Below are 72,089 nucleotides of genomic sequence, written 5' to 3' on the forward strand. Positions count from 1 at the left end.
GCCGGCCCCATGTACTGAGGGTGGCGGGTTCAAACCCAGCCCCGGCCAAACTGCAACAACAACAACAAAAAATAGCTGGGCATTGTGGCGGGCGCCTGTAGTCCCAGCTACTAGGGAGGCTGAGGCAGGAGAATCGCCTAAGCCCAGGAGCTGGAGGTTTCTGTGAGCTGTGTGACGCCACGGCACTCTACTGAGGGCAATAAAGTGAAACTCTGTCTCTACAAAAAAAAAAAAAAAAAATTAAAAGTAAAATGGTCAACTAATTTTTTTTTCTTTTTGAAATGGACAAAAAAACCTTATATACCATATGAAGACTGATTAAAGAGCACCACCACCAGAACCACTTCTACCAACAAAAATGTAAAGAGCATTATCAATTTGGATCCTGGAGACACACACATTTATAGCATAATCAAATTTGGGCCAAAAATTTTGACATTACATGAAATGATGAAATTATATAAAAAACCACTTAACAGATCAAATAGGAAATCTCAGTAATTCTGTATTTATTCGATGAAATGTGCCTGTATTGAGAACTTTCCTACAAATGAATTCCATGTCTCTGTACCTGAATTCCTTATCTTTTCCACGCTACTGAGAAAGATACCACCAATATTGAACAACCTATTCCAAAGAAAAATAACTTTCAAAACACTCCCAAAACAAATGGAAGAGCATACCATGCTGATAGCTTGGAATAATCAATATTGTTAAAATTTCCATACTTCCCCAAAGCAATCTAGAGATTCAATGCAATCCCCATTAAAATACCATCATCATACAGATGTGGGAAAAAATAGTTCTTCATTTTGTATGGAACCAGGAAAAACTCCACACAGCAATTCTTAGAAATAAAAACAAAGCTTAGGCTATATTACAAGTCCATAGTGATCAAAAACAGCATGGTATTGGCACAAAAATACAGACATAGACGTTTAGAACTGAACAGAAAACCAAGAGATGAAACTAACATCTTATAGCCCCACCGATAAACCAAACAAGAGTATACACCGGGGAAAAGAATCCCTATTCAATAAATGATGCTGGATAACCACATGTACAAGACTGAAACTGGACCGATATCTTTCACCACTTACAAAAATTGATTCAAGTTGCATAAAAGATTTAAATCTAAGGCAGGAAACAATAAAAATTCTAGAAGGAAGTGTGGGGAAAATTCCTGAAGATGTCAGCCTGGGGAAAGATTTTATGAAGAATACTTCCGTTGCTATTCCAACAACAACAAAAATAAACAAATGGCACTTAATTAAACTTAAAAGCTTCTGCCCAGTCAAGGACACAACAATAAAAGAAAAATAGACAACCTTCAGAATGGGAAAAGATATTTGCCTACTATGAATCCAACGAAGGCTTGATAACTAGGATCTATAGAGAACTCAAATTAATCAACAAAAAAATAGTTAACAATCCCATCTATCATATGAATAGAACCTACTCAGAGGAAGAAAGATGAATAGCTAACAAACTTATGAAAAAATGTTCATTGTTCCTAATCATCAAAGAAATGCAAATCAAAACCACTCTGAGATATCACCTAACACCTCCCCAGTGAGACTGACCCACATCACAAAGTCCCAAAGCTGCAGATGCTGGTGCAGATGTGGAGAGAGGGGAACACATTTACACTGCTGGTGGGACTGCAAACTAATACAGCCTCTTTGAAAAGAAGTATGGAGACTCCTCAAGGAACTTAAATTAGATCTCCCATTTGACACTGCAATCCCACTACTAGGCGTCTACCCAAAAGAAAAAAAAATCCTTTTATCATAAGGGCATTTATATTAGACTGTTTATCACAGCTTGCTGGGAGCAGGGTCTTTTAAGACCTGTGGAGCTAGCAGCAATTGACAAAAGAAAAATAAAGTTAAAAATGGCAAGAGATAAAAAGATAGGACACACAGAATAGAGTTTTCAAAGGTGGGAACACAGGGGACCCCAGCTAGCTTGTGGGGTTCCAGCGAATGGCCCTGAGTGTTTGTTCCACTCAGCTTTTACTGAAGGCTATTATCTCATTTAGTCCAGAAGGTAAGCTAAGGAACAAAAACCTCAGCAGTTTCCATGAGTAAGCATGTTAGTTCTTATTCTATTTATAAACATTAACTTTAAGGGTCAGAACAGCCTTGAGAAATCTGAAACCTGAGCCTTGTGGCCTTGTGTGGGGGCAGCCTCCTGTCTGTGGTCACAGACACAGATTCCTCAGGGGAGGTTAATCCCCTTTAGTTCTCTGTGGAGTAGAACCCAAGGTGTCAGTCTCCTCCGAAGAATTGGTGGAACAGAAGAATTTTCCTCTGATCTCCACCCCAGGGGTGTCTTCCTCTGTGATAAGGGTACAAGCCCCTCTGTTTATATTTCAGCTTGAGCTATTCCCTTGATCTCTGGCCTGGCCATAATACAAATCCCCACAAGAGTACTTGCTTTGACTATTGACTGGGCAGGGGATGGCCTGGTTGATATTCCTCCCCAGGCCTTGCACGCAGCCTCCACTGTGACAATTACTTCTTCAGAGTGTTTACAGACCCAGCAGGGGTGTTTGCAAGCTGTATCCCTTACAGGCCAGGCTTCTAGCAAAAGCAGGAACTGCTCAGATAAGTAATTTAGCTGCTGGTTTAAAAATAATCTGCTAAACTGTTTTTATTCCACCTTGTTCAGCTTATTTCTCTGTTTTTCCTTTTTTCAGGGGGTGTTTTCCCTTGCAAAGAATGGCGTCTTTGGTCCCCATTCTGCCTGCAGCAGCTCAATTTACAATCATCAAAATGTGGAAACAACCTAAACAACCTATCCAGGAATGGATTAACAAGCTGTGGTATATGTATACCACAGAATACTATTCAGCCATTAAAAAGGATGGAGACTTTACATCTTTTGTATTAACCTGGATAGAGCTGGAACACATTCTTCTTAGTGAAGTATCACAAGAATGGAGAAGCAAGAATCCAATGCACTCAATTCTAATATGAAGCCAGCAGACAGTCTAATACACACCCACATAAGAGGAAAACTCACATCAATTCAAGACCAAGGTTGGGGGAAAAAGGGAGTTGGGGAGAGGGAAGAAGGGAGTGGAATGGGTGTGCTCCGATTTAATGGGCACAATGTTAGGGTGTATGACACACAATTATAAGAAGGGCTTTATTTAACAAATGCAAACAATGTAACCTAATTTGTTGTACCCTCAATTAACCTGAAACAATAAAAAAGCACTCCAAAAATACTTTATGAGACCACTGTAAAGTTTATACTAAACTGATAAGGACATTACACGTACAGATCAAAGGTTTTTATGCCTCATGACAAAACCAAAAAAATGAATAAACATTAAATAAATTTTACAAACAGACCAAAGATACTTCAACTATCATGTCCCGTGAATAAAATGTGTTTCATGCAAGAAAGGATTTTTGTTGTTTTATCATTTTGAAATCAAACCACTTTGGCAAACAAAAGAATAAAATCATGTCACTATTGTAACAGATAAAGATAAACCTTTTGACATAATTTACTACTCATTTGTGATTTTTAAAAACTCTGAAAATTACAGTAAATATCATACCTACTGGTTTAATACTGAGAACCTCCCCATGACTTCACAAAAGGGATAAAAATGCATACTGTCACCAGATCTGTTAGGCATTTTCTGGCAGTCATAGCCTGGACAATAATACAGAAGAAAAAAATAAAGAGGAAAAAAGGCATAAAGATTGGAAAAGAAGAAATTAATCCACCTATATTCATAAATTATATATTTATGTTTCCAGCCTATTTAATAGCAACATATTGGTAATTTACTATAATTGGTGAATGAATTTATAAAGACTGATGGAGACCATGCAGTTAAACCTGAACACATTTTCTGGAGAATTGCAATTAGCACCCAACTTCTTACACACAGTTGAAGAAATGGTGCAAATATCCTACAGGATGCCAGGCACAGTGGCTTATGCCTGTAAACCTAGCCCTCTGGGTGGGTGAGGCAAGATCACTTGAGGTTAGGAATTTGAGACCAGACTAAGCAAGAGCAAGATCCCATCTCTACAAAAAATAGAAATTGTAGCTGTAGCCCCAGCTACTCAGGAGGCTGAGACAGAAGTATCACTCACTAAACATTTTATAAATATTATAAGGCATGAAAAATTTACACAACAGGTTATAGCTTTTAAGTATTTTACCATATACTGATCTCATCAAAATTGAGAGGATTTTAGCCCTAATTATTGTTGCCTATTATTTTTCTAACATCATGGCAACAGAGACTCATGAATATTAGATAAACTCTAGCTTACACTTGACATTTAATCCTAGTGGAACAACATAAAGATCATTTTTGTTACAATTATTTTATGGCCTTCAGTTTAATGATTTCACTGACTAATTAGAGATCAGCTTCTTATAAATGGTCAATAACCAAATTAAATTATTTCTCCACAAAAAATTCTATATTTTCCTCATTATTTCTTTCCTAACTCTATTCTAATTTTTGTTCTACCATAACTCCCTACCTGTACTGTACTATATTAAAAACAAAAACATACGGAGAAAACTCATTAGTAATATGCTGCCATGTGACACTTTCATTTTACTTTATAATTATAAATAAGATGCCCATTCAGTGTAAAATGTCCAAAAAAAATGTAGATATACCCTTTCATAGAAATAACCACCATTAGAAGTAAAGTGTAATAAACATACATATCAATATATATTTACATATATAATACATTCATGTACATGTGAATACATGAATAAATTATAATTTGCTTGCTTTTTTATTAATATGTCTTGGAGATATATTCTGTAATTATTAGAGAGCTGCCTAATTGGGTGTAATATCTGCACAGTATTTGTTGTATAAATACAGTATATTCTATTAAAAATAGTTGTTTTTTTTTTTGTATCCATACTTTTATGCACATTTGACAAGTCCTAGTGGATACAGTCATAGAAAGGCAATTACTGTAGAAAAGGATAGACAAATTTAAAATACTGTTATATAAACATAATTTCAAAAACAGCACAACTAGACAAGAGGATCACTTGAGCCCAAGAGTTTGATGTTGCTGTGAGCTGTAACATCATGGCAAGGGCAACAAAGTGAGACTCTGTCTCAAAAAAAAAAAAAGCACTATTTTATACTCTCTTCAGGGCCTCGAAAGAGTCCTGTATTCCCAAGATCCAACTACGAGCTTTTTAACTGCATTTATACTCTCTTCAAAATCTATTATCAATAGATTAAATAGTAGTATTTTGTTAATTTACACTTAGTATTAAGAATTTTATACTAAGAAAAGTTTATACTAATTAATAGCTAATTAGTTTATAGCTAATTAATACTTATTGTGCAAATCATATATGCATTTTAGTAATACCATCTATTAAGCATACCACTTCATAATTATAATGCTAAAATTATTACATATTATGCATATGTAAGTGTGTATATATACACATAAACTCTTGTTCCTTTCACTTACATCCTCTTGTACATTAGCATCAGATCAACCTTTATAATACAATTGATTTTGTTATTTTGCTTGTGAATTTGCTTAAATGGTTTTAATGTATATACATACAGTTAATTAACCCAGATAGTTCCAAGTATTTTAATGAGAAATTAAAAGAATGCTTTTGTTCTTTTTTTTTTTTGCTGTTTTTGGCTAGGGCTGGGTTTGATCCACCACCTTTGGCATATGGGGCCGGTGCCCTACTCCTTTGAGCTACAGGTACCACCCACTTTTGTTCTTTTTCTCATGGGTTTTTATAGACAGGGTCTTACTACGTCACTGGGTTACAGGGCAGGTGGTACAGTGGCATTACCATAGCTCACTGCAACCTCAAACTCCTGCGCTGGCGCAACCCTCAGCCTTGCGAGTAACTGAGATTACAGGCTCGCAACACCATGCCTGACAAATTTTTCTATTTTTTGTAAAGAAGGGTTATTACTCTCCTTCTCAGGCTGGTCTAGTACTCCTGGTCTCAAGCAATTAATTCCGCCTAGGCATCCCAACAATAAGCCACCTTACCCAGCCACTTATGTTATTTTTCAATGTTCAATTTCTTCAGCTTTTGCTTTGTCGCTATTGTAAATCAAATATATTTACATGACTGGAAAAAAATGCATTGAATTGCTATTGAAAATATCTGTTTAAGTTTTAAAATATTTTATTAGTGAGCTATATATTTGGCAGCTCTATTAAAGATAAAGAATATCATTGTACTATACAAAATCAAAACATTCTGAGAAAATACATTACCTCACCAGAAAGGACGGTTTGAAGATGGCCACCTCTCAACGGAATCCATCGAAATAACGGAGTACTGGAATAACCGAATACTGGAAATAACGGAGCAGAACATTTTCGATGCTGAAAGAAAAAATGGAACTGTCAACAGAATTCTATTCCTACCCAAATTTTCTTTCCAAACTGGGAAGGAAATAAGACACGTAACATAAATAAACCTTAGACGATCTGTCAAGGGACTAACGGTAATTTGAGATGCTACCAGAACTACCACAGGCTGCAGGAAGTGACACGTTGTGGATATTGAGAACATCAGGAAAGCTAGAAGGGCACTGAGCTGGAGGACCAAAGTGGCTCCCTCTGCTGCTATCAGCTGGTAATGGCAATTGACTGGAATTACTACGTAGCAATTTATGTAGCTTCATATCACGGGCATTGTAAGGGTTATAAGAGTAATTAAGCTTAGTCCAATATCTGGTGATGGAAGGTATATCAAAGAATATATGGAAATATTTTTTAATTGTTACAGACAAAAATCCAAAAGAGTAATTTGAATGGGATAATTTTTAAAATCCAATAAACACAAAAGTAGATACAAGTGGAGGAACAGGAAAATGGAGATAGGAAAAGTGTGGCAAGATGGTCAAATTTAAGATGAATTATATCAATAATAATACTGAATTTTAAGAGACAGGGTTAAGAGAAGTGCTTATACAATTCCATAGTGGGAAATTTTGGCAGGCAATATTTATGTTCATTTTCTTGATTGTGTTGCTAATTTCATGAATATATGCATATGACATATGGCATCACATTTGACATGTTAAAGTTGCATAGTTTATTGTATGTCAATTATACTTTGATATATCTATTTTCAAATGTGTGGGGTGAACCACAACATACATCTAAAGAAAAGTCCCCACATTAAATGGGAAAAAAAAAAATGCTGGAAAATTTAGGATTTCATTATTTACCATAAGAATTTAGGAAAACCTGATAATGTAAGATGAAGTAAATAAAAGAAACAAATAATCAAATTAAAATAAAATTTAACATTTTCCTTAAACAAACACAGTGAATATCATCAAACCAAAATTTCTGTCTTTTGAAATTGTTGGTGAAATTGATAAATATCTAGAAAGACTGATCTAGAAAAAATAGAAGGTACACATTACTGTTATTCACATCAGGAGTATAAATGTTCATCATTACACATTCTAGAAGCATAAATAAAAAATTCCAAGCAGTTGTATCCAATAAATTTGAAATGAGATAAAATGACAAAATTTAAAGAAAAATATAACTATAAAACAAAAAAATAAGAAATCTGAATATCCATATATTTATTAAATAAATTTTGTAACAAGAAACATTCCTGTAAACAAATTCTATACCCTGGTATCTGAAGCTGTCAACTTTGAGATATAACTGAGAAAAAAAAATAACATTAATCTTGTACAAGCTTTTCCAGAAAATAAAAACAATAAAAACATCCTTTAAAACAATGGTTAATGAGACCCAAATCAGCTTTGCATCAAACTGACAAAGATTTTATAGAAAAGGAAAATCAAAGGTTTAGGTTTCCATCACCAAATGCAAAAAAAAAAAGACGAAAAAAGAGGCTCAATGGCTTAATTCAAAATAAATTTAATACACATAAACAAATTGTGTTTAAAAATAAATTTTTTTTATCATTTAGAAATTTTTTAAATTTAACAAAAGAAAGGAACAATACCATATGATTGTTACCGGAATTTCTTTCTGTAGTAGGTCCTTGGTCTTGGAGATTCAAAGAATGAACCCATAAAACCACACAGATCCATGACAAGATAGGTTTTCTTTTTTTTTTTTATATATAGAATTTATTATTTATTTATTTATTTATTTTTGTGTGTATGGTGTGTGATTTTTGGCCGGGGCTGGGTTTGAACCTGCCACCTCCGGCATATGGGACCAGTGCCCTTCCCCTTTGAACCACAGGTGCTGCCCAAGATAGGATTTCTTAAAGATAGAAAGGAATAGGGAAGGGAGGAAAGGCATCAGGACGTATGGTAGAGGTGGGGAGACTCAAGTGAGAGGTCCTCCATGAGTCTTTCTTCTTGGAGCTTTTATACTGTTTTTTTGGGAATTACACTTAGCCAGGACTTGATGGACTTCAATGTTGATTAGTGACTGAATGGGAATATTAACAAATGAGTGCAATTTCTTCAGCTGGGGGGGAAGCAGTAGGGAGTCCACTCCAGAAGGGAGTTAGCTCACATGGAGTACTGGAAAAACTGCTTTTCTCTTGTTTTGTTTGCATTCAGAGAGTGCAGGTTTTGGAGAGAAAAAGTCTGTTTGCTTAGGCCTGGAAAATGGAAGTCATTGTCCAGCCCTGAGTGAGAGAAACTCAGTGTCATGGTTACCCAAAAATATGCTGAAATGCAACTAGACAAAATTTACCACACATTTAAAGGGTATGTGTGGGAATACTTAAGGGAAAAGTCATATCTTGATGTGCTTGCATTACTAGTAATAATGATTTTATAAGCTTAAAACGAATATTTAATTATTAGTTATAAGTAGATTAGATACTAATTAGGAATAAGATTGCAGAAAATGGACAAAAGGAAAACAGAAACAGGAGAAAAGTTAATTTGGGGGAAAAAGGACCCTAGTTTTCAGTTCAAAGCCCTGTAGACATCTGCCCCATTTACAATTCTGAAGGCTGTCTTGATGGAAACTTCCCCCTAGCTCCACTGGCTGAAGCTATAAGCCTCCCCAGAGGTACTCTGGTAGGGTGGAGCTATTTGCTCTGGGAGAGTGCTTTTAGGAAGTTAAAAATGTAAAATATTTCAACTTTATTGAACACAGCAAGAATTACTCTGGACCAGATACAGAGATGAAATATCTCTTTTCTTCTGTCACCTTAGTTTGGCCAGAGGAGCCTATCTGTCTGGACACAAGACTTTCAGGGTATTAAAAAATCACATCTGTGATTTGCAAGTGTGGTCCAACTGGGATATTTCCCTGATGTCCTACTCCTGGACTGTTTAACTATCCAGTTAAACAGTTTATATTAAGTTCATAAATACTTTAAAACAATAAAAATAACAAATCCATACAATTAACATAGTTAAAGAATTAGTTTATGGAAATGCAAGCAAGTACTAAGAACCATGACAGAATTATTTGCCTTGCCTTCGTGAGATTTATAATTGAAAGATTGATGTATTACATAAATACAGAGCTAGCCTGGTACTCGAGGCGCCATTTTGGAAGCCTCAGATAGATGTGCCATCTCCCAAATCCCTCACTGTTCTTCAAACTTTCTCTTTGTGTCTAGCCTATTAATTTTTTATCTATAATTTCTGATGGCCTCCTTGCCCCACTAAGCCACTGGAAGGAAACCCCTAGCATTTCTGGGCTAATTCTTGACACAAACTTATTATAAAAAAGTTTCAGGACTAAAGAAAATATGATAACTAGTGATGAAATATTGAAAACTTGTCCCCTTGAGATCGAGAACAAAACAAAGATAGTCTACTATTAGCAGTTTTATTCAACATTTTATGGAGGCTTATCTGGAGCAATAACACAAGAAAAAGAAAAAAAAAAAAGACATGGGACTAAAAAGGAAGTCATGAAACTTGCATTTTTCACAGACTGCAAAATTATGTATTTATACCACCTAGGAGAATTTTATATCTAGTGTTTTAGAATTAACTAGTTAATTTAGCAAGATTATTGGGTACAAGTTCAAGAAAAACATGGGTGGCACCTGTGGCTCAAGGAGTAGGGCGCCGGTCCCATATGCTGGAGGTGGCAGGTTCAAACCCAGCCCCGGACAAAAACAACAACAAAAAAAAAAAAAGAAAGAAAGAAAAACAGCAAGTATAATTCTAGAGATCACAAATAAGTAATTAAAAATATGACAATACAAAAAATACCCTTTATGAGTGTATCAAAGAATATCAAATTCCAAAATAGGAGTTCAATAAAAGATGTGCAAGATCTATACACATAAATCTATATAAAATTGTTGAGAAGCATTAATGAATACATAAACTGGAATAGCATAAGACCTTTGTGGATTCTATAATCTATTTAAAGTGATCCATTTTCCCCACACCCGGTTACAGATTTGATCTGATCTAATTCTGAAAGCACATGCAGTGAGAAAAAGATGGAGTCTGCCAGGCTGGTCTGGACACCACCTGTCTCTCTTACTGTTTTGTAAATTTAATTTCCACCCTAAAGATGCCCATATTAAATAGTTCAGAAATTAACTTTTAAATTAAAAATATTATAACAGATTATCACTGAGTTGTGCTGATTATTATTTAAAATAAGAGTTTTTATGGTCTTTGGTTTGGGAAGATTAATTTAGGAAATTAACTTTTGAATTGGAAATGTAATAGATTGTCACTAAGTTATGCTGATTATTATTTAAAATAAAAGGTATTGTAATCTTTACTGTAAACCATTGTGTATAAAACTATAATTTTAAAAATAAAAGAATAGAATAATCTTAGGGAGACTACTCTCCTTGTTTTCCAGAATCCTAGCCTTCTGACAAATAAAGTTTGGTGGACCTATCCAGTCTATACATATTAACTGACAGTGACAGGCGGCTAGACCCTCTTTGTCGGGTAACATTTCTGGCGACCAGGAAGGGACTCTTAGACTGCTCTGGTAAGTGCTGTGTAACTGCTGCCAGGAAAGCCTAGCAGTCACCTGGACAGGCAGGCCTGGATGTACAGTGTTCAAATGCTCTTAGCAGCGCTGTGGAGAGATTTCTCCTGGGAGCCTTCAGGCCCAGCTCTCACACACCTGCCATTGCTAATCACTAAGGTTCATCTGCTTTATTCTGGTTGCACATTGAGAAATTTAGTTCTCATTAGTTCTGGTTTTCTTCTTGAGAAACCTAGTGTTTCCATATCTGCTCTGTATTAATGGGAGCTCAAGCCTCAATCCTAAATAATAGACCACTGAGGTATATTCTTTTTTTTTTTTATTACATCATAGCTGTGTACATTGATATAATCATGGGGCATCATTCACTAGGTATATTCTTTCTGTTTGGTCTCAGTATGGGCACCTGCCTATAACTAAAAGACAATGAAATTTTACTACAACACAGCCTGGCTGATGTATTATCTTGACTCTGGAGAAACGTGACCTTTGAATGGATCCTTGAAACATTATAATGATGTTATGTTGTTTTAACAAGTTTGGTTAAAATACTTAGGTTTGTTTCTTCTTGGTAGAATTTATAAATTTAAAAGCAGTAATGAAAGCTAAATATCTAATTTACAGAGTATAAAAACAGTTAACAGAAAAATAAAATAATAACTAAAACCTAAGTAAACTAAGTAAATTTGATAATTAAAAGATTAATAGCTTGAATACAAATATGTTTAAAGCTGACAAATATAAATTCTGCTACTGCCTATATGTTTGTTTATATGTCTGTATATGTCATACGCCTGTGATATTTCACTATCAAAATAATGCAAAAATCTCTAATTGACTTTAAAACAGAAAGAAAAAATAAATGATTAAATCAAGTATTTTATCAGAAAAATAGGAAAAATATCAACTGCCTTTTTGTTTGGGTAACTTTGGTATCTTTGATAAATAAAACAAGTTTTAAAACTGTTATTAAAGTTCAGATGTTCAAAAATTATAAAATTATATACAACATTTAAACTTACTCCAATTTTGTTCAAAAAGTATGAAATTATATATAATAGTTACATTTACTCCAATTTATTCCAATTTATTTTGTCTTCCTGACTCTTAGTCCTTAGAGAACATATTAAGTTTTAATATGTAAAATCTTTTAATTTCAAAGTAGACACTAAAACAAAAAACAAAGTTAAAAATATTTACCCCAAAGTACATGTCACTTGACATTTTAAAATAACTACCCCAAAAATAACACTACAAAAACTTACTAAAAATACTTATCCCATTCTACAGACTATATACCAAAAAATAAATAATTAAAAATTTGTTTCTGACTCAAAAACTGATTTAAAAAAAAAATACTCCAAAGCCTTAAAGCCCAGCAAAGATGGCATATTAACTGCACTGAGAAAAAAAAAGTCTGTGCAGGCTCGGCGCCCGTAGCACAGTGGTTACGACGCCCGTCACATGCATCAAGGCTGGCAGGTTTGAAACTGGCCCAGGACTGCTAAACAACAATGATAACTGCAACAAAAAATAGCCGGGCATTGTGGGGTGCCTGTAGTCCCAGCTACTTGGAGGCTGAGGCAAGAGGATTGCTTAAGTCCAAGAGTTTGAGGTTGCTGTGAGCTATGATGCTACAGCACTCTACCAAAGATAAAATAGTGAGACTCTGGCTCAAAACAAACAAACAAACAAACAAAACTTCTGTGCAATATTAAGTTCTATCTACTATATATATATAAATACCTCCAAAAAATTAGAACCTGAATAAAAATTTCCCAGTAAATGATGTAACTACAACACAGCTTCACAAATGGCCCCACACCCAACTAATTTTCAAAAATACTTACTTAAGGCTCAGTGCCTGTAGCTCGGCAGCTAGGGCTCTGGCCACAGGTGGGTTTGAACCCAGCCCAGGCCTGCCAAGCAACAATAACAACTACAAAAAAAAAAATAATAGCCGGGCACTGTGGTGGGCACCTGTAGTCCCAGCTACTTGGGAGGCTGAGGCAAGGAATCGCTTGAGCCCAGGAGTTGGATGTTGCTGTGAGCTCTGATGCCACAGCATTCTACTGAGAATGACATAGTGAATCCAAAAAGAAAAATAATATTCACTTAAATTGCCCAAAACTTCAAATCAGTTTTATAAAAACTCTTAAAGCTAAATATTATCTTAAAAACATACTAAAAGTATAAATAAAAATACTAATGTTCTCATTGTACAAACCTTAGCACCAAAACCCAGAATTTATAAATATTTATAAATGACTACTAAATATTTGCATTCTCTTACCTTAGACACAACCCTAACTTCATCGTTGTCAATATAAAAAAGTCAGAGTAAGCCTCTTTTTACTTCTTTACCCTGAAATAATTTTTAAAATATATATCTTCCAGATCCTGCATTCCAATAACAAACCCACCCAGACCAAGAAATTTGCTCAACTGGCCTTGAACTCTCTACTCAAAGTAATTTTTTCAAAGCCTCCAACAGATAGCCTTTTGATCTCTACCATAACGTGCCCAGCCACCTCCTGAACTACACTAGGCCACTCTCTGAATTACTTAAGAAAAAAACCCTTGCTCTGTTTCTTAAAACCTGCATACATTCCAGCCAGTAACCAAGTTATCCTCAAGACTTGGAGAGAAAGACCTGAAAAACTCAGAAAAAAATAGACGGGCCTCTGATACGTCCTACTTACAAACCCCTACAACAGTCAAAGTATTCAAATTACATCATTCCCACATCTAGCCTTATCCCTCTGAAAAAAAACCAGTAAACTCAAGCCGACCAGTAGACTACAAAACTATGTAGAGACAAAAATAAAAACTTCAGGTGTCAAGATAAAAAATATATTATTCTCAGACATCTTTGTTTATTACTATATTTAATATGCCCCTTCTTGTCTTTTATTAATTGTATTACATGTTATTCCAAGTATAACTTTGAACCCATCTTTTGCCAGAACAAATTCAATCCCTGGACAAATACAATAAATTATAATAATTATTTCCATTAAAATCTATTTCATAGATATGAAATGTAATAATTAAAATGAAAAATGAAAGCACATGTGGTAAGAATAAGATGGAGTCTGTCAGGCTGGGGCAGACATAAAACACAGCTGATCTGGTCACCTCCTGTCTCTCTTACTGTTTTGTGAATTTAATTCCCACCCGAAAAATGCCCATATTAAATAGTTTAAAAATTCACTTTTAAATTGAAAAGGTTATAACAGATTATCACTGAGTTGTGCTGATTATTATTTAAAAGGAAAGTTATTACAGTCTTTAAGAAAATTAATTTAAGAAATTAACTTTTAAATTCAAAATATAAATTATCACTAAATTATACTAATTGTTATTTAAATATAAATTTTATAATCTTTACTGGAAACCCTTATATATATCTATAATTTTAAAAATAAACCCAATTTTTAAAAAACTACTCTCCCTGGCTCGGTGCAGCTAAGGCGCCAGCCACATACACCTGAGCTGGTGGGTTCGAATCCAGCCCGGGCCTGCCAAACAATAATGACAGCTGCAACCAAAAAAAATAGCTGGGCATTGTGGTGGGTGCCTGTAGCCCCAGCTACTTGGGAGGCTGAGGCAAGAGAATCGCTTAAGCCCAGGAGTTGGAGGTTGCTGTGAGCTGCGATGACACAGCACTCTACCCAGGGTGACAGCTTGAGGCTCTGTCTCAAAAAAAAAAAAAAAAAAACTACTCTCCCTATTCTCCAGAATTCCGGCCTTCTGACAAAGTTTGGTGGACTGTCCCTGTCTCTATGTATTAACTGACAGTGATAGGAGGCCACACCCTCTTTGCCTGGTAACAATTCAAATACCATCATATCTAATGATGTTAATTTTTTTCTGCATGCTAGCTACATATGGGTTTTTGTATTTTGTAAACTTATGACTTACGTACTTTTTGTATGCTTGCCATATTTTGTTGAAAACATTTATTAAGGAAAAATGTTGCACTTGTCATTTTTCCTTTTTTAGAAATGTTCATATTTTCTCCTAACTAAATCAAAACTAGTTTAAAAACCAATTTTGGCCCAATAGATTTACTAAGAGAAACAGGTAGACAGTTTAGGTTTCGGGTAGCAACAAAAGATTAGCTTTTGGTGATGCCTGTGGCTCAGTGGGTAGGGCGCCGGCCCCATATACCGAGGGTGGCAGGTTCAAAGCCGGCCCCGGCCAAACTGGAACAAAAAATAGCCAGGCGTTGTGGCGGGCGCCTGTAGTCCCAGCTACTCAGGAGGCTGAGGCAAGAGAATCGCCTAAGCCCAGGAGTTGGAGGTTGCTGTGAGCTGTGATGCCATAGCACTCTAGCAAGGGTGATAAAATGAGACTGTCTCTTAAAAAAAAAAATATTATCTTTTGTTCATATAATAAAGAGTATTATGATGTATAGAGGAAGAAGAAGGAAAAGGAGGTGGGAAGGAGGAAAAAGGGGAGGAGGAGGACAATGATGATGAAAGAAGGAAAACTGGAAGTGGAAGGATTTAGCTTTTTTTTCCTTTTTTTTTTTAACATCAGAATCTTGCTCTGCTGTCTGGGCTAGAGTGCCGAGACATCATCACGGATCAGAGCGACTTCTAACTCCTAAGTTCAGATGATCCTCCTGCTTCCACCTCCCCAGTAGGTGGGACTACCAGAGCCTGCCAGAATGCCCAGCTAATAGCAGATTTATCATTTTATGTGACAGAAAGAGCACTGGGTCTATGGGTTAGACATTTGGTTTTCATTTTTCATATTCTCATGCCTTCTCTGTGACCTTAGGCAACTTACCTGACCTTTTAGCACCTCAGTGACTTCATGTTTAAAATTTTGATAGTATTTGCTTACCCACAAGCAGCATTGCTACAAGAATCAAATTTGACAATGGGAGCAAAGACCATCTATAAATGAATCTCAAACCCTATACGTCTTTATTAAAATGTATATGTATTTGGGCAGTGCCTGTGGCTCAAATGGTTAGGGCGCTGGCCCCGTATGCCATAGGGGGTGGGTTCAAACCCAGCCCGGGCCAAAAACTGCAAAAAAAAAAAAAAAATGTATATGTATTTATATTATATTACAAGTCACATAGAAATTCTCATTCAGCAGCCAACTGTGCTTTGTCTGTATTTTTTTTATAAAATGGTATGTACTACACAAATATCAGCCACAGAATTCAATTCATAAAGGAGGCACAGGTATCAGATATTTGAATTTTAACTAGAGACTGCAAAGCCAAGAAATATCGAATTTACAATAAGGCTCAAATGTATTCAGGATGTAAGTTTTATAATTAGAAATAAAATTCTCTAACTATGTAAATAGTTTGCATTACTTAGGTGAGTTGTTTTAAAGAAATTTTATGTATAACACTAAGCAACTGCATTAAAGTGTCATGAAAAGTCCTCTTGTTTCATGCATACTGCATACTTTCAGGAAATATCAAATAATAATTTCAATGATTCAAAGAAAATCGTCACTTACAGTTACTTAGATTACTAATTCGAAAGACATTATTAGTAAGTAAATTGCCTTTTCTCTATATTGCCCAAGGCCTACATTTTCTTCTCTTCCTGAACAAGGAAATGATGGCAATCCTACCTATGTTACAGGAGCCTAGAGAACCCACTAATACTACAAAAAACAAGTGAGCTATTATGATGATGATAATGAATAGAAAAATTTTGGTCTCAGAGAAAAATAACATAACTCTTCTCTTTACCAACTTTAAATTTAAAAGACATTAAGTAATAGCAAGTCTTTTGAATGCCTTAAGAAAGATACCTATCTGTGTTATTACTTCCTATAAATTAATAGAATGTTTTATGGACCAAGCTGGATTTGACAGAAGCTTAAGTAAATAGTGAGGGGACGCTGAATTTCAGATTGCTTAGGAAAACCGGAATTGTTTCGCAGAAATCAGGGGTACAGAGGTCGGAGGTGGAATATACAAATATGGAGGAGAATTGGAAATAAACAAGGGAACTAACAATTTGGGCAAATAAATATTTTTAAAAAACCTTATGGATGAAATGTTATTTTAAGGTAATCATAGAAAAGCAAATAACAATGTTCCGTTATAAAGAACTATTAAATCCAGTAATCAGTCACTACAGCATCTAATCAAGGCAATGAAAATGAGTGCCCTTACCAGCTGATTGAGAAAAATGAAAATTAGGAGACAAATTTTGTCAAGACTTGATAAGAGATGTTTGCTTTCTTGCCTCTTGGTTTTCTTCAAATCATAGCTAGGGACTTTGGCAGACTTCCAAATGCCTGTTAACTTCAAATATGAACATTACATATAAGTTAACAATTTATCCTTTTTCCTAACTTTTAAAAATTCTTACTTGTTGAGTAGCTAATTTAGGAGACAAGCAAATAAATCTATTACACTATTCTTTGAATCTTACAGAAACCAGTCAGCTAATAAGGCAAGTCAGATCATCTAACTACATTTCTCTGTCTTAAGCAGTAATGATTAAATCATCAATTAAAAGCCACATAGTGTTGTCCTTATGAAGCTTATGTTCTAGTGGGAGAACAGAAAGCAAATAAATATTTACCCCAAAAAATTTTATATACTGGTAATCACTATGAAGAAAAAAAGAGTGATTAACTAGACAGATGCTACTGGAGGTTTGAATGGTGGGGAAGATTTAAAGTTCTCCATTGATTTTGGTAATGTCTATGACTTGGCAAGCTTTAAATAAAAGCAATTTCAGTGTATTAAGGGAAATTCAAGTCTGATGGGAATGTATTCTAGAGTGAATGGAAGTGAGAAAGTGAAAACAGAAAGCACAAATAGCACTCTGGGGAAATTTTCGGTAAAGGGGGAAGGAAGAAAAATAATAACCTAAAGACGATGCATGTCGGCGCCTGTACCACAGTGGTTAACTGCGCTGGCCACATACACTTAGGGTGGCAGGTTCCAATCTAGCCCAGGCCAGCTAAACAACAATGACAACTGCAACAAAAAATACCTGGGCGTTGTGGCGGGCACCTGTGGTCCCAGCTATTTGGGAGGCTGAGGCAAGCGAATCGCTTGAGCCCAAGAGTTTGAGGTTGCTGTGAGCTGTGACACCATGGCAATCTACTGAGGGCAACAAAGTGAGATTCTGTCTCAAAAAATAAAATAAAATAAAAAACTATAATAAAGGCTCGGCACCTGTAGCTCAGTGGCTAGGGCGCCAGCCACATACACTGGAGCTGGCAGGTTCGAATCCAGCCCAGGCTTGCCAACAACAATGACAACTACAACCAAAGGATAGCTGGGCATTGTGGCAGGTGCCTGTAGTCCCAGCTACTTGGGAGGCTGAGGCAAGAGAGTAACTTAAGCCTGGGAGTTGGAGGTTGGTGTGAGCTGTGATGCCATAGCACTCTACCCAGGGTGACAGCTTGAGATTCTGTCTCAATATATATATGTGTATATATATATATATAATATATATTATATATAATATATATAAAACTGCAACAAAAAATTAAATATATATAATTTTATATATTTATATATAATAAAATTTTTAATAAAAAATTTATATATTTATATATAATAAAAAATAATAAAAATTAAATATATATAATTTATATATTTATATATATAATAAAGAGTATGCAAAGTCCAGGAAAATTGTCTTTTTTTCCTTTAGATGAAAAATATCTCATGTTTTAGTAGAAATGATTATAGAGAAAATTACAAGCAAGTTGTTACTTGTGTATGGAAAAAGTAGGAGAACATTGTAAAAACAAAGTCCTTAAACAGAAAATAGAGCCTGGTTAAAAGGAAGATCTAAGGAGTTATACAATTCATCCCCTGTAATGGAAAAAAGTAAGAGTATATAGTTACAAAAGCAGGCAGGTAGGTGTAAATGCATAGTACTGGCAGTATTATTCTGATAACTTTGTTTTTTTTTTCTGTGAAATTAGAATGAGAATAATTAGTTGGTTCTTAGCCAACTGTCATTGGTCTTGGCCAATGACAACACACCTCCTCTGGCCTCCTCAAAAGCAGATGCTGAAACAAGGGCTTGGCTGCAGGTACCTTATTCGGGAGTTGATCACAAGAAACACAAGCAAGAAAGTGGGGAAAGAGAGACAAATGTATGTCTCTGTGCCTTCAGTCTTGTAGAATTCAATCAGTAGCTAAAGTAATTTAGCCAGGACATTTTTAAATGGACTTTTATTTATTTCTTTTATATAATTCTATTATAGACTTATTTTGATTGTGTTTTTACACATGTAGACCTAGGACACGTGTTATTCTTTCCAGCCTCTTCAAATTATCCTAGTACTACTAATTAAGGGTACATTAACAGGAAGCTTTCACTGTGGGCTAATGGGTCTCAACACTACTGCAGATCCCTGAGAAACTATTTGGAGCCCACCTCAGAATCATCCCACCAGAGCATTTAAATGCTGAGGCACTTATCGACCAGTTGTCATCCCACATTGATGCAGGATCCCCAACTCTTAATCAAGTTTATTAACTTCCCTATATGTCTAATTTGTACCTGCTTAGGACAAAGCAAGCCCCCATGGTGTTGGAGAAAGCCTTGAGACAGAGAATTGATTTATAAGCACTAGAAGTGGGATGTTTTCTGAGTACCGTAATCTGTCTTCCCCTACTGAAGGTGAATTCAGGTGGGCCTAGGGGAGGTGGGCAGGGAATCAGTAGAGTCTGCGACATTGAATAAATACTTGTGTCAAGTAGGGTGCCGTGGCTCACACCTGTAATTCTAGCACTCTGGGAGGTGGAGGCGGGTAGATAGCTTGAGCTCACAAGTTCCAGACAGCCTGAGGAAGAGCGAGACCTACCATCTATCTAAAAATAGAAAATTAGCCTGGCATTGTGGCGGGTGCCTATAGTCCCAGCTACTCCAGAGACTGAGACGAGAGGATCACTTGAGCTCAAGATTTTGAGGTGGTTGTGTTCTATGACACTCTACCGGGGTGACAGAGTAAGACCCTGTCTCAAAAAACAAAAAAAGAAGAAATAGTTGTCTCATAGACCTGGACACCAGACGAGTGACTTGATTTAAGAAATGGAATTAGATTTCTTAGTAGCATAGAATGTGCATATGAGGTTTTTCTCAAATGTATAGTATTTAAATTGATCTTCCCTGGGTGTGACTTTTCCTCAGACCAGTTCAGTTAATGTGTGAAAGTATAAAGTAAGTAGGGTGTTTTATTGAATGGATGTTTAGTTTGCCAGATGAGAGGAAGATACAGGCAGGCAAATTGAGTGTATACAAAGGTCTGACAATTAAGTTTGTGAACTCATGCTAAGGAAAATGCTGCCTACCTCATTGCTGAATATTGCTACAGTCACTTTCAAAGTACTCCTCTTGGGAACCTATGCACCAATGCCAACACTTAAATTACAACATTGAAATAGTGCAATAGGTAAGAGGGGCTGAAAACCAGAGCTCATTATATCTGATTGCTTTGTAAAATCAACATAATTATAAAATACAGCAACACTTTTGACCGACAACTTAAGAATTCTGAACATTTCATTCACTGACTTTAGACAATACTTACTTACTACTTTAGAGATCTGAATGGTAGAAGAGATACTACTTGATGATAGATCAAAATTTCCCTAAATCTATGGAATTACAAATAGCTTTTTATTTGTTTTGTTTTTTTTAATTAAATCATAGCTGTGTACATTAATGCGATCATGGGGCACCATACACTGGTTATAAAATCACTTCTAAAATTATTAAGATATATTATGCTCAGATCAAGTAATTAACAGACAACAATCTCTGTCTAACTCTATTTGTTATAAGAATGACAACTTAGGGCAGCGCCTGTGGCTCAAAGGAGTGGGGCGCTGGCCCCATATGCCGGAGGTGGTGGGTTCAAACCCAGCCCTGGCCAAAAACTGCAAAAAAAAAAAAAGAATGACAACTTAAAATTATAGAACACAATGAAAAAATATTGACCATAAATATATACCACCATAACCAAAGAAAAAATTATGTCACATCAGTTTTCATATGCTGAGACAATGGAACCACACTTGGCTCTACCTCACAAAACAATAATAATAATAATAGTGGCCTCATGTTGAGAGAAGATGGTATGAGAAGTCTGGCTATGGCCAAGAGAACAGAACTGTAGCTACAAAAACAAAAAAAAAAAAAATCAAGCAAGTAAGCAGGAGTCTGGAAAAACCTCCTTTTATTAAAAACACTGATTTTCTGAAGAGCTTTTGATTGACATCTATATTATTGATTTTAAACTTTTTGTTTTTGTTTTTGAGACAGACTCTTACTTTGTCACCCTCAGTAGAGTGCCATGGGGTCACAGCTCACAGCAACCTCAAACTCTTGGGCTCAAGTGATTCTCTTGCCTCAGCCTCCTGAATAGCTGGGACTACTGGTGTCCACTACAACACTCTGCTATTTTTAGAGACAGGGTCCCACTCTGGCTCAGGCTGGTCTCAAACTCTTGAGTTCAAGCAATCCACCTGCCTCAGCCTCCCAGAGTGCTGGGATTACAGGAGTGAGCCGCTGCATCGGCCTTAAGTCATATTTTTAAATTATGTAATGTGGTAATGTCATATAATACTATATTTTCTATAGAAATATTGCATATATTATTGACTAGATAAAGGCATTGTGTGTAATTTGAACTCTGCATAAATTACCTGTGTACAAACATTATTGCACTGGAAATATATTCTGTTTGACAAAGGTTTAAGCTTTTGATATGAAACAATTATCAGCAAACTCTGATTATACACAAAAATAAAAGGCATGGGCAATACCTGTGGTTCAAAGGAGTAGGGCGCCGACCCATACGTCGGAGGTGGCGGGTTTGAACCCAACCCTGGGGAAAAATTGCAAAAAAATAAAAATAAAAGGCACTATGCATCTGTCTTATTGTTTAGCTATACTATGTTACACTATTTTCTTGATAAATCAACCTAATTTATAATAACATGAAAAATACTTGGTCACATTTAATATTTTTTATTTAATGTTACCATATATAATGAAGGGATGAGAATATGCTTGATTATGGAAAAAAATAAGGAGGGGAACAGAAGCGTTAAATCTATTTGCTCCCACATTGCTTTGGGTATTTGTTATAAGAGAGGACGCATACATACACATAAACCTGTAGAACAGCTATGCTTCAAGATTTCAAGTTGTTTCCTAAGTTTTCTTCATCTCTGGGTAACAAAAAGAGACAGAAAATATCTTCAAATGTTAATCATAACCTTTCTTGTAAGACTTTAACTATATAATCTGATCATAAAAGATAAGTCATGTGTCTTACTAAAGAAGAATATGACCTAAGAGGCAAAATAAAAATCTAGTTGTTTAATACTGAGATTTAAACTGGATTAATAAATATTTGTGTATGCTTTATATCTCCCACCTTCTCCTATGATCATACTTTCACTTACGAAGTGATAAATAGAATGCATTATTTTATTTTTATTTTCAGAAATTTTCACTGATAACTCACCACTATGGATCAAAATGGAAGGGACTGTATGGAATTGGATTTTGTGTGTAAGAATCTTCATATTCCTAAGCATTGATACAAGCTAAAGCTCATTTCTTGCAATAGGAAATGTATGGAACCCTCCTGGAAAATAGCATTGAAATTCTTTAAAAAATAAATAAATAAATAAAATAAAAAGGGCAGTGCCTGTGGTTCACGGAGTAGGGCACTGGCCCCATATACTGGGGGTGGTGGGTTCAAGCCCAGCCCCAGCCAAAACTGCAAAAAAAAAAAAAAAGAAATTCTTACACAGCAGGGTGGTATAAGACATCATTATTTGGGCTTATAAAAAGATTTCAGGGTTTGTTTTCCTAAGCCAGTTGCAAGATCAGGCCCTGTGAAATAATAGCTATTTTTACCTGCAGTAAAATAAAGCAAAATAGAGTTGACGTCTCCATTGAGTTGCCAGAAGTTGACCTATTGTCAGCTCCTGTTCAACATGGAATAGAATAACCCACTGTTCAACGTGGAATCAGTGCTTAATCAAGCAGCCTTCTACTTTTGCTACATCATATCTCCTGCAAATTATACTTGAAGTGAAATATCTCATTTTTCAAAATCCTTATGAATCTTCTAATATGAGGTTAGGATGTATGTCAATGTATAGTCTTGAATGTCAAGCAGTTGAGATTTACATTTTAAAACCATTTGATAGCCAATTACTTTGGGAAATTATAAAAGGATTAGTAATTCATCAGAGAAGTATATTATAATGTGAAAATAGGATACCATTTTTAACTGTTTATAAAATTTCAGTTTTCAATATTGTTATACATATTTATGGATGGATATTTGACAGCTACAAATTACCTTAACTATTGTACCACATAAAATATAATATTTATCAATTGCAACCGGCACAATTAATTATACTTCACATTGTACCCCTAAATATGCACAATTATTATGTATCGATTAAAAATAAAAATTTTGAAAAGCAAAAAATTTGTGAAGTCATTAGCAATACAATAATACAGTAAAATAACAAGTAACATATAGAGCAATTTGGAATATATAATTAATACATCATAGCTTGATTTCATATATGTTTTCTACGCTATAAATTTTGCTTATATCAATCAATATAATAATATAAAGCCAAGAATAAAACAAAACTCTTTGTCTTCCTGCTAAACAATATGCCTACACTATCATCTCAAGATAAATTACAGTGAAATCTTAATTATAAAGAACAGGTACCTATATTTATAAACTAACAAAAAAAGCTGAATTATTAAATAACAAAATGATTGCGTTAATGACTGGTTCAATATCACTTATCCAAGTCCTTAGAGAAAGGACTTCCAGTGAAATATCGCATTTCCTAATTTTATACATCACATCAATGGAAATTAGAATAACTAGAATAACTCCACATGGAGGCTTCTTAAAAGGATACCATTGTTTTGATTGTGACATGGTTCCAAAATCAAACCATTTTTCCAAACTAATTGATCATGTATAATTTTAACAGTATATGTATAATATTTTCATATTAACAAATAGAGTTTATTTTCCTAATCCTTATTAGCTTGTTTTTGTTTTCACCCCTGCAGGGCTAGAGCACCCAGAATGCTAAAACATCATCTGGCACCTGAGAGGTCAAATATCTCACTTTTGTAAACCAACCACTATGCTGGTGTTCCTTGATTAGATTAAAGTCAATTTTTTTTTTTTTTTTTTTTCTATCATGTGAATAGTTCCCTTGTTGGAGTTACTGTGTAATCTTCATTTTCATTAACAATGACTGTTCATCATTATAATGATTTCATTGCTAGAACCTGTGGGATTAATAACAGCATGTACTTGAAGAGCTCACTATTTTTATCAGTGGTTATTCTGACAAACGGCAAGCTAGTCTTTTCATGTTAGTTCCTTATTAGCTTTCACTATTTCCTTAGATAACTGTGAAAGCCATTTCTATGCTGATTATTAAATTTCACTCCTTAAACTGCAATGACTTAAAAACAGGACACAATGCCCCTAGATCTTATAATAGGAATCCTGGTGATAACGTGGCTCAAAGGAGTAGGGCACCGGCCCACATATACTCCCTCAGGACAGGTTCAAACCCAGCCCCAGCACCCCCCCCCCAAAAAAAAGAAAGAATAGACTTGCTTTGTGAGATAATGAAAATGTTCTAGGCTCAGTGCCAGCCACATACACTGAGATTGGCGGGTTTGAACCCAGCCTGGGCCAACTGAACAACAATGACAACTGCAACAAAAACAACAAAAAATAGCCAGGGGTTGTTGCAGGCACCTGTAGTCCCAGCTACTTGTAAGGCTGAGGAAAGAGAATTACTTAAGCCCAAGAGTTTGAGGATGCTGTGAGCTGTGACACCATAGCACTCTACCAGGGCAACATAGTGAGACTCTGTCTCAAAAAAAAAAAAAAAAAAAAGAAAGAGAGAGAGAGAGAGAAAAAGAAAGAAAGAAAGAAAATGTTCTAAATTGTTCTAAAGTTTATGTTGGTGATGGTTGTACAACTCTGTGAATATACTGAAAACCACTGAACTGTGCTCATTAAGTGGGTGAATTATATCTCAATAAAGCTATCTAATATAACTAAAAATATATTTCTTAAAAAAACTGAGAGCCCAAAAAGGGGGATACATATCAACTTCAATATTTAAATGTAATATGATGGGTTCTCAGGACTTTATGTTAATTTGCACTTTAAAAAGTAAGTGAGTATTTAATCTAGACAGCAAATAAAGATTCACCATGGATATTACACTATAATGGTACAACCATTATCTTTGCTTATTCGATTGTTGTGACCATATTCTCAATAAAGTAAACTGAAAATATGCCAAACACATATTAATTTTACATTTTATTTTAATTTATTTCTTGTTTTTTTTTTTTTTTTTTGAGACAGAGCCTCAAACTGTCACCCTGGGTAGAGTGCTGTGGAATCACAGCTCACAGCAAACTTCAGCTCCTGGGCTTAAGCGATTCTCTTGTCTCAGCCTCCCAAGTAGCTGGGTCTACAGATGCCTGCCACAACGCCCTGCTATTTTTTGGTTGTAGTTGTCATTGTTGTTTGGCAGGCCTGGGCTGGATTTGAACCCACCAGCTCTGGCGTATGTGGCTGGTGCCTTAGCCACTTGAGCTACAGGTGCTGAGACAAGAATTTTTTTATTTTATTTATTTATTTTTTATTTTTTTGCAGTTTTGGGCCAGGGCTGGGTTTCAACCCACCACCTCCAGCATATGGGTCGGCGCCCTACTCCTTGAGCCACAGGCTCCACCCTATTTAATTTCTATGTGTGTAAATTGATAGTTCTACCAAAATTGTGTTACCGGGTTTAGGGAAAGAGCTGTATCTAGTCCTGCAATTGTATAACATAGCCATATGGAGAGGCACTAGCATGTTCCTATTTTGGCACTCAATAAAAACAAGGTTAATATAATAAACAATGACATAGAAACAAATAGGCCCTTCATAGCTGTTAATAAAGAAGAATAATTGCTGGCCTTGATCATATCATTTAAATTTGCCAAAGAAGAAGTAGGGCAGTTTGTGTTCCTCAAGGTGATGCTTCCTATGGGCCATTTCCAAGGTCTACAGCTCATGTACAATAAATAGGGAATCACTGTGTAGTTCAAAAAAAAAAAAAAAAAACCAGAACATTGAACTTGTCTTTGTGCTGTATCATGTTATATACATATAAAGCACTGGACTAAAGCTGTCTACCAGTTTAACTACCATGATAAGTTATGAACTGGGAAAAATACTTTAAAGAAGGAAGTACTGTTTGTGTGTTAGAAAGAAAGGGAGAGTTATCTGCCCCAAAGTTGTTGATACTCACAAATAATCTTAAACATAATAAAGATAAAATAATAGCTAAGGATTCAATCAGAAGGGAAAACAAATTTTCAAAGATAACACTGAAGAAATTAAATTAAATTTTAATTTGACATGATTATTGTGCTAAAATAATACATAAGGAAAAGGATATATAACTCCAGGATCCATCACTTCTCTTATTTTATTTTTATATTTATTTATTTAGAGACAAAGTCTCACTCTGTTGCCCCGGCTAGAGTGCAGGGGGGTCAGCCTAGCTCACAGCAACCTCAAACTCTTGGGTCCAAGTGATTGTCCTGCCTTAGCCTCCATACTAGCAACAGCCACAGTGCCCAGTTATTTTTATTTATTTATTTATTTATTTTTTACTTTGGTAGAGAGGGGATCTTACTCTTGCTCAGGCTTGTCTTAAACTCCTGAGCTCAAGGGATCCTCCCAACTCAGCCTTCCAGAGTGTTAGGATTACAGGCGTCAGGCACCCGTGCTGGACTTAAGCTTTGATATTAAAAATACAAAGAGCAGGCCAACATGGGTGGCTCACGCCTGTAATCTTTGCACTCTGGGAGGCCAAGGCAGGTGGATTGCTGGAGCTCAGGAGTTGGGAGACCAGCCTGAGTAAGAGCAAGAAACTGTGTCTACTAAAAATAGAATAGAAAAACTAGCCAGGCAGACGCCCATAGTCCTGGCAACTTGAGAGGCTGAGGCAAGAGAATCTCTTGAGCCTGAGAGTTTGAGGTTGCTGTGAGCTGTGCCACTAGGGTACTCTACTGGTACTCTACCAAGGACAACAGAGTGAGACTCTGTCTCAAAAAAAAGCAATGCTTATGGAATATACTTACTTGAGCGTTAGAAGACAGTTAAGAAAATGTTTTTGTTAGATCTAAATAAGTCTATGTTCTGTCATTTTTATATTGAATTTGGAGAGTTAGATATCATGGATAAAATGGAGAACCATAAAATTTTTCAAAGTTTAAAATGTATTTTTCCAAATGGCGTATTGATTATCAACTGAATTACCGTTACATCACTGTGTCTTGCAAAATAGCCCGAGACTGTCACAAACTTGCAGCAATTTAGATATATCTACAAGAAGAGAAAACACTTTAATGAAATGTAGTTTGAAAATACTGTTTTCAGTGCAGCGTCTGTGGCTCAGTGAGTAGGGCGCCGACCCCATATACAGATGGTGGCGGTTCAAACCCGGTCCCAGACAAACTGCAACAAAAAAATAGCTGGGCGGTGGTGGCGGTGGCGCCTGTGGCTCAAAGAAGTAGGGCACCGGCCCCATATGCTGGAAGTGGTGGGTTCAAACCCAGCCCCGGCTAAAAACTGAAAAAAAAAAAAAAAAAAGAAGAAGAAAAGAAAAGAAAGAAAGAAAGAAAATAGCTGGGCGTTGTGGCGGGCGCCTGTAGTCCCAGCTACTCGGGAGGCTGAAGCAAGAGAATGGCCTAATCCCAGGAGTTGGAGGTTGCTGTGAGCTATGATGTAACAGCACTCTATTGAGGGTGATAAACTGAGAGCCTCTGTCTCTAAAAAAAAAAAGAAAGCAAGAAAATACCGTTTTCAACTTCCTATGTAACTCAAACTCAAAACACTCAGCCAAATATGTATTTAAAAAATGTGTCGTTTTTGTCTTAGATAATTCCACATACATTTCGGGATGAAGTAATACATCAACAATTACCTTTCTTTTAAATTTAGGAAGAGTTATTATCTGCCCTTAAAATTTGATTTTAAACATAACCTTTCAATATAAAGTCTTAGAGTAACACAGGCCTGCACTACCGGACAGAATGAGGGAACCCCACGGAGGCAGGCCTGAACCACTGCGGTTGCCAGGTCCAGGAGTAACCAGTGGGAGCTCACCCGCCAGAAGAAAACGAGAAAGCGGAGCGGCTGGGTTAAAGGAGAGCGCCCAGATAACGGACTTACTGCTGCCGGCAAGCAGATGACCCGGAGATCTTAACAGCAGAAGCAGAAAAAGGCAAACGACAAGGAGGAACCCAAGTAGCTTTGTGTCCACCCCTCTTGTCCTCTGCTCGTGTGCCTGGAGCCAATCCCACCAAGCTCCCGCTTCCTCCTGGAGCGCTCACAGGTCGCAGCCTTGATGTCATTCTTTTGCTCCGAGGGCAGCGGGTCCCTTTTGTAATTCCTTCCCCTCAGGTAGCCTCTCTCCGTCTGGACCATTCTTGGGGACTAGGGAGTTCAGCCTGCGCAGTGTTTTTTTATTCCTGCGGCGCTCACCCCAGAGGATTAAAAGTAGCCTAAGTAGGGCGGCGCCTGTGGCTCAAAGGAGTAGCGCGCCGGCCCCACATGCCGGAGATGGCGGATTCAAACCCAGCCCCGGTCAAAAACTGCAAAAATAAATAAATAAAAATAAAAAATAAAATATAAAATAAAATAAAATAAGCTTAGTAATTCAGAGAAGAATGAAAAGAGAAGAGAGAAAAGAAAAGAACAGCTAATACAAGTTAATACTTAATTTTTGAAACTTGGATGATTTGTATTCAGAAGGAAACATCAGTTTGGGATATCAGAAGAAAAGACCAAATAATTTTAGTGTCCACACCACATAAATCCAAGGTATTTAAGGAAAGGAGAAAAGAATCTATTTAAAAAAAAATTTAAGTATATAAAATGTCCAATTATAATGTATGGATCATGTTTAAAGGAGAATTAAATTTGAAATTATAGGCATTATTTTAAATAAATTGTTCATAATTTGTGTTGTTAAAATATGACAAATTTGCGATAAGATACCTAAGTCTATCATGGCAAGAATGTATATGTAATAAACTCCTACGATCAACACTTTGGACCAGCTTTCTATTGTGTTGGTGTCAGTTTGTGGTCTTGCCGTCATTTTAGACCACAGAGCTATGATTTATGTATATGCACGTAGTTTACCACCATCAGAATCAATCGATAATTGTACCGTTTTACATTGCTTATTTGACTTCAAGAAGAAAAAATAAATAACCATTTTTTAGTTTTGTCACTCAATATACGTGGATTAGGTGGAAAAGGTGTCACGTTTGCTTCACGTTGAAAAAATGAGGTAAAATAATTGAAAAACAAAACTTTGCACCAGGAACTATTACGTTTGGTTCTGTTTAATTGTATGTGGGTAGATTAACTATCACAGTATGTTCTGAATTTGCGTAAGGATAGTAATACAACTTTAGTCTTCAGACACTATAATTTGTCAAGCATGTTGGTCCTGATAATAAAACAAAACTAAACAAAAACCTGCTGACCATAGTGTGGGACACAAAATGTGAAATATTTCAATCCAGCAATTTTATATGGGATTAAGTTCAATGATCTTCACAGCAATTATAGATTGTTATTTTACAGTGTCTAGGTTAGTTTATTTCAACAAAGCGTGAGCACTTACTCTATATCAGGCACCGTTGAAGCTGCTAGGGCACCAGCCACATACACCAGAGCTGGTGGTTTCAAACCCAGCCCACCAAACAACAATGACAACTACAGCCAAAAAAATAGCTGGGCATTGCTGGGAGGTGCTTGTAGTCCCAGCTACTTGGGAAGCTGAGAGAAGAGAATAACTTAAGCCCAAGAGTTTGAGGTTGCTGTGAGCTGTGACACCACAGCACTCTACCTAGGGTGACAAAGTGAGACTCTGTCTAAAAAAAATTGTTTTTTTCACTGAGTTGAACACAAGTTAGGAGTAAAAGGAAATGAAATGAACTTCCAAACAAAAAGCATTAATATTGGAGGCTGAGGCAAGAGAATCGCGTAAGCCCAGGAGTTGGAGGTTGCTGTGAGCTGTGTGAGGCCACGGCACTCTACCGAGGGCCATAAAGTGAGACTCTGTCTCTACAAAAAAAAAAAAAAAAAGCATTAATATTTCAACCTGTTGCTACTGAGCCAATAGACAATAAGTCAGAACATTTCTAAAATGTTCTGCCATTCAGTTCAGCTACTCAATGTCCTGATTGTTTGTTCTTATGAGAAATTCTCACATATTGATATATTTTTGGAGTTCAGTAGTCTGCCTAGAGGTTGGGCTAGGCCTGGAAATAATCTCCACTGCCCCTCAGAAAGTCCACAAATGTATGGACAAAAACACCAGGGAACTGAGGGATGTGTCCTAATCAGCTGGTCCAGAAGTAGATGCAGCACTACCCAGTGGTGTCAACTCTGCGGAAAACTGAGTAAGCCCATTACCACCTGAGCATCAAACTCTCCTTAAGTGGCCTATGTCACAATCCCACCCTTTCTTCCTTTCATTCTCAGAACTAAAGGCAAAGCACAAATCCAGCCATCAGTCATGACCAGGAAATCCTGGTGCAGACTAAGAGGGGCCAGGCATGTCTCAAAGGGCAGATAGATGGCCGCCTATTTGCCAGAGCTATTTAGTTCTATGGCAATGTTTCAGAAATTAGTCCACAGACTAGGCCCATGCAACATTGCTAATACACAGATCATGTTTCATAGTAGACAGTCCTTAAGTGTTTCCTTTCTTCCTATAAACAACAAACAAAAAGTGATTTTGTGGTGGCCCTGGATTAATAGTACAATTTAATCATCATTTAATGGCAGACTCATTGTGATAACAATTATTGCTTTGGCACACCTCATAGGTGGGTACTCTGCTCCAGGTTGATTTAGAAATCATTCACGGAAGAGCAGAGAGAGGGAAGGAGGGAGGGGGGTGGGGTCTAGGTGTGTGACACGCCTTTTGGGGGCAAGGCACAATTGTAAGAGGGACTTTACCTAACAAATGCAATCAGTGTAACCTGGTTTCTTGTACCCTCAAGGAATCCCCAACAATAAAAAAAAAAGAAATCATTCACAATTGTTTCTTCCATTTGCTACAAAACTGAGGTGTTTTACATCCAGCCTTTCCAGGCATTTCAATCAATTTCCTTACATACAACAATGATCTTATTTTATTTTATTTTTTTCTGTTTTTTTTTTTGGCCGGGGCTGGGTTTGAACCCGCCACCTCCGGCATATGGGACCGGCGCCCTACTCCTTGAGCCACAGGAGCCGCCCACAATGATCGTATTTTAAGATTTAAAAATAAAAAGCATTAAAAATAAAAAAAAATCCAAAAAGAATAAAAATTAGTCAACCAGTCTAAGGAAGCACTAAACCTCAATCTCAATGGGTCTAAAATTCAAAATTCTATGCAGAGTGAGAAGGAAGTTAGTTAGGGTAGGATTGAGAAAAGGGTTTTGTAAAGGCAATAAGGACAGCTCTGAATCCCTCTATCCCAGAGTGGGCGTGGGGCAAGAAAATACAAATCAGGCTCAGTGCCCGTAGCACAGTGGTTAAAGCACCGGCCACATACACCGAGGCTAGCAGGTCCAAACCTGGCCCAGGCCAGCTAAAACAACAATGACAACAACCGCAACAAAAAATGTCTAGGCATTGTGGTGGGTGCCTGTGGTCCCAGCTACTTGGGAGGCTGCAGCAAGAGAATCACTTAAGCTCAAGAGTTGGAGGTTGCTGTGAGCTGTGATGTCAAGCACTCTATAGAAGACACTATAGTGAGACTCTGTCTCAAAAAAAAAAAAAAAATGAAGAAGAAAAGAAAATACAAATCACTACTGTCCCCAAAGTCCAGATGACTCCACAATCTAAACTGCAGGACATAAGAAGTAAGCTAATGGGGGAAAAAGAGAATGTGAAAAGAAAGTATATAACTTTATGAATGCCTAAAATGATCTACTCCTCTTAGTGGATAAGAAAAATACTATCTATCTATATGGTTATAGTCATAGTCTCTATTCAAGCACATGGTGAGGAAACAGGAAGTATAACTCAAAATCACACTATACCTGCCATAACACAGCATGATTAATTTCTGTAATTCATTGAGTCACTGGCAAATTGCAAATCCCATGATTTGTAAGCATATCTACAACTATATGCATATGTATTCACATAGGCATGTATACACAAACATACATTACTTTTACTTTTATTGTTATGTGTATCCCGAATGAGTTCTGCATCTGCAAAGATATATACTGTAGGTTTTCTTCCCTGAAATGACATATTCAAATTAGTAATAATTAAAAGTAGACTACCTGAGGAGCCATTTGTTATATTTACTCATATTTTCCATATAAACACGTTCCTTTCCCCTTTCCAGATATTTTAAATACAAATCTAGAAGAAAAAATTCTCACGTACAAGATTCTCATTTTATTAATATATTTTGTGAAAACATGTTCACTGTCAGGCAAAGCACACATATCTCCCCAACTCCTGACTAAAACTTCATGAAAGGAGAAGAAATATACACATTTGAAAATAATATAACAGCCAATAAAAAATGAAACAGTGTCATTAATGGATATGTATAAAGGGAGACTGTGGAGTATTTCTGCATTAATTCAATATACATTTATTAAGGCTCTCCTACCTGCCAGGCATATAAATATAAAAGCAAGACCTAGTCCATAAGAAGCTTGTTATCTACAGGAAAGACATTCATATATAAAACTAATTTGAAAAAATGAAAGACATTAATTATACTCACAGCAAGAACAAACTGGGTTCCACAGAGGGCGCGAATAATTCTGCCTAAATTTTAAAGGAGGGAACACTAGAATAAGGTTCCTCAGAAGTGAAATTTAAGTATGTATATCTTGATCTTCACCATTTTAGTCACAATATGCGTCTCTGCTATAACTGTATACTATGTATGCTTTTTTTTTTTGAAACAGAGTCTTACTATGTTGCCCTTGGTAGAGTGCTGTGGCATCACAGCTCACAGCAACCTCAAATTCCTGGGCTCAAGCGATTCTCCTGCCTCAGCCTCCCAAGTAGCTGGGACTATAGGCGCCCGCCTCAACACCCAGCTATTTTTTGTTAATGCAGTTGTCTTTGTTGTTTAGCAGGCCCAGTCCAGGCTCAAACCTACCAGCCTCGGTGTATGTGGCCGGTGCTCTACTCATTGAGCTACAGGTGCTAAGCCCACTCTGTAGGTTTCCATAAGGGAAAAGTGTCCACAAAGCAGCCAGCCATAAATAGTCAATGTAGAAGGGAAGAAAAATTGATAAATAATAAAACATCATAAAAGTTGGACTGAAATATAGCTAGGAAGAAATGGGGAAAAATCAGCTTAATAATTGTTCCTCAATGGCCTAGGAAAAGAAAAGAAAGCTATAAGCCTTCTAAAATAAAATGCAACATGCTATCTGCAGTTTCATCAATCAATCTAATTTCACCTATGCCATGCTAAATTTTAAAAAATTAATTACTCTTAAAAAATTCTAACACCTATTCCAGGGTTTCTTAAAGAATGAAAATTATATTCTTTATGTAAGACATATTAAACATGAGAAATATTATAGATATACTATACTTGACAATGGTAATTACAAATTCAGTAGATATCTCATTTTTGAAATTTTGAGTTATTTTAATGTTATATTATGGTTTTGATTCATGAGGAATGAAGGCTCTATTGTCTTACCAAATAAGAACTTGTTAAGTATAAGGATAAATTAACAGTTTTCTCATCTTCTTCTGTATAACTAGAATATTTTATAAATTGCGAGATATTTTAGACATCAGAAAATGATCATTTTTCACATAAAATATTAAACCTTAACCTAGCCTGTGATTAAGGGTTTTATTATTGTAAAACATATTATTAAATAAACAGTATTCATTAAATGTGTCCCAAAATTACACATTTTGTTCCCAATTCTTTTCTTCAAACTTACCATTTACAGAGTTCATCTGTAACAAATACCCTACATGAACATAAACTCTGAAAGCTAAAATAGGAATAAACAATTGTATCTGGATCATGAGAGGGAGATCAATAATAGGTATTTTTTAAAGCTGTCAGTTTAATCATTTAAAACCACCATAATGCTTTAGAAGAAAAGAAAACCTCAAAGTTTTCTTGATGCTTCATTTTATTGTAATTTTGCCAGACCAGGAGAAATATTGTTTTTTGTTTTTTGATGTTTTTTTTGTTTGTTTGTTTTTTTGTAGAGACAGAGTCTTACTTTATCGCCCTCGGTAGCGTGCCATGGCGTCACAGCTCACAGCAACCTCCAACTCCTCAGCTTGGGCGATTCCCTTGCCTCAGCCTCCCAGGTAGCTGGGACTACAGGGGACCACTAACGCCCGGCTATTTTTTTGTTGCAGTTTGGCCTGGAGCAGGTTTGAACCTGCCACCCTCAGTGTATGGGGCCGGCGCCCTGCCCACAGAAATATTGTTCTTAACTGAGAAAAAAGTCTTGATAGGACATGAGAAAAAATTTGGGAGGAGCAAAATAACCAGGGGAGAATAGGAAGAAAGAAAAGACAGAAGGAGAATAGGGATAGATTTAGAGATAACTCATTCTTTTTTCCTTTGTCCTCTGAGTCCTTGAAGATAAAGAGAAATATGAAGAGCGAACTTATTGCCAAATAATGTCCAATGTTAAAACAACAGGATTTAACCTTCTCTGGCTTTGTGATATGAGTGGATCCCTTTGATCCCTTTGCTGCCTTTGTGATATGAGTGATCCCTTTGTAGTTAGAAAGTTTGCACAATTGGCTCGGGGGCCATAGTAGAGTGGTTACGGTGCTGGCCACATGCATCGAGGCTGGTGGGTTCAAACCTGCCCTGACCTGCTAAACAATGACAACTGCAACAAAAAAAATAGCCAGGCATTGTGGCGTGCGCCTGTAGTCCCAGCTACTTGGGAGGCCGAGGCAGGAGAATCGCTTAAGCCCAAGAGTTTGAGGTTGCTGTGAGTCTACTAAGTCGACATAGTGACACTCTGTCTCAAAAAAAAAAAAAAAAGTTTGCACAATAGACAGCCTTTGTTCTGTGATGGAAGAAGCATATATGCAATGAAGAGTACAAAAATAACCAATTTCTCGACTAGGATTACCATTAATATTCACACAGTAAAATCTGTTCTGTTCTTTGAGGGGTAAAATCAATTAAAGTGCTTGGTATTCATTTAAATTGAACGGGGGGTAGAACTGAATAAAAACTTTCCCAGGGACATATTTTGGAGGTATCTTAGGTCTAGGCATTTATATGTAGACCATCACAATATGATTTTTTAAATTCAATGCTAATTAGAGTTATTGATAAAAACAATACGTACTTTCTGTCCAATAGCAAGTTTGTCTAATGGGGCAAAAAATAATATATATATATATATGAAATACATATATCTGTATATAAATTGTGAGTTAAAACATCATCATGCCTTTCTTCTTTCTATCATAGTTTCACCATATATATAAAACTTAGAATTCTGAAATACATAATACATCATACATTTTTAGGAATATTAAAACTTTTTAACAACAATACTGAGGTATAATTGTAGTTTTAGGCCAGGGCCGGATTTGAACCCCCCACCTCTGGTATATGTGGCCATGCCCTACTCCTTGAACCACAGGTGCCACCCAACTGAGGTATAATTGTCATTGAATAAACTGCATGTATTTCATGGGTACAGGTAATTAATTTTAAATTATGGACACACCTATGAAACCATCAAGAAAATGAACATAGGATCATCTTCAAAAGTTTCTTCTTTGACTTGGCTCAAGCAGCTCACCAGCCACACATACCTGAGATGGCGGGTTCGAATCCAGCCCAGGCCTCCGAACAACAATGATGGCTGCAACCAAAAAATAGCCAGGCGTTGTGGCAGACGCCTGTAGTTTTAGCTACTTGGGAGGCAGAGGCAGGAGAATCGCTTGAGCCCAAGAGTTGGAGGTTGCTGTGAGCTGTGATGTCATAGCACTTTACCCAGGGTGACAGCTTGAGGCTCTGTCTCAAAAAAAAAAAAAATGTTTCTTCATGGCACTTTATAATCCCTCCTTTCAATTTTCAATGCCACTTATTGCCCAACCCCTCCATCCCTAAGCAACTACTGAATTGCTTTATGCTATGACATTTCATATGAATTTCTTAGAATTTTATGTTAATAGGATCATACTGTATATATCTTTCTTGTCAGTCTTCTTTCACTTAGAATAATTGCTTTGAAATTCACCCATGTTATAGTATGTTTTATGGGTTGAATTTTGTCCTCCAAAACGATCAATTGAAGTACTAATTCTGATACCTCAGAATGTAACCTTATTTGGAATAGAGTTGTTGCAGATGTCATTATTTAAGATAAGATCCTACTGGAACCTTCTCCAGGAAAATCACCTACTTAAAGAAGTACAATATTGGGCGGTGCCTGTGGCTCAGCGGGTAGGGCGCCGGTCCCATATGCCGGAGGTGGCGGGTTCAAACCCAGCCCCGGCCAAAAAAAAAAAAGAAGTACAATATTGAAGGAGAACCTGAAGCTTTCAGCTACATTTCTCTGAGTTAGGAAGTAAGTCCGCAACCACTCCCAACTCTTTCTAAAGTAATTCAAAAAAACCTGACGATTGCTCTAAATCTGAGGCAGTGGTAAACAAACATTTTCTATAAAGGGCCAGATAATAAATATTTCAAACTGTGTAGGCCATATGGTCTCTGTCACAACTACTTAACTCTGCCTTTGTAGTAGGGCAGCAACCACAGATAGTACCTAAATGAATTGGTGTGGCTGTGTTTCAATAAAATTTTATTTATAAAACAAGGCAGTAGGCTAGATTTGGTCCATGTGAAGTTTTCCACCTTCCATAATTCCAGACTTTGAACTAAAACATCAAAGGAAATATTTTTTGTCATTTTACCATCAAATATTGAAATTATCGGTCCTCAAATTTGGTGTATTACATGAATGTTACATTTAGTATATTTTGTTTTTTTAAAAATATGCTCATTAGTATAGTGGTTACTATAAAAAAAGAAAAACAAGAAAAAAAATAGTTGCCCTACTATTAAATTGAATAGTGTTATTTATACCCACTGCATTGAAATATCATCATCATTAGTATGGACAGTGTACTAACAAATTTCATCTACTTTTATGTACTTCTAGGATTTCCAGTTTAGTCCATTGAACTTTCAGTTTAGAAATAGAAATTCTGTATATTTTTTTAATTTGTCTTTTTTTAAATTTAATTAATTAATTAATTAATTTTTTTTGTGGTTTTTGGCCGGGGCTGGGTTTGAACCCGCCACCTCCAGCATATAAGGCCGGCGCCCTACTCCTTGAGCCACAGGCGCCACCCTAGAAATTCTATATTTTGACCCATGATGAGGTATTCTGATTTCAGGTACTTGGAAAAGTAGAATGGTAGGAGAAACGACATTTATTTAATGGCTTTCTCTCCTCCATCAGACTATTGTGAATGAAGACAGGTCTTTTGAAGGACAGTCCTATCACAGAAAAGGAAAGATTTAGTAAGAAATAGTGAGTGCCTAAAATGATAATTTTCCAAGTATATAAACATAAGCAATTCTTTTTAGTTTTTCTCAATACTCGTCCTTAAGAACAGGCCATTAGCTGGAAAGAAAAATCACTTTCTAACAGCAGTATTGGTTTTTGTTTCTAATGCTTGTTTTGTTACATGAAACTAGAAAGTTTTCATATAGAAAATATTCAAGACATACTGAATAAATTCAAGAATAATTGTTCTATATGATTTCTTTCAAATTTAGTATAGGCCTTTGATAATGAAGCTAAGACCTATTTTATCCAATATATTACGAAATATTTATTCCCTTTACAGTCAATTCTCATACAATGTTTAGTATTTTCTATTATCCATTAACAAAAAAAGTTAGCTGTCAGATATTAAATAATAAGGGAAATTTTATCACATTTTATTTCATTAGAAAGTGCAATTTCCATATAAGTTTACTTTTTAATAATTATAAAATGTATATAGTACAATATTGCTTTGATCAATTGCATATGAACCATCATTGTAACAAAAATAAACCCACAGGACAAATTTTACCCCTTAATACCTTGTGCCCACAGACATAAAACACATGTTAAAATTTCAATCTATACACTTACAGTATTTTGCTTTTTGTACATGGGATAGGGAGTTACACAGGAATAACTTTCAAAAGTCAAAGCTATAAAGTGAACACATGTCTAATATTTATTTAACTCAATAATGAGGGAAATAATGAGGGAAACAGCAGGTGGAAAAGCTGGTTCAAAGAATTCAAACGGTGGTTATGTTGTTGGTTTGAAAAATTCGTACTGAAATACATTTGTTAAATTTGAGGCAAAGTTGCTTAATATCTTACTTGTAAAACAAACTTTTAGGGTTATTTTTTCTACCTGAAAGAAATCATGCACCTCTATGAATACTATCCATAAGTTAATATGTAACTCCAAAGAGCTGAGACCCTATTAAATAAAAAATAGTAAGCTAAACAAAATATAATTCCCTAAAGAAAGAAATAATCTAAGATAAACCTTTTAGACAATGCTCCAGCGTGAAAAAGGAAAACACACAGTTTTCTATTGTCTTATTTCTAAGATTTTCAGTAATTTTCCATTAATAGCAATTGACAAAATATGTTCAAATATAAAATAAGACAAAAATTCAAGAAGTAAAAAAAATATATACAGACTCTCTTAATACTGTATAAAGATCTTTTTGTATACTTATTCAATGGATGGTAAATAAAAATTCATTATGATATTTAAATTCCACTGGTTAAAACTGAAAAGAAAATTATATGATTTAATCATAAATTACAATTTTTACAGGATATTGGAAGTTATATCTGTCTTAGTCTGTTTTGTGATGCTATAAAGGAATGCCAGGGGCTGGGTAACTATAAAGAAAAGAGGGTCGGCGCCTCTGGCTCAAAGAAGTAGGGCTCCGGCCCCATATGCCGGAGGTGGCGGGTTCAAACCTGGCCCTGGCCAAAAAAACTGCCAAATAAATAAATAAATAAATAAATAATAAGAAAAGAGATTTATTCAGCTCACGGTTCTGCAGGCTGGACAAGAAGCATGGTGCCAGCATCTGCTTCTGGTGAAGGCCTCATGCTGCTGCTTCTCAGGGCGGAAGGCAAAGGGGACCAGATGTGCACAGAGATTACATGGCAAGAAAGGAAGTAACAGAGAGAAAGAAGTGAAGTTGCCAGGCTCCTTTTTAAAAACCAGCTCTTTCAAGAATTAAAAGAGGGCGGTGTGGTGGCTGACACCTGAAATTCTAGCATTCTGGGAGGCCCAGGCCAGGGGATTGCTTAAGCTCAGGAGTTAAATACCAGCCTGAGCAAAGGTGATACCTGTCTCTATTAAAAATAGAAAAACCAGAGCCTACCTTTCCTCATATCAAGCCCCGCTCCTCCCCACGTCGGCCCCGCTTCGCCCCTCCCCACATTTGCCTCACCCCACCCCTTCCCATGTCCATGCCCATCCTGGTCCGCCCCACCCTGCCTCGCCCCGCTCCAGTCTGTCCCGCGCGACATCTGCCCCTCCCCCCTTCATCCGCCCCGCCCCACATCCACCGCTGCTCCGCACGTCTGCCCCCCCCACCAGATGGGGCACGTGCGCAGCTGCTGCTGACGCTATGGCTTAGGTCACGTGGCAGGTCACCGGCTGCGGCTGCACTGCCCCAGCCCTGGGCCTGGCCCTGAGCCTCCGAGAAGCCCTGAGGGCAAGCGGCTCGTGGTGGCCACAGTGGCCAGGAGCTGCTCATGCAGGATGCTTCCCGTGAGTGGGTGCTGTTTGGTACGCTGTGCCAAGAGTGCTGAGCCATGGTGATCTTCGTGTGGCCTTTCCTGTGTTATATCTGCAGGGAATACGTGGAACAGGCGTCCTCAAACTGCGGCCCGCGGGCCACATGAAGTGGTGTGAATTGTATTTGTTCCCGTTTTGTTTTTTACGTCAAAATAAGATATGTGCAGTGTGCATAGGAATTTGTTCATAGTTTTTTTTTTTTTTAAACTACAGTTGGGCCCTCCAACGGTCTGAGGGACAGTGAATTGGCCCCCTGTTTAAAAAGTTTGAGGATGCCTGAAAGGTCTGGCCAAAATCCCCAAGAGTTTCTTACAAGAAGCAAATGTAACCCTTATAGTGATTGGATAGTCATCCTACTATCATACTGACCCTTTTTGCAAACTGGGTATTCCCATAAAATCTATGTTGATCCCAAGAGAAAAATTTATAAAAGATTGGGAATGAAAAGAGGTGAAGAAATTGTCTCCACAGGACAGAGCCCCCACATAAAGTCAAATCTACACTCAGGAAGTCTTTGGAGCCTATGGTGGGCAGTGACTGGCCCCCTCTTTGCTTTTCAGGGAGAACACTACTCAGCAGGGCAGAACTCTCATTTCAGGTTCAGGTAAAAACATCCATTTTATACACCACATTAGGAATAGGTTGGATCACAAACCCATAAACTATTTTTTATAGCTCCTATGAGTTCAGGACGTGAACATTACAAGTAGACCTTCAGTTATCCTTGTGTGACTTAACATGGAATCTGTTGCTTTTAAATGGACGCTGAGGAATGTGACTTTAAATGCCAGGGATTAGTCCTTGTGTAGTGTCTAACTTGGTGGTCCTGCCTAGCCTTTGAGGGGTTCGGAAAATATAAAGAGACCATGTACCAGTTGAATTGCATGAAAAGAGGCATCAGTTGTCAAAAATGTTACACATATTTCTTATTTGAGAGCTTCTGAAATTTCATACAAAATAACAAATATCAATATAGAAAATTCACAAAACAAAACTAAGCTATAAAAATACAAAATAAATATACAAAATATAACTTTAAAAGCTATAAAATTATAAATGCCATTTTTATACTTATTTTACATTATGGTACCTCATTCAATGAAAGATTTTTTTTTTGCCAATTGGTAATTATATATCAATTAAAGAATATACAGGGTGTCCATAAAGTTTATGTTGCACAAACTTCCATTGCAAAAACTTTATGGACACCCTGTATAAAGGGAAGAGAGTAACTCAAGATCATTTTATACAGGCAAGAAAGCAAGATATCTAATTCTGTAAACAATATACCTACCCCGTTTCCCCGAAAATAAGACTGTGTCTTATTTTAAGGTGTGCTCCCGAAGATGCGCTAGGTCTTATTTTCAGGGGAAGTCTTATCGTTCCTGTAAGTAGGTCTTATTTTCGGAGGATGTCTTATTTTCGGGGAAACAGGGTACTTTTTACATGTATATATTTATATTTTTATATGCTTAGAAAAAGGGAAATAAATACACCAGAAAACACACCAGAATGTTGCCAGTAGGTATCCCTATGTAGTAAGATTACAGGTGTTTTTATTTTCTTTTCCATTAAGCATGAATAAAATGTGAGAGGCAGAAAAAGGTCATTAAAGATTATATGACAATTATTTCCTATGTAAAAACCTCCACAAAAGTGAAAATTATTTAAGCTGTGGTCCATGTTTCTGACCCAATTGCTTCACTCGGGAAGTTTGGGAAACCAAACCTCTCACATATGGCCAGTGTCTGAAGCACCTTGTCATTTTGTCACTAAACACCTACTATCCATTTCACTACTGTGGGGTGGGTGACCATGGAGAAAAATATTTGGCCCCATACTTACTTAGGCCAAGCAGTAGTATTGCTACTGTCCAACCAAGTTCATTTGCCCACTGCCCAAGAGTAAGATGATACACTGAGATACGGTTTACAGCAGAGAGAGTTTAATTCTTCATAGTGCTAAGTGGGAAGAACAGGAGGAATTTCTCTTTTTTTTTTTTTGAGACAAAGTCTCACTTTGTCACCTTTGCTGTGGTGTCACAGCTCACAGCAACCTCAAACTCTTGGGCTCAAGCAATTCTCTTGCCTCAGCCTCCCAAGTAGCTGGGACTACAGCCATCTGCCACAACATCGTGCTATTTTTTGGTTGTAGTTGTCATTGTTGTTTGGCAGGCCCGGGCTGGGTTTGAACCTGCCAGCCTCGGTGTATGTGGCTGGCACCCTAGCTGCTGAGCTACAGGCTCTGAGCCAGGAGGAATTTCTCAAATCTGTCTGACAATTTGGAAGGCAGAATTTTTAAGGATAGTTTGGCAGGCCAAGGATTATGCAAATAGGTTTGCTAATTGGCTAGGTTGGTAGTGAAACCATCACACCCTCGATATGGGCTTAAAACAACAAAAAATTATTCTCTCACAGTTCTAAAGGCCAAAAGTCCAAAAGTCTGTATCACTGGGTGGAAATCAAAATATCATCAAGGCCACACTCCCTAGAGTCTCTGAGGAGAATCTTGTTTTACCTCTTTCAGCTTCATATAACTGCCAGCATTCCTTGGCTTATGGCCTCAACACTCCAATGTTTAAGACTAGGATTTCAAATCTCTCTATGTGCAGTCATCACACACTGTTTTCTCCTTTGTGTGTGCTAAATCTCCCTTTGCCTTCTTCTTACAAGGATACATGTGGTTTCATTTAGGGCCTATCTGTATAACCCAGAATAAGCTTCCCATCACAAGATCCTTAATTTAATTACATCTGCAAAGACTTTGCCATTTCAGGTATCATTCACAGTAAATATACCCACATAGCTATAATATGAATTTGCTATGGATGTATGTGTAAATCTATGGAATACTAAATTCATGCACATCAAGCTGGTAAGATAGGATACTCAGTAAATGTAGAAATGACAGATCTTAGATTTCAGGTAATGGTAAAAGGAGACTTAAATTTTATTATTAGGAATTTCATACAAGAATATTATATTTATGTATTAAGTATCATTTTATAAGCTTCAAAGGGGGATAGGAAGAAAAAATAAGAAAAGTGTGCCAATCCTTCTACATCTGAGTTAAATGCCTTACTAAAGAAAAACATAAAGCAGCTATTGTAAATCACTGCTTACAGTCTAATTTCAGGGTATCAATATGGGGTTATAGCTCTGTAAACTCTGATATAATATTTTATGTGAGAAATAATAATGAAACTGCACTAATCTTAGGTATTAAAAAGAAATTGGTATAATTTCACATTAACCAAGTAGATAATATTCATCAACATCCCTGACGTCTTTTAAAAACCTTTAATTTTATCTAGATTCTTATTTATAACGTCAGCATCATTTTTTTTTTTTTTTGTAAAGACAGAGTCTCACTTTATTGCCCTCAGTAGAGTGCTGTGGCGTCACACAGCTCACAGCAACCTCCAACTCCTGGGCTTAGGCGATTCTCTTATCTCAGCCTCCTGAGTAGCTGGGACCACAGGCGCCTGGCACAACGCCCAGCTATTTTTTGTTGCAGTTTGGCCAGGCCGGGTTTGAACCCACTACCCTCAGTATATGGGCTGGCACCCTACTCACTGAGCCACAGGCCCTGCCCTAACATCAGCATCATTTTATAGGTATGCATCCTGAAACTCAGAGAGGTTATATCAATAATTTGAAGCCTGTAAGGTAGAAAGCACTTCAACAATGACACAAATTCAGCCATTTTATTCATTTTTTATTTTTTTAATTTTTAAAACATTTTTAACTCATTTTAAACTCATATCCCTTATAATATACTTTCATCTATGTCTAAAATATGAACCATTATGAATAATCCAATTATTTAAAATGTATTTATCAAAAAAAATTCTAACTCTAACATAGTGTGATTTTCTCCATAACATGTAATCTAGTACATATTTAATGCATTTTAACATTTATGATTAACAGAAATTATATAAAATTTAATTACATTTAAAGAATAATCTTCAAAACTGAGAAAAATATGAATAGCTCTTCACAGAATATCTTATTTTAGGCCTGAAATCTACAATTCTTTCAAATTTCACAATCTTTGGAAATGCACCAAAATATTGTACGTCTTCCACTGTCAAATGTAATAGATTAAAGCACTCTTTGGATTTTGCAGGGTATCTTTGAAAATGTGTATAGCAAAAAAATTCAAATATTATTGAGTAACTTAACAGACTCCTCAGCCCATTCATGTCTTTCTTTTCCAGAGTTGCCTTAGTAACCATCCAACAGAAGTAGTTTTCTGCAGTTTTCTCTAAATAGTACCCACATAATTGCTCAATTTAGTCATTGCAGTAGGGCAGGAAATAATGTATTTCAAATTTGGTTTGTATCTGATTTCGACAGTTTGAAGACCAAAACCCTTCCAATAAAAACAGCTAAACATGTCAGATATATTAAAACAGCAATCATATGCAATACTGTTGAAGGGTAAGGAATGTAAACAAGATAGACTGACTGCTAAAACTTAGTCTGGGTAAAATGAAGTATTTATGTTCTAATTTTAAAGGTAACTACCAGATTAAAATAGAATGAATGACTTCCAAAGCAATACAGAGGGAAAGGGAAACAATGGTCAAACAAAGCAATAGAAAGCTAGAAAGGAATGTTGAGGCTCTGAAAACAGTACCCCAAAGTGAAGACCTCAAAAGGAGCCTCAAAAGCAAAAGGTTTTTTTTAAACTTTTTTTTTTTTTTTTTGAGACAGAGTCTCACTATGTAGCCCTTGGTAGAGTGCTTTAGCATCACAGCTCACAGCAACCTCAACTCGTGGGCTTAAGCAATTCTCTTGCCTCAGTCTCCCAAGTAGCTGGGACTACAGGCGCCTGCCACAATGCCCGGCTGTTTTTTGTTGTTGTTGTAGTTGTCATTGTTGTTTGGCAGTGTTTGTGGCTGGCTCCTTAGCCGCTGAGCTACAGGCGCTGAGCCAAAAGCAAAAGTTTTTCTCTGACTTTTCTCCTGTCTCTCAGTCCTCTTGTCCCCTGAGGTTAGCCATAGTAAGTAGAATCCCTCTTCCCTAAGGCAGGTCATAGATACCAGAATCCCTTTTCCTGAAAACCAGTCATAAAACCTGAAATTATTTTGTGTAAAAATTGTCCAAAAGGAAATTATCTGACCTACTTTGTTTAACTGTAAGACCTGCATTCCAGAAAAGGCTCTGCCCCATACCCAGAAGAAAGGAATGCATGCTCAAAAAGGCTGAGAAGAGGCCCAGCGTGGTGGTTCACGCCTGTAATCCCAGCACTCTGGGAGGCTGAGGCAAGAGGATCACTTGAGCCCAAGAGTTTGAGGTTACTGTAAGCAATAACATCATGGAACTAAACTCCAGGGTAACTGAGTGAGACTGTCTCAACAAAAAAAAAAAAAGAAAGGTCAAGAAGAATCTAGACAGATGGGCTTTGTCAGGTTTTCCCATTAAATCCATTAGCATTAGATCATACTCTTCTTATCCAATCATATTTCTACATGGCTGTCTATATTTCATTAAACCTAAGCATAAAAATGAACATATTAAATACATTTGTATGCCTTTTCTCCTATTAACCAATCTGCCTCATGTCATTTTTTTATATGTGTAAATATGTATATATACATATACAAAATGTGTATATACATATGTATATATGTCTATAGAACACGTATTTGGGGGTAGGGAAGGAGAGGAGGTAACACGTAAATCTAAACAGTCATCACTTTACCCCAAATGAGCCTGACATTAACAAAAAGATAACAACTCCTAGGGGCTAAGTGACAACATGGGTACAGCAAGAAGAGAAAGGGCACACATTTAACTATTAAGTACATTTTGATATTTGTTTGACAAGAGTTCAGAGCAACCCCAGGCTTTTGCACTTGCCAGACAAGTAAGCTGATGATACTCAAACAAAAAAAAAAAAAAAATTAAAAAACAAATTCAAGCAGAGCTCCATACTACAGTTTTCCTTCAAGTCAGCTCAAGGGCAGGCAGTTTCTGACCACCAAGAACAGAAACTTTGGCTCCAAGGCAAATGAGAGAAAAAAAAAGTATTTCCACTTACAACATGACAATATAGAAACTTAATCAAAGAAAGAAAACTATCAAAGAAGTCTACTTCCAGCAAAACTGCAGGCAGCGCTGCTTTCTGCATTCAATGCTTACGTGGTTCTTAGTACAATGTGTTCTTAAAAAAAATGCTTACTTGACTGACAGGTGCAGTCATGTTGATGAATAAAAACATGAAATGCAATAGGTCAAAGGAGGAAATGTGCAAGAAGTGAGAGAAATAAAGGTTTTGGATAAATTAACTTAAAAGGAGGTTGTCACCAGACTACAAATGCTCTTGGTTGGCCTTGGCACTCCAAGAGTTCTAAATCACCTGGAAATCAATGCAATGTGGTTAATAGATAACACTGCTATCCAAATCTATGTAAATCTTTAAAAATAATTATTATAACCTAAATTAACCATGTAAATAGTACTATACACAGTACAAACTAGCTCTGAAAAACAATACACAAAACTGAGATCTGGCACTATATCATTTTGTAATGTTAATTCAACTTAACAGTTCCATTCCCCTGCTTTACATCCTCCCCCCACAAAATAAAAAATCTAATTTATGCAAGAAATGGCAGGTTTACTCTATCTAAAAGCTTCAAAAAAATATACACGACATGTAGCCAGGTTCAAATATTTGGGAGGATCCCTCTTAAAAAGAAATAACCCAAATAACCAAAAAATAAAGAAAGTACCTAAAACGTGATACAGCATTTTAGAGTCCTCTCAGAAATAAAGCAGAGAAAGGTGTAAAGTAGACGATATCTGGATCTTCAGTAATTTCCAGAAATGTCCAGTTTCTCGGTTGGCTACAGGCGGATCTTTGCTGTTGCTCTTGGGACGGAGTCACTAAATCTGCTCCTCGGAAGACGCACTCTCGGGCCCTGAGCTGGGTGCACCTCTCCTTTCCGCTTCACTTTTCCTGCGCTCCATTTCCCACTCCACAAAGCTGTCGAAGAGACTTGGCCAGGCCTCATCCTCATTGTAGTTGCTGAGGTCAGGCTCAATCACCTTAGTAAAGTTAAGGAACATGTTCCAAGTGTCCTGGGAAATGCTCACGATCTCCGAGGAGTTCTCCGTTAGGAAGTTTAGCCATTGGTCCAAAACCGGAGGAGTGTTCTGGGTAAAAACTAGCTTCCACAGAGCAATGGCTATTTCCAGATGCAGTGACCGCTGCCTTGCTTCAGAATCCAGGCCAAACTGAAATGTAAAGCGGTAGAGATCCTTGAATTTATCCTCTTGTTTGGCTTCTGTTAAGAGGCTAGGGAACCGTGCACAGATTCCGTCAATGCTGTCTGCACTTATTCCTTCACAGCCATCAAAAAACTCCTTCCTGGTGAATTTGCACATGGTTGCAGCCTGGAACTTCCAAGCCAAGAGCAGCATTCGAAATTCTGTGGGGTCGACACCCAGGTCACGGCAAAAGCGATCCATGCCTTCCTCCAAAATTGCATCCTCCCGCTCATCCTTGTAGCGCCCAAACAGTCCTTCTAGTCTATGCGAGGAAGATTCCTCAGCATTGGACTTCGACTTCCTCCCAGCATCTCCCCAGCATGTTGGCACCTGGCAGGCTTCAGTGGTAGCTTCCGCCTTCTTGAGCATATCTCCACCTGGCTTGCCACAGGGTGGCTGCAGCTCCTCATGGCGGCCTGCACCCCGCCTGCCGTGTGACTGGCTGCTAGGGTCACAGTGTCCATTCTTGCTTCCCAGGTTTGATGAGGGATTCTGGCACTTGGTGACACACTGGCCCATGGTGCTGGTGGTCTGGCCTCTAGAATGGACCTTTCGGATCGAATGCCCTGCTGCCGCTGGCCGGGGGACCTCAACTCTCGATCAGCCAGAGGAGCCAACCAATAGTTACTCGAGATGTTCCTCCAATCCCATTCAGGAAAGACGGTAGCTCGAAGGGTCCAAACCACCTACCATTCCCCTCCCCCCGCCCCCCGCAACTGCGTTTCCAGGCTCTCTACCTCTACCGCCGTGGCCTCCTCTGCCACTACCACTGCCTTATCTAAATTTGTGGCCCACCAGCTGCAAATGCCCCAAGGCCACTCCCCCCACCCCCAAATTCAGGGAATGTTAGTGATTTTTAGTGAACTTTTAGGGGGCCCTGGTCCCTATAGGAACATGAGTTAATACAAGTCTGTGCAATATGTTTAATTTTACATTTCGTATTAACAAAACAGGACATCACTTTTTATTTCAAGCTACCATTCTTTAGTGGGGCTGAAACTTTTTTTTTTTTTTTTGGCCGGGGCCAGGTTTGAACCTGCCACCTCCGGCATATGGGACTGGCACCCTACTCCTTGAGCCACAGGCACCACCCATTGTGGGGCTGAAACTTAATCTTAGCAAGTTAAGTAGTCCCCTATTCCCAACATTTTTCTCAAATTAAATGCTAAATCTTAGCATGGGGGACAGATGAGTTGAAGTAGTGATATGGGCCTCAATTGTTACATAAAAGGATTTAGCATGATGCTTGGCATGCAGTAAAACTTAGCTATCTTACCTCTCTGTTTCATGGAAAGTGAAAATTACCTCTTTAGCAACTCTTGTGGTGAGTGTGATGACAATGGTTTGCAAAGTGCTGTGCTTTTGTGGAGGAGAATTAAAGCTTAACACCACCTTTGAACAGTGAGTGAAGCAGAAAGAAGGATACTGTTAATATTTAAGTGTTTAGATTGTTCATAGATCTTATATATTGATTTCATATTGCTGCTTTATTGTTAATGACTATTTATGCTTTCAACATTTAAAATACCTTCACTAGAGTTTAATACATATTGTATGTTGGGGAAAGAACTCTGTCAGATAAACATATGTGAATACAGTCTCAGTAGTAGTGTAAGGGCTCTATGAACAAGATTCGGTGACACCCCCCCCCCACCGTGTGTTATTTTATAATTCTCTCCTTTAACTAATTGACCTTTTGAGTCGTTTCCCAGAAATGGTAGATTTTCTGCAAAACAAAAGAACTGAGATTCTGAAGGCCCTTGGGCAGACTTCTTGATGCCAAGAGTCTTCATCCCCCATAACTCGCACCCCTCTGGTGAGTTACACCAGACCTGACCCCAGTGCACTTGGTTCCTCCTGTAAAAGCCTATGATCTCCTTTAATGATAGAGATTTGAAGCAGCTTCTCCCATTCTCCAGGCAAGGCATCTGCCAAATTATTAATAACAATTCCTTTCTTTCTTACTGTCTTAATAGTAGATAGACCTTTGTGTGATAAGTAACTGGATCTAGGCCCAAACCCCCTTGTTGTTTCAACAACAGTAGTAGTTACATAATTCTGGGTACACACTTCTTGTGTGTCTCTGTTTGTCATTTACATGCTGCGTTAGCCCAGGCTCTCCAAGAAGCAGTCACCATGTGAGGATTTAACTACAAAGACTTTGTCAGAGAAAATGCCAGTGAGAGGCAATAGGGAACAAGCTGTAGGAGGTTGGAAGAGTCATCAGGTCAGGATACACTCTGACTCCAAGTGAAGAGGAGAAGAAATGATGCTATGACGGCAACATCCTAGATCACTGTGTAGTCTAAAGAAAGTTCAGAAAGGCATTCAGAAGGCCTTCAAGCCAGAGTCTCTACTCAGAAGAGTCCTTTACCTCCCAGGCATGTGCCAGCTTTAGTTCCTCTGCCATGCTAATCATGGAATGGGAGAGGACCCTAAGAAGTATGGACTGGGAGAAAACAGGGCAGTGATTTCAGAGCACAGTGCTTGGGGCCTTTGGTCAGTTATACTCCCTCTTACGGCACTCCCTCCACATCTACCTTGCGTGTCTATTGTGCGGTTAGATATAACACTGGTAAGTTGCCTAGGGCAGTGTGCCAGACATATAATGCATACTTATAAAGAGTGGTTATTGTCGTATCTCATTTGTAAAGTCTTTATCATAATAACTCTGTGTTATTCATGAGATATACATTCCTTAATTTTCATAAAACTTCTTCCTAGGCTCAGTGCCTATAGCTCAGCAGCTAGGGCGCCAGCCACATACATCAGAGCTGGTGGGTTTGAAACCAGCCCGGGCCTGCCAAACAACGACAACTACAACCAAAAAGTAGCCGGGCACTGTGGCGGGCACCTGTAGTCCCAGCTAATAGGGTGGCTGAGGCAAGAGAATCACTTACACCCAAGAGTTTGAGGTTGCTGAGATTGCTGTGAGCTGTGACGCTATGGCACTCTACTGAGGGTGACATAGTGAGACTATCTTAAAAAAAAAACAACAACTTCCTATCAGGTATTTGTATTAGTTTGGGGGGGCTGCCATAACAAATCAGCACAGACTGGTAGCTTAAAGAATAGAAATTTATTTTATGACAGTTCTGAAAGCTGGAAGTCCAAGATCAAGGTGCTGGCAGGGTTTCTTCTGAGGCCTCTCTCCTTGGCTTGCAGAGGACCACCTTCTTCCTGTGTCTTCATATGGCCTTCCCTTTGTATGTGTCTGTGTGTTAATCTCCTTTTCTTATAAAGACATCAGTCATGTGGGAATTAGGCCCTATCTAATAACCTTATTTGAACTTAATTATCTCCTTAAGGACTCTATCTCCAAAGAAAGTCACATTCTGAGGTAATGGGTTCCTTGCTTTGGATTTCAAAATATGAATTTTGGAGGGATACAATTCAGCTGTGTTATTAGCTATACTTTACAAAAAGGAAAACTGAGAATCACAGGTGTCAAATAAGATGCCACAGTTACACTTGTAATAAAAGACAGAACCAGAATCTCTATAATCCTCAGCAAGGTCCATTTGCTTTTCATAAAAATGAATCATGTACCTGACCCTTGTATGTACTTGGCCCTTGCAAGTAAAGGGAAAGAGAGAAGGTAATTCAGGCTAGTGGAAGTGGAGCCAACAACTGTAAAGTAAGAGAAGTGTTTGAATTGAGTGCCGCACATTCTTAAGCCAGTAGTTCACAACCAAGGATAATTTTGCCCCCACAAGAAATATTTTAACATGTTTTGGAAACATTTTATTGTCACAACTGGCTTGTGCCAGGACGTCTGGTGGGTTGAGGTCCTGAATGTTGCTAAATGTCTTACAATGCACAGGACGGCCCCCACAACAACGAATTATCTGGTCAAAATGTCAATAGTGCTAAAGCTGAGAAACCCAACATCAGAGTAAGACAATTTGGTCATTGAAAGTGGCTATCCTCAAAAAGGGATCATCTTCTCTTAGCCTTCTCCTAGCTGGTGATGAGGGCTAAAGGAATAGGAACTTATATAGACATATAAAAAAATTGGCATTCTTGGGTGGCGCCTCTGGCTGAAAGGGGTAGGGCGTCAGCCCCATATGCTGGAGGTGGTGGGTTCAAACCCAGCCCGGGCCAAAAACTGCCAAAAAAAAAAAAATTGGCATTCTGTCCTGGCCATCCCTGGGCATGAGCATATTTACCCCCACCCCGCAGGGCTAACTTGATTGGTATACCCTGTGGGTAGCATCCTGGTAAAAGTGAGACCTAAAAGATATGAATTTGATTCTGGTTACCTTTTATAAAAATGTCCTTGTTCCTCTTTCACTTGATCCTTCTAGATGAAAAGTTTGAGTGAGTATAGAGCATGATTGGGGGAAAAAGAACAAAGTTGTACTTACTGGAAATGGGACACTCAGGTATCGTGGAGGTGAAGGAAGAACAAAAGCTCAGCACTAAAGGTTGTACAGGACGGGGAGCATTAATGACTTTTGCCCACCAGAACTGCCTCTGGAGCTTTCCTTCCCAAGGAAAAGTCTCTGGTGCAGCTCTCTCAAACTTTTGCAAACACCTCCAGTTAAACTGAATGCTAGGTCTCAACCACTGTTCCCCTTTACCCTATGGAGAGGTCAGTCAGAAGCATCAGGGGATGATCCCAGCTGCTGTATTCCCCCATTTCGCCCCCCTCCCCACCTACTTCTGGATGTCATCATCACTCCCAATTTCAGTCATTCTGTGGAACAGACTAATGTCATGTACCCCAGCTGGTAGTGCGGACAAACAAGTATGTTAGATTGACCACACTTTAACGAGGAGTAGGTTCGATTATTGTAACTGATTATTTTAAGGCTTCTCAGCTAACATTATCAACTTGCTTCCCTAGATGATGTAGATACCACAGGGGAGGACCCTACCAATTCTAAAAACTTTCTTTCAAGGGCACCATTTGTATTCTTCGAGTTGTTGTATTTGGGGTTGTGGGAGCCAGGCCTTATCATGTCTCTTTTCTGAAAACACTGTGAAGTGTGTTTTAAAGGTGGTAGACTTTCAGTATCTTAGATCCTCCAATACCCCAAAGAGAAGAGCTTAATTTGGCTCAGCGCCTGTAGCTCAGCCGCTACGGCTCCAGCCACATACACCAGAGCTGGTGGATTTGAATCCAGCCTGGGCCTGCCAAACAACAATGACAACTACAATCAAAAAGCAGCTGGGCACTGTAGTGGGCACCTGTAGTCCCCGTTACTTGGGAGGCTGAGGCAAGAGAATCACTTAAGCCCAGGAGTTTGAGGTTGCTGTGAGCTATGACACCATGGCATTCTACCAAGGGCGACATAGTGAGACCCTGTCTCAAAAAAAAAAAAAAAAAAAAAAAAAGGGCTTAATTCTGGGGCAACAGCACCCATGCTAGATCCCTAACCTTTGTCTGTTATTTCAGTTGCTTTAGGGATAGGACGTTTTATCCGTTATCTAGGAATGCATTCTAGTTGCATGCTCTGCCTGGGGTAAGGCACAGAGGGACAAGGCTTCGTGACTCTTGTCACTTTTATGAATCTTCAATTCCCTCTTCATTTCCCCTTCTACTCCTCTAATTTCAGTGTCATTCTTCACTCCTGTCATCTCTCGTTCCTTGGTTAACATGCTAGACACTATTCCACCCAACTGTCTTTATTGCTTTATTTTTCTTTCTCCTGTTATGTTTTTATTTCAGTTGTGTCTCATCAGGACACAATGCATACACTTCAGCTTGTCAGCTAACCAGGACTGAACTCATTAATTTTTAATTTTTTATGTTGCTGTCAATTTGATCCAGAATATAAGATTATTAATTTATGAGTGTAACTTATGACATAAGTGGTTATAGCTGGCTTTATCCTGCATATTCTTAGGGATGATTATACTTCTGCTGATAATGAGTGTTAAAAACTGTTTCTTGAGTACTAAACATGTTCTGAGTAATTTACATATAGTTTCTAGTTTTTAAAACAATATGGAGAAATTGTGGCTAGAAGAGAAATAATTATCTAAGGTTGTGGAACTGGTAAACATCCGAGTGTGAGCTATCATCAAATGCTGTCTAAATATGAAGCTTTCGCTTTATCTGTTACAACACTCTCCAGTTTTTGAAGTGTTTGGGAAATCACTAAGCTATTAAAATCACCAGAAATTGTGTGTTTAAAGCCAAAACCTTGATGAGTCCAGAGCACCTCTCCCAAATGCTCACCTGGATTATACGGTAAATATAGGGCCATTTCAAACTGTTTTCTTGTTTTCATAAATAACCTACTTAAAGTTCCCTTTGAAATTATTTCTAAAAAACTTAAAGATGAAATTTACCATTCTTGACATCGTATCTTCTCACCTATCACAGCTAGCGGGACTGAAGATTTTGGTCAATTTTTCACTCAGTATGTAGACAGTAAGGATTGCTCTTCTGTGTTTTGTTGCCCTCTTAAATGTTCCCTTAATAGTAGGTTATGCCATCTAATGGGCTGTTTACTTTTGCATCATTTTGCTTGTCATGCTGGTTCTCCTAACATTAAGTAACTGAGACTAGAAAAGGGCTCATAGTAGTTACACAGCTCTAAGGAATGCCTGTCCTTTTCCTTCTTCTTTTTTAAAAATTAATTAATTAATTAGTTCTACTTTCTCTTATACTAATGTCCTCTATCATCTTTCCTTCCAAACTCACTGGGGAAAATACAGCAAGATTCCTATAGTGTCCATTTTTTTTTTTTTTTTTTTTACTGGCAGATTAAAACTATCTGATGGGTAAAGAAGAAACATAAATACCATCAAGAAAAAAGTTTTCTTCTCTGACTAGTTGTAAACAGTTACTGTATTAAGGAACTGGGGCTACTTCCACTATAGTAAAGAATTAAATAGACTTTTTTCAAAACAAGTTTCTCTGTATGAGTGCTATGGATAACCAGCCCCTTGACAGTCTAGCCAGAAGGAAAACATGAAATGATTTTCTAACAAACTACCTTTTCTGACATACAATCACAATATGAATAATCCCATTACACCATTTAATTTAACTAGCATGGTGAGAAGTATGAAAAAGCAGTTTCTCCACTATGTTGTATCCTCTGCAATGTATAATTTTATCTCCCGGGGTCGTGTCCACACTTTAGTAGACTCTGTATTTTATGAAATTATTGTTTGTAATTTTAGTAATAAACTCTCTGTAGCTTTTACACAACAGCCTCCTAGTTTTTCATGAGCTGTGTCTACTATTGGCACAACTGCAAATTTAATATGGCTTCTGTTATTCTTGGAATTACAGGGTCATGCTTTAATTCCTGAATTTTATATTTCATCATATATATCACCAAATGGCATAAAACAAGTAAAGAGGTTTTTCTTAAATACAAAATAAATATGTTTAAAGGAGAACTATACTTCCTGTCCACACACCTCATCTCACCCAAACAACAGCCTGAATTAATGTTAACTCTAAAATCTTAAAGACAGGAGAAACTACTTTTTAATTTAAGCTATTTCAGGAAAAGTAGACCTGCTTAAATTGATCTTCTAAAAATAAAGCTGTGAAGCTCTTTGCTAGAACTTATTTTTAGAAATTCATCTGCATACACTCCTTAATAAAGCTCTTTTCAGATTACACCCATGTTTGTTTATTGAAAAACTTCATGTGCTGTGTGCTGACTTTGACACTGAAGTAGCTTTTTTTTTTGCAGTTTTTGGCCAGGGCTGGGTTTGAACACACCACCTCTGGTATGTGGGGCCAGCGCCCGACTCCTTTGAGCCACAGGTGCTGCTCAGCTTTCTTTTTCTATAACGCCATAATGGGTTATAGAGATTAAATGTCACTTCATTTAGCACTTCTTTGGGGGTATGTTAGTGTCTACAAACTACACTTGAAAACTCACCTGCTGTTCTGGGAAGAAGGACAAACTTCATTAATGAATCAAGAAGTGACTTCAAAGTTGTCACAATCTGTTCCACTCACTCTCAAGATCCTAGAGAAAACCCTTTGAAAATACTATTGGACTGATACTTGTTCATCTCTTATCTAAAAAAAAAAAGTTATATTAACAATTGCACATTTTGAATCCAGGAATTCATTTTATTCATGAAAATACATTCTGCAAGTTACTTCCCTCCAACTACCTACAGGCTCAGTTTTTGTTAAATCATTACAGAAATTTCTGAAGAGCCTGACTTTACTTTTCATTATAGTTAACTTTGCTTTTGATATAAACATAAACTTTTAAATAGGCAACTGAAGAAAGGAGTATCATGGCTAAAACCATTACGCAAGATTTTGTAGGCTTTGCAACTCATCTGTTAGTTGTTCTTAATATATGCTCCTAGAACAAGATTACATTAATATTATTTTATCACCCTGTTTCCTCCCCCAAACTAAGCTTTTCTTGCTAAGAAGTTATAACATAGGTGCTGGTTATTATTTTTTAGAATTATAAGATGTTTTGTTTTTACAGAATTAAACCTTCTTAGCTCATCGTATTTGCTAATTGACTTAAAGGTTCACAAGAAAAAGGTTTGAATCAAACTTTTCAACTCGTTAACGTTTATATATTTTTTATTTGGAAAAATGTTGAGGGTTTTCCCTACAGATTTTCTGAGTCGAGATGAGGTTTCTCCTCAGGAGACGGTTTGTCTTCTTTATCTTCTTCATCATCAGAATAATGCACTGAACCACGAACTACTTTTTCATCATCTGGGCTACTTGCTGTATCCGCAGCATCAGCAGAACAAGTTGAAGAAACTTTGCAGCTACCAGAAGATGTTCTTTTGGGAGGGTCTACCTTATCTTCTTTTTCTCCTTTTTTAGTGTGCATAAACCGTCCATAATCTGGAATTTCGTCTTCCAATGGAGGCATAGCGTCATCTTTTTCTTCTTCCTTGGAACGCGTTTCTTCCTTCGCCTCCAAGATTTTGGCTCTTCTGCGAAGTAATTCGCTACCGAGAACACAATGTAAATTTTTTCGTATTTGCTTTTGTCTGTCTTTCTCTTGTTCATATCTAACCTTCAATCCTTTGAATGTCTGAACATACTCAATCAATTCAAGCCTCTTATAGAACTTTTCCATTACATGTGCAACAAGAGACTTGATATTTTCGGCTCTTATGTAGTCAAACATCTCAATAATAGCTGAATTTAACATATTGTATCGAGTCCCATTGTCCAGAAGAGCAGTTACAACTGGCTGAAAAAATTTTCCTTTGATGATGTAACGATTATAAAGTTCATCTTTAAGTCCAACCATCTTTCTCATAAAGCGAATAGCAGACAAGATCACAAAAGTATGCTTTGACTTCATCAAGATCAAGACTTTTCTTAGCAAGTCTTTGTTCAAAATATAGTTCTTTATGTAATTCTTGTGATGTTGTACACAAAATGTAAGTAGCTCTACAATTAAAGAAAGCAGATGTGCTCTTTGATAATTATTGAGGGACGTTATGTTTTCATTAGAGCCATCTACATTCTCTTCCTCACATTTATCTTCTGTAGTGGTGGACACAAGTGGTGCTACCAACTTATTCATGCAACGTTTATAGAAGAAATTTAAAAACTCACTTCTTTCACTTTTACTAGATGTCGCCACCATGGTGTCTGGATCAAGGAGAGCACGAAGAATTTCCATCAAATGAACAGCACCTGCTAGTTCAGGATCAGTATCACAGATCATTGGTGTAATTACTGTGTTAATGAGAAAGTCACGATCCCCGCCCTTACTACGGGCTTCTTCTATTACAAATGTTCGGATTAAAGACGGACTGTACTCTACTATATAAGCAAATATATCGGTAGCAGTCGATCTCATTTGCAAATTTTCCATGCTCATAACGATTTTAAGAGCCGGAAGAATTCCCAAATGTGTCAACGTTTTGAACAATGCATCTTTGCTTTGAGGCTGTAATGTGCGCGAAAAGGTACAGAATTCTTTGAAAAAACACAGCAATTCACACCGTTTATCATCATTTGTAGTTTTATCCTTTAACTGTGTGAAAACTTCAGTCAAAAATTTCTCATCATCCTGCAGCATGCCAACTATCTCAACCTTATTGAAAAAAATAAACGTCGTAATGGTAGAAAGCAAATTCTCGTCAAGCACGGTTGGTACAGGCAAAAGAATGTCATAAATGTACTGCGCCCTGTAAGTCTGATGTATTTTTTGCCTCAGCTCAAGGTCCGCTATTGGTATAACTTCCTTGAACTTGGCATTTTGGGTCAAAAATTCTCGATAGCTTTTTGGCTCGGGTGAAGTAGGGTCGTATTCAAGGCATCCCACCACGTCCAAGATACACTCGTCAGAAAACATAATCTCAGTCAGAGATGTCTTATTGAGGAATAAGATCCCCTTAATAATTTCATGCAAATAGTGTAAGGCTTTCATATTTTGTAGGCTTTCACAAGCGCGGAAAAGCTGCAGTAACTTTTTAACATAATCGTCACTTTCCAGTATCAGAGCCATCTTTTCCCTGCCGACAGGGGAGGCGAGAACTGAGTTAATTAAGTCGGCAATTTGCCCGAGTGTATCAAGTTCACAGTTCGGGAGCGTGACCAGATTAAAGCTCTCAGGCATTTCGCTAGATTGATCTTCTAACTCGCTCATAAGATCTTGTGTAATTTCAGTGGTGGGATCTTTACCTTGAACGTGGCAAATGTCTTCCCAGATCTCTCGACAGCCGGTGGCGTCTTGAAAGCTTAGCGCCAAACCGCGATTCTCCCCTTCAGCCCAAATGATCAGCGCCCCCTGTTGTTTCTGGTAGAGCGTGCTTGGATGTATCCTCGACTCCAAGATCAGTGAGCTGTCTGACTCCGAACGTACAAGGAGAAATACGTCCTGGAGTTGCTCAACATACGTGACGGAGATTTGCCCCGTGCCTATCTCATCCCATTGCTGGCTTTCATTAAAGACATAGACTTTTACACGGTACCGTCTGTCTTCTTCCATGATCATCCGTGGCCTAGCCACGCTAGGCCTGACTTCCGGGTAGGCCTCACTTTTGTGTGTCTTGGCCAATCATAGCTGCCTTGTCAGCGACGGTGGCCCAAGTGGCCAAGAGGGGAAAAATCGTAATAGAAGATGGCGGACCAGTAGTGGTCACAGGGGCGGTAACCGCGGCTCTGCAGAAGCTAGGGTTCCCCCAGAACCCCTGCTACCTCTCACTTCTGCCCACTTGGAGCACCCCAAACCTTCATCCATCCATTCTGTCCTCTCTCTTTACTTATTCTCTCTTAAAAATGGAGTCTCTGGACCTGCTCTAGAAGTCTAGGAAAGCCTCATTCTGCTAGGAATCTTGATTCTCCCAGAATTCTACCCCAAAAGAAAAGAATGTGCTTATGCAACAAATACAATACTTGTTAGAAAGAGGCTGCTGCCAAGCTTAAATATGGGAGCTTAGAAATTAGAATATGTTCTTTCCATAAAGGGTTTTGTTTCTCCAAAATGCTTTCATACATCAGGTGTTTGGGGAAGGAGACCTTTAATGAAAGAAACTTTCATTACCTGTGTTCTGATCTAGTCCACATCTGACATCCTATGTCAAGGAAAGGCTGATCCAAATAAGAAACGGGAGCAAAAGACCTATACATCATTAACAAGAATCAGAAAAATGAGGTTGGGTCTTCTCTATGAAGCTTCATTTAAGTTTATATCACTCACTTATACATCCTGGGGGAGAGTACTGTTCCAAGAAAGAGTTGTTTACCTCCTTCCTCTGTTCAGCTTAGCCTTAAGCTCTATCTTCTAGCACAATGGGGAAAACATTTCCCTAGATGTTTCCAATCCATAAGCGCACTCCTCGTTCTTAGGGAAGGCCTGGACCAAAGAGAAACTGGAAATTGAAATTAGCCAAAAAGAGTATTGATAGATTAATTATTTTATTTCTTCTCTTAACAATGGTAGTAATAATAACCATGACAACGAACTAATAATACAGTAGTGCTATTATTATTATTATGAAGAAAGGTAATAATTGATCAAGATAATACTTGAGTGCTTACTGTGTTCTAGACACTGTGACAAGAACTTTATGTCTAATTTCTTAATTTCACAATAATCCAGTGATACAGGAATACTAATAATCCTTTTAGGGTCAGGAAAAAAAAATTTAGAGAAGTTAAATTGGCAAAGGTCACACAGCTAATAAGTTAAGGAACTGTGTTTCAACATATTTTTCTGATTCCAAAATTGGTTTTCGCAGCCATTGAACTATGCTATCCCCTTCTTTTCTTGGCCCACATTACACTTTGTTGCACATTTCTCCCATCTATATAATTTGTAATCAACATAAAATTATCAAGACAAGATGAAAGTCACACACTTCCTCCTTTAGATGCACATCTGTGTATAGCCAACTGAAAAATAGAAGCTTGGATATGGCAACTCTGTTAAATATAATTTTAATAGTAACCAAGTTGATTTTTGATGTAGCAGCAATTTCTGCAGTTTCTTGCAAAAAAAAATATATATTTTTCCAAGGCATTAACCCTGTTATCACAAGGATAAAACAGAATTGGGCCACAGCAAGCACATTTGGACTTGCAAAGTTCTATTTGTAGCAAGCACTTCATTTTATATAGCATTGGAGATATATGACAATGCTCAAGGAAAGCACAGAAAAACTTCCATACAATTCTCTTTCAGTGTGGTCTTCAGGAGATTATAGCACAAGAAAATTCCCTGTGACAGTACAGTCGAGGAACTTGGGGAATCGAATACAAATCTTAACCATTTAAACAAAATCAAAATCGATGCCAGGATACTGCCAAGTTACAAACATTTTCAAATTAGAAACAATGTCTAAATGTAAGAATTAATAGGTAACTAACATAAGAAAGGATGCATGTGTCAAATAAAATCTTATTTCAACAAGAGATAATGTGCACATATGCAATAATAATAATGACGTTTATGCTAGTGGTCCAATCTTTTTCTTTGCTGTGTTTATGTTGAAGTCTCTATCAGACTCAATTATAATACTGTCAATTCCTTGAATATGCCTTCAGGTTCCATTCTCTTAGAGGAATTGAGCACAAATCTATTCTCACAGCTTTATCACTGGGAGTTTCCCTTAGGCCCATTAAATTTCCTTTATCTTAATTAGGTTAACACTTGTCTCTTTACAATCTAAAAGAGTCTCAGATCCATATTTCTTCATGCTATTTTTGTTCAGTTTCTTTCATATCCTGTTTTATTTGGTTTGGGAAATAAAGCAATGTCCATTTTTGCTTCACCAGTTATACCTAAGATTCTTATTTGGGTGTCTTTGTTTTAGAGGGAGCAAAGTAATATGAATAAGCAGATGCCATGTTCTAGTTGCTGTGTAAGTCCTTTTTATACACACTACTTACATTTTTCTTTTTTTTTTTTTTCAAGGCAGCAAAGAGATTGGATTTAGGAAGCATAAAGACAAAGGCTAGAGCACTTCCAAGGAGAGTTGGAAGTGGGTCCCTCTCATGAAGGAGAAAAGGTGAGAGAGCCACTACTTACATTTTCATTTAATCTTCACACAATGATGGCCTAAGGAAGGCCTTATTACTACCATATTATAGAGGCAAAAACTTGAAACTCCAAAACTGAATTGACCATTTGGTTCAAACTCCTTGTAGTAAGTGATGATGTCAGAATCTGAAACCAGGACTTTTATAGTCCCAACATTCCACTTTGCTCTGCTTAATATGTGGTGCTCTCTCCAAGATTTTACAGAAAATTATAGCAGATATTGTTATACAATGTGGGTTTTGATCCAACTATCACTGTTACTTGATGTTTCTCCATTTTGTTTTGTGAAGGAAAATTCTTCGAGGCCAGTTCAAAATCAAAATCAAAATGGATGAATTCAATCTTAAGACTCAGAATCTCCCTTTTATTTTGGATGTCTCTCACATTTCCTCCCTATGACCTTAGAATAGTAAGATTTCGTTCTTGATGACTCCATTCTGAAAATCACCTACATCTTATAACTACTAAGGGCTTAATTTTTACATTTCCAGAGTTATTTTGGAATACAATAAAGGTATGAGTCACCCATTTCTGAATTTTAGGTATAGGTAAGTCACATAACGTGTTTATATAGTCATGCCTCAAGTTATGACATTTAGGTCAGCAATGGACTGACTGCATATGTGACAGTAGTTCTCTAAGACTGTAATGGAACTAAAAAATTCCTATCACTCACTGTCATAATATTATAGCCCAATGCCTTACCTTTTCTATGTTTAAATATATTTAGATACGCAAATATTTTCCATTGTGCTGTAATTACCTACAACACTCAGTACAATAATGTACCGTGTAAGTTTGTAGCCTAGAAGCAATAGGCCATACCTTATAGCCTAGGTATGGGTAGTAGGCTATACCATCTAGGTTTATGAAAGTACACTCTATGGAGTTTGCATGATAACAGAATTGCCTGAGGATACATTTCTCAGAACACAACCCTGTTGTTAAGTGATGCATGACTGTATATAAAACATGAAGATGTCTAAATATCCTATCTATAAGAAGAAAGAGCATTTCATGGTGGGAAAAGCAAAGTGATTTTTTTATTTTATGAAATACTTAGTGGCATTAAAAACAAAGTTATTCAAATGCATCTTGCCTAGAATTTCTGACTTCAAAATCATTAGTGTGAAACACACATGCATGTTGGCTACAAGTTATCTTGTTACTTATTCTGTGGAATGTTGACTTTCTTGGCATATCTTATGGAGATGTCTGAAATACAAGTCAAATGTCAATTCCTTCCTTCCTGTTGCTCAAGCAAAAAATATGGAAACAGTCTTGATTTTTCCCTCTTTACTACCCTTTACATTCAGTTTTCTAATATATACTACCTGTCTGACTTTCAAAATGTGTTCGTCATCACCACCAGTTTCAAAGCCATCATCATCTCTAAAATGAAGTTTATAATAGTTGCTTTCCCTGGCTTCTGCCTTTCCCTCTGCTAATACATTCTCAACACAATATCCACAAAGGATTCTTTTAAGAGATAAGTTATATTTTCCCACTTCTTTGTTCAAAATCAATGTGTTTCTACCTTACTTAGAATAAGAGCTAAAGTTCTAACTATGTTCTATCCAGCTCCCCAAGATCCGGCCCCCTTGACCTATCTGAGCTCTTCACTTACAAGTGTCTCTCATCCGTATTCTGTCCCAGCCACACTGGCCACTGTGCTGTGTCTAAAGTACATCAGGTACACTTGCCTCAGTGCCTTTGCACCTACCCTTCTTTTTACCCAGAACACTTTCTCAATATAGGCATGGCTCACATCTTCACTTTCTTCAAAAATTTATTCAAATGTCCTTGTTTTTCTAGTGAGGCCTTCCGTAACAACGTCTTTAAAGTTTCAGGGACCTCCCATCCCAACTCACCCAACTTTTCATTGATGTATATTTTCTCCTTAGCACTTGCTACATATGACCATTTTGTACTTTGTATGTTCTGTTTTCTGAAACCAGACTGTCAGCTACATGAAGGCTGTGCTTTTTAAAATTTTGTTCATTGCTGTATCCCCAGCACCTGCCATAGCATGGTCCATAGTAATTCTTCAACAATCATTTGTGGTATAAATACATATATGTATAAATATTCTTTCACGGATGATTTCCAATAATCTGCCGAGGATGCAATAAAATGTATACACATTTTAAGAAAGGAAAAAAACTGTATACTCAAGTTACATTTGACTTCAGCAATTACAAGAGATATGATAGAATATATGAGATAAGATATGTTATCGGTATATATTGAATATTATAATTTTAATACATATTTTCCTTTCTTAAAATATGTGTATGTTTTTTCGGCACCCTCTCTATTTACTCTTCACTTGGTCATTGAGCAGCTTCTATGTACAGGCCCTCTACTAGGCACTGGGAATAAAATAGTAAATTTTAACTGTATGTCCTGTGCTCTTATGGAATAGCTGGACAGTTTTATCAGGAGATATTTTGAACTTACAAGATACATATGTCATTCCCCCAGATACCTCAACTGTACCCTTTTGGATAGTTTTCCTTTTATTGATGGTGACCAAAAAACAATATTCTCTTGTTTCAGACTTTTAGGTACATGAAAACCTACTTTATTGAATCAGTTGGATGTTTTCCTCTATATTCTGTCAAAGATTCTTTCCCTAACCCTTAGTAAAATCTCAAGTAGAAACTATTCCTTTTCCATACCCTCTCAAGTATAAAAAGAATCCTTATTTTCTATGAAATGGTCAATCCATTTCAAGCTTCTGTTTGACCAAATCAAGTTTATGGCTAAGATCAGAATCAAGGAATGGAAAACTATGTTCCCCCAGACTGGGGGATCATAGCAAAGTTATATAACAAAGGGCAGGGGTAGAGCAAAGAAGAATTGGGGACATTGATGTAATCTTCCACAAGCTCGGACAAGTATAACCCAGAACATTCTTGGGCAAAGAAAGATACATAATTACATAGAGAATGTTAGAATGTGTGGACACTTAAAATATTTAATCTCAGATGAAGACATCATGCTGTTATGTGTGTATTGCAGCAGTACTGGTTATCATCTTCCAAGTCTCAGAAGTGAGTGTCACTCTTGAGTATTTTCTTGGAGCCATAGGTAGTTTCTATTAGCTTTAGCCCATTCTCAGTTGTCAGCTTGGCTTCCTTGGAATCTCCAAAATCCTTTGCTTACAACTCATGAATTTAGGAGAGGAAAGAAAAGAGGTGAAATAGTCTTGACATTATGTAAATTTTAGTCTCTGGCTTTCAGTGATATGTTCTCCTCTTTGTCCTCTGTTCAAATAGTACTTCTAGGCTCATTTTTAGGTTTGTTTTAAATTCTTTAATTCATAGATCTGCTCTATTAAGATAGAACATGTTACTTCCTTTTCCTACCTCAATTGCCAAGAATAGCATTAGCTGTCTACTTACTAATTACCCTACAACTATTTTGTATAAGTAATAGCAATGAGCATAAATTGGAGTTAAAAACTGCTCAACTTTGCTTAGCAATAGAAATTATCTTTATTTCTTCAGCATAAACATTAGGTATATTTATGTCATAAAATACAATTTGTCATTTTATAGGAAACAGATGATTTCAACTGAGCATTTTTGTCTTCATTCCATGAACATTTAAAGGAGTGCCTTGAAAAATATTTGATGAGAGAATTGAATTGAATCAGAAACAGGAACAAATGTTTTCATGATAAATAAGGAAAAATCTTAAATACCTGGGCTAGTATTGATTTTTAGATACATTACTGCTTGCATGAAGATCTAGTTCATTCTTTCTGAAAAATATCCTTTTGCGTTTTATTACTGCTATGTGATCTGCTATCACTTTTGTAGGCAAAGAGAACTGTCATGGTACTATAAGAATGTATTTTTGGATTACGCACTAAAATCATTCAGAAAAATATAAAACTTTTGTTTCGAGTTAATTAAAAGTACATATAATTTAAAAAACCTCTCGTTTAAGAGTTTTATCTGTGGGTGGCGCCTGTGGCTCAAAGGAGTAGGGTGCAGGCCCCATATACCAGAGGTGGCGGGTTCAAACACGGCCAAAAACTGCAAAAAAAGAAAAAAAAAAAAAGATTTTTATCTGATATATAGGTGTGAACAAAAGCTCCATGAAAAGGAATGTAGAAAAAGAGACTTTATTCCAGTGAACAGTTTCCAAACCAGGGAGAGGCAGCCTTCGGTGTAAAACAAAGCTACATGCAGAGAAAAAAATGAAAGGTTTTTTTTTTTTATAAATTAGTTCCTGCTCAGTGCCTCCTTTCAAATGTGGAAGCCAAACTTGCTTAGTTCTGATTGGTTGACACTTGCTGAATTCTGATTGGTCATGGTAGGCCATAGCTTATTGGTTGATTCAAGCATTGCGAACAGTCAGCTCTGAAAGTCCCCCCTAAATGCAGGAAATATGGGTTCCCCCACTCTTTTCATGTCTCATATAGTAAAATCAGCTTATTTGAACTCATATGGTCTGAGATTTCTATTAATCAGGATTTATGCACATTTATAGTAATACTACAAGTGGCATTTATTATCAGGCCTTTCTCCAGGAAAATAAGAAATGAATTTGTTGTTTTAGCAACTTCCTTTTGTTCTCCTACAGTCCTTTTGTTGGGCAGTGCTGACCTGACTTAAGAATTCCTTTCTTATTCCCTTCACCAAGCATGGCCAGATGCACGGCCTGTACTGCCCTCTAGGGTTGCTGTGCCTGAGGGGGGAGACATGTTGTGTCAGCCCCCCACTTCTCTCTTTCTACCCAGGAGGAGAGTGACAGCCCAAGCCCTCAGATTGTCTCCTTGATGGGACAGAAGATTATGGGGTGAGCCTAAGGGCAGAGAGTAGGAACCAAGTTACTGCTAGGAACTGTTTCCCAGTAGGACCAGACAGTGAGGAGCCCCTAGTGACCTCACAGTGGCCTGGGCCTATCCTGTTCTTTGTCATATAATTAAAATTGCAAATTTCACCTTCCTCTTCTTCTGAATGGTTGGGGGAAGAGGCATGCGTATTAAGACGCTTTTGTTACGTAACCCCAACCGTCAGTTACCCCAAAGGCGTGAAGCACCAGCCAATCCTGATGCGAAGAGAGGTGGGACAAACTAGATAGCTTAGCCTATAAAAGACCGTGTATTTGCGCGCGCAGACAGCCGGATCTCTACTCACAGAGGAGGATCTGTCTTCCTGTTTGAGAGGTATTTTCCTTACCGTTCGTGCTCTTTTGTTCTGCAATTAATGTATATAAGTATGATTACTTCGCATATGTGATTATTCTATCATAAGCTAGGCCCCAGTGCTCATTTTTGGCACCAGGGTCCAAAAATCGGAGAACATCCACTTCCCCTTTAACTGCGGCTCAGAGCTTACTAACGTACTTCTTTCTACAAATCTACACTCCTTAGCGTTCTACCGGGTCTTCCCTCCTCACCCTCATCTTCTACCCCTCTTCTTCCACCTTACTCCCTCTCACTCACTGGCCTCTCAGATTTCTTTCCCATCTAAGGCCTCCATTCTTGCTGACCCGAACTTCACAACACTACATTTTCATTCACTTCATCATCTCATACATTTAACCTAAGAAATGAGTCCCTCAAGACTACTTCTCTGCCTAGAGGACAATTAAATATCAAGTGCTTCAATTTGGTCCCTTGAAACATTTGCCTTCCAAATAAAAACACTTTTATTCTGGCATTTAACACATCATTTGTTTACTTTTGTTGCCTTATTTTGCCCTCTCCCACTCCCCCACTCCGCCAAAGGCAAAGATAGGTCTTGGACCATCTTCTTCTTCCCTGTATTGCATTACCTAGAAGACAATAGGCATTCTGTGAATATTACGAATGAGTGCATGAAAAAAAGTATAAAAATCACTTTCCACTATAGTGGAAATATTTTATTATAAAAAGAATTAAATTCCTTCTCATTTTATTAAACTCTATTAATTTAGCATCTGGCTTCATTAACCAATTTTTTTTCAATTTTTTTTTTCCCTTAGACTTCTTTCTAAGTGAGAATGAGGATAACGCGATTGAGAGAATCTCTACCACAAGTAAACATTTTGAACTTGGATTTGAACACTAGCAGTCAGCTTCAAAAACCTGTGCGTTTAAATTCTTTGATGCAAAACATGTCACCATTTTCTTCCCTTTATCTTTAATCGGTACTGAAGCCATGCTATATATCTGTGTTATAAAATCATCAAGTTAGAATGCTAAGCATTTTGGGACAGGCAAATATATGTCTCCATACTCCTCCGTAGAGGACAATTAAGTATCAAGTGCTTCTATTTGCTCCCTTGAAGTATTTGCCCCTCAAATAGAAACACTTTTATTCTTTTTGTTATTTTGATTCTAAATAAGGGTAAACTAACTTTAAATTTGATTTGCCTTTTTTCTCATGCCCCTGATTGTGTTACACTTCAGTTGAAAGTCTCTTTTTGCAGATGTGTGCTACTTGAATTTGCCATCAAGATCTTGCCCCTTTGATTTTTTGTAACTTTTTCCTTTTCTTTTTTTTTTTTTTTTTTTTTTTTGTAGAGACAGAGTCTCACTTTATGGCCCTTGGTAAAGTGCTGTGGCATCACAGCTCACAGCAACCTCCAACTCCTGGGCTTAAGCGATTCTCTTGCCTCAGCCTCCCAAGTAGCTGGGACTACAGGCACCCGCCACAACGCCTGGCTATTTTTTTTTTTTTTTTGGTTGCAGTTCAGCCGGGGCCGGGTTTGAACCCACCACCCTCGGCACATGGGGCCGGCGCCCTACCGATTGAGCCATAGGCGCCACCCAACTTTTTTCCTTTTCAAATGTATTTTTTCATTCTGGATTTTTTTCCACTTTGAACTCATAAGACATCTTTGTAAACATAGTTTTTCTAGCCGTTTGTCTCTTGCATTCATCAACAGGGTTATTCCCTGTAATAATTAAATTGTGGGGCTTACCATTCATTTTCTAACACTGTATCGCTTTTAATGAAGTTGAATACTGGGAACCCTTTCTAAAATTTTCCATCTAAGATTATCTATTTGATAACTTTCTCACTCCCACACATATAAAGAGATGCCATTCACAGCCAGAATTAGGCAGTTATGCTTTTTGCTTTAGTTTTAAAGATATCTAGGTGAGGAGATGTAACAACTTTCACAGATAATATTTTCTAATATCATTCAACTTGAACAAGTGGGACCATTTTTGCCTTTTGTCTCAAATAAACCTTCTTGTTTTAATTTCTTCCTAATCCCTTTTCAGTGGCAGAAACAGAGAATGAGAACTCACATATACAGTATATGCTGAATTGCTTTCTTTCGTTTGAAGGTAAGTGCCAGTCTTCTCCAGGCCAAATATACCTGACCTTACCATTGTGTTTATGAATTCTTTGGTAATTGACTATAAATTTCATACTTTTGGGGGGACTTTTCATTCTTCACAACAACTAATTCTAGTCATGTATCTCAAAGGGAAATATCATTCTAATACCATATATATATAGCAATTTTAAATATATTTAAAGAAATACTTCATTATTCTAAAATTATACATACCTTATTATCCAGTCTCCATGTCATGTGTACTTATATTGCCTTCAGCAATATTAGCCTGCTTTTCACTTTAATTCAGCAATGGAAATACAAGAAGAAGAATCTGCCTTTTTTGCAGTCTTTTTGAAGTTGCTCTGGGCACATACTTATAGGAGTCTTTCCCATTTATTAAGAATAAGCAGCAAAGGAAAGCAAAGAAAAATTATAAGGCATAAGGCATATCCATTCCCTAGGGCTCTAATGTTCAGGCTCAATTGGAGTCCCAAAGGTATTTTAACACCTAAGGCCTCTGACGATAAATCTGTCCCTCGGGTATTTTCAGTTATTTCAGGGAAGTGTCAGTTGCTCAGAGTACAAGAAGCAATTATCCCTATCCAGAAAATAGTTCAAGGAAAGAATGGAGGAAACCTAGTTAGTGAAACAAGGGACTAGAAGAAAAAAGCTTACAAAGAAATGAAAATAAAAGAGCACATTAAAAAAAGTGCAATGATATATATTTACTATTTATTTTACATTCAGAAGATAAATATAGATATAGTGGCATATAGCTGTATTCATATATATCTATATTTACTTCCATATTTCTGTCTCACCCACATATGCATACATATCCAGATCCATATTTCTGTCCTTACCTATGTCTGTAAGTGAGAGGATGCAGGCTTGGTGGTTAAGAGCTCAAACACAAAAATAGATACCTCAAATTAAAACCGAGGCTCTGCCAGGCACTAGTCATGTGACATAGACAAGATGCCTACTATGTCTGGGCTTCAATATCTCAGCCATTACCTACTTCATTTGGTTATTAGGGGCTTAGAGGAAGTAATGGTACCTGATGAAGTTTTTATTTAAGTTATTATTTATCTGAGGTGAAGGCAATAAAGGAGAACCTCAAAGAAAGGGACTCAGATTGTTTACGGTTCTGAAAGGCTTTGGAAGAGGGGCTGGTCTAAGGTGCATTTTGGAGCAGGATGGTGAGTGCTATGTAATAGGAGTTCTCCACAAGAAACTATGGTGCTCCAGGTGATCTCACATTTCTCAGTACCCTTGATTTTAATTGGTTTTCTTGTGAAAATAGGTCAAGTTGCTTGATTTCAATTATACCTTGGATCCAGAGCAGAGTCAATTTGTGCAGACTCAACCTTTTTATGAGTTACTACTTGAACAAAAGGACTTTAAATTGCTGAGGACACTGGGATCACGATACCCACTTCCCTTCAGGGTAAGTACTCTACTCTGAGGTGGGAAATTTCCTGCAAGGCTGCAAGGACATTTTGATCACCAAAATTTCCCAGATCGTGTTTAATGGCTTTAGTTGCTAATTCACTTTTCAAAATTTAAAAAATTTGCTAGGAGTTTCCAGTCTAGAGCCAATTTATATTTGAAGAAATGTACAGGTCTCATATAAACAAAAATAACATTCATCTTCAAGAGCCTAACAGTTTTTCAAAGTACATTATTCTCCTATGAGAATTAAAGAGCACAGCTCAGCAGCTAAGCAATCATTTTAGACTCGGAATACTCAGAGGTTTAATCCTGGATTTATTTTGGATTATCAGTGTGTCACTTGGGTAGGTACCTAACTCTTCCTTTACCTTAGTTTCCTTTTGTGATGTGTTTGAAATAATAATAAGGCTTCTTTTTCTGATAATAGACCTGGACAATAAAATAATAAAATTATTTGCACCTAAATTTTGCCATACAAGGGCTCGAAATAGCAGAGAATGCATTTCATGCTCAACTAAAAATTAATTGCAGTAACATTTAAATGTAAACCGACACACTGTCAATGATTAGACATTTAAAGCTGAAACCGATATTTATGAAAGTTAAATGAAGTTATTTCAAGCATCCAGCGAGCATTTGTTGAATGCATCCTATAAGCCAGCAAATTCGCTAATGACTCAAAGGAGGATGCCAAGATGCCCACCTTCATTCCCTCTTGAATCTTCAGTCTTGAAAGGGAGTCAGTTAAATGCTTCTAATGTAAGCACAGTGTAGGGGCACATGAGACAACCTAGCTATATCAGGGAAGTCTTCCCAGAGAAAATGAAGATTAAATTGTGTTTTAAAGTTTAAATAGGAATACAGAGGAATGGGGGGAGGGTGGGAAGGGGATAAGAGGAGAAGGGATCACAACCAGAGAGGAAAGAAAATGGGTGCTAGATAATGAAAATTGTGTTAAGAAAATGTGAAAGGCTAAGTACTATGACAGTATATTGTCTGTTTTACAACTGCATATTAAATGCAGGCGAAAAGCCAGGAATCTTCATAAAGAATGTTGGAGAAACCTTAGTAAGAGCTGGTTATGATCTGAACTGCAATTTTAGCAGTGAAGACAAGGAGAAGTTGATAAATTCAAGAGATATTTAAAGGCTTTAACTAACAAGACGTCCTGATTGATGAGAAAGAGTGTAAGCAGGGCAAGTAGAGACACAATAAAAAATAATTACCAACTTGGTACATGCTGATGTCTTTCAACTAGAAAGAAGGGCAAGTTTAGGGGAAAAGACTAATTTAGTTTGGATGACTGATGTCGAGGTACTTATAAGACAGAATGTCATAATAATAGGGGTGTGGTATGATACAAGGATTATTTAATCTTTTCATTCTATTTATGTGAATGTGACCTAATGATGGTCTGTAGAAAGTGTTCGGAGAGACTTTAGAAGAGATGGACTGAATATTTTCATTCCACAGAGCTGTTCCATTAGGAAAACTGAGTAAAGAAAGAAGTATCAATGAGTAAAAAAGAACCACTGCAAAATTGGCAAGAGGCATTCATTTTACTGTCTTGGCCACTTTTTTCTTGCACCATTGTATTTCTATTTTTTTTTTTTTTTTTTTGTAGAGACAGAGTCTCACTTTATGGCCCTCAGTAGAGTGCCGTGGCCTCACGCAGCTCACAGCAACCTCCAACTCTTGGGCTTAAGCGATTCTCTTGCCTCAGCCTCCCGAGTAGCTGGGACTACAGGCGCTCACCACAACGCCCGGCTATTTTTTGGTTGCAGTTTGGCCGGGGCTGGGTTTGAACCCGCCACCCTCCGTATATGGGGCCGGCGCCCCACCGACTGAGCCACAGGCACCGCCCCTGTATTTCTATTTTTCTTTTTTTTTTTTTTTAGGTTTGTCTCTGTTTCATTCCAAACAAACTCTACCAATATAAAGAGATAAAACTATGTTTTATAAGTTGTGGATGGTCAAGTTGAGAATTGCTGCTCTTCTCTTTGTTCTGTTGCCTACAGAGATACCTCTTAGTACAAGTTGAAAGTAGGTAAGTCACTGAAAGGAGGATGATACATTCTGTGTTCTTCCTCACATTTAAATTCCTGGAAGTAATGGGGAACAAGGGCTGAAATTGTTTTTCTAGATATCTTGCCCCTTTGTTTTCTGAAAAGTTGTAAGAATGTATAGTATGACATCTGTTGCTTTCTTTGAGTAGATTTTAAATAGCATGGTGAATGGTCTGGAGAGGTCTGGAATTTGAATTTCTTTGTTCTGAAAATAAGTGAACAGAAATGATTCCAGAAAAAAGGGAGAAAAATTAGGTTATTTTTAGCTATCTCACTCGGACTTTATTTTGACCTTTCTGTGCAGGCATTTGCCCAGTCCTACTGCAGACTTAATACTTCTCTTTTAGACTCTTATTCTAGAACTTCTCCAAGACACATTTTGCCATCAAAACCTAGAGCCACCGTGTTTTAAGGTGTACAGTGTATAGGGAAGGAGGGTGGGGACTTAATGGGTTTTTAGTAAGGCAATATGAAATGAGATCATGTACAATCATTCAAAGACAACTAACAAGCCTGAAAAACGTTCCACTTATTAAACTTCAAGTAAGCCTTCAATAACTAAATCTTAAAGTTATTTTTAGAATGAAAATGCCTAGGATGTGGATTGTTAGCTCACCACGAAGGGATATGTGGCCTGGTTGCAGTG

General features: G+C 37.3%; 1 protein-coding gene and 1 pseudogene across 1 annotated transcript; one reads left to right on the plus strand and one right to left on the minus strand.

Moving 5' to 3' along the window:
• Positions 1 to 39,840: 39,840 nt before the first annotated feature.
• LOC128576730 (peroxiredoxin-like 2C) lies at positions 39,841 to 40,615 on the plus strand (annotated as a pseudogene).
• A 6,167-nt stretch (positions 40,616 to 46,782) lies between these two features.
• On the minus strand, positions 46,783 to 47,685 carry LOC128576731 (DCN1-like protein 3). The gene has a single exon (XM_053578975.1). It carries the CDS (start codon positions 47,683 to 47,685, stop codon positions 46,783 to 46,785), a length of 903 nt encoding a protein of 300 aa, XP_053434950.1.
• Positions 47,686 to 72,089: the final 24,404 nt, after the last annotated feature.

The sequence above is a fragment of the Nycticebus coucang genome, chromosome X (genome assembly GCF_027406575.1).
Source record: "Nycticebus coucang isolate mNycCou1 chromosome X, mNycCou1.pri, whole genome shotgun sequence".
NCBI classification, from domain to species: domain Eukaryota; kingdom Metazoa; phylum Chordata; class Mammalia; order Primates; family Lorisidae; genus Nycticebus; species Nycticebus coucang.

Excerpts from the sequence above, each read along its gene's own strand:
- LOC128576731 (XM_053578975.1), bottom strand. The coding sequence starts at position 47,685 with ATGGGCCAGTGTGTCACCAAGTGCCAGAATCCCTCATCAAACCTGGGA.